Source organism: Oncorhynchus masou, unplaced genomic scaffold (genome assembly GCF_036934945.1).
Source record: "Oncorhynchus masou masou isolate Uvic2021 unplaced genomic scaffold, UVic_Omas_1.1 unplaced_scaffold_916, whole genome shotgun sequence".
NCBI classification, from domain to species: domain Eukaryota; kingdom Metazoa; phylum Chordata; class Actinopteri; order Salmoniformes; family Salmonidae; genus Oncorhynchus; species Oncorhynchus masou.
In genome coordinates, this window is record NW_027015637.1 from 194,660 (window position 1) to 266,748 (window position 72,089).

The 72,089-nt window shown below is 43.0% G+C and overlaps 1 protein-coding gene across 1 annotated transcript; it reads right to left on the minus strand.

Moving 5' to 3' along the window:
* Nucleotides 1-11,460: 11,460 nt before the first annotated feature.
* LOC135538141 (calcium and integrin-binding family member 2-like) lies at nucleotides 11,461-58,385 on the minus strand. The gene is made up of 5 exons (XM_064964114.1): nucleotides 58,372-58,385; nucleotides 57,744-57,855; nucleotides 49,093-49,240; nucleotides 42,335-42,530; nucleotides 11,461-12,189 (listed from the first exon to the last, which is right to left on the minus strand). Exons 1-5 carry the CDS (start codon nucleotides 58,383-58,385, stop codon nucleotides 12,168-12,170), a joined length of 492 nt encoding a protein of 163 aa, XP_064820186.1. The 3' UTR covers nucleotides 11,461-12,167.
* Nucleotides 58,386-72,089: the final 13,704 nt, after the last annotated feature.

A 72,089-nucleotide genomic window follows, 5' to 3' on the forward strand; every position in this document is an offset into this window, starting at 1 on the left:
TAACAGGACCAGGAAGTGGTACCTGTATTATGGTGTAGTGATGTAACAGGACCAGGAAGTGGTACCTGTATTATGTTGTAGTGATGTAACAGGACCAGGAAGTGGAACCTGTATTATGGTGTAGTGATGTAACAGGACCAGGAAGTGGTACCTGTATTATGGTGTAGTGATGTAACAGGACCAGGAAGTGGTACCTGTATTATGTTGTAGTGATGTAACAGGACCAGGAAGTGGTACCTGTATTATGGTGTAGTGATGTAACAGGACCAGGAAGTGGTACCTGTATTATGGTGTAGTGATGTAACAGGACCAGGAAGTGGTACCTGTATTATGTTGTAGTGACGTAACAGGACCAGGAAGTGGTACCTGTATTATGTTGTAGTGATGTAACAGGACCAGGAAGTGGTACCTGTATTATGTTGTAGTGATGTAACAGGACCAGGAAGTGGTACCTGTATTATGGTGTAGTGATGTAACAGGACCAGGAAGTGGTACCTGTATTATGTTGTAGTGAGGTAACAGGACCAGGAAGTGGTACCTGTATTATGGTGTAGTGAGGTAACAGGACCAGGAAGTGGTACCTGTATTATGGTGTAGTGATGTAACAGGACCAGGAAGTGGTACCTGTATTATGTTGTAGTGAGGTAACAGGACCAGGAAGTGGTACCTGTATTATGTTGTAGTGATGTAACAGGACCAGGAAGTGGTACCTGTATTATGTTGTAGTGAGGGAACAGGACCAGGAAGTGGTATCTGTATTATGTTGTAGTGATGTAACAGGACCAGGAAGTTGTACCTGTATTATGTTGTAGTGATGTAACAGGACCAGGAAGTGAGAGAGAGGGCTGACAGCAGTTCCTGGCCAGGCAGAGAACTGACAGCAGTTCAGCAGATATTACAACGGCCTTTAGGCACAACCCCCCCCCCCCCCCTAATTCAATTTGACCCGTATGCACCTCTCTGCTTCTCTGTACCAGACCAGGGTTCAAGTACTATTCAAATATGATCACTTCTAATACATTACCTGGGCTTCATTGAGCTTGCCTGTCACAATGGAACCAATAGAAGAGCCTGCAAAAGTCCTAACCCAACCCATCTGGAATTTAAGAATGGCTAAAGCCAATGCTAAACGTATTTGAAAGATTTTGAATAGTATGTAAACCCATATCTGCTCTGCGCTGGTCTCTGTTTGGCTACGGTCCAGGGGAAGGAAGAGAGGCAAGCTAGGTACTATAACTCCTTACTCTGACAGGCGTCTCGGACTGCATGTCCCCCCCGGGCAGACGCAGCCTGCATGCCCAGGTACGGAGAGGTCCGGGACACTGTAATGGAAGTAGTAAATTAAAAAAGGTCAAAGTTGAATCGGTCACCCGTCTTAAGTTGGCTACGGTAACAGTGGCCACGGTGGGGTGTTGGACGGAGGCAGGGTTGGAGGAGGAGGAAGGGAGGAGGAGGAGGGGGAGGGAGGGGGGGACGATAGTGGCCACGGTGGGGTGTTGGACGGAGGGGAGGAGGAGGAGGAGGAGGAGGAGGGGAGGAGGAGGAAGGGAGGGGGGACGATAGTGGCCACGGTGGGGTGTTGGACGGAGGCAGGGGAGGAGGAGGAGGAGGAGGAGGAGGAAGGGAGGGATGATAGTGGCCACGGTGGGGTGTTGGACGGAGGCAGGGAGGAGGAGGAGGAGGCCTACTAATGGATTGCTGATAGATCTGGTTCAAAGAGACATTTGAAGGAGAAGCAGGCCTACTAATGGATTGCTGATAGATCTGGTTCAAAGAGACATTTGAAGGAGAAGCAGGCCTACTAATGGATTGCTGATAGATCTGGTTCAAAGAGACATTTGAAGGAGAAGCAGGACTACTAATGGATTGCTGATAGATCTGGTTCAAAGAGACATTTGAAGGAGAAGCAGGCATATTAATGGAGGGCTGATAGATGTTAGATGAATAGAAGGATATTGAAATCGGTCATGAGTGTCTAGACTGGTCCCAGATATGTTTGTACTATTTGGCAAGAGAGCAGAGACAGACTGGGACCCAGGCTACATGAGTCCACGGATAACACCCAGGCTACATGATAACACCCAGGCTACATGAGTCCACAGATAACACCCAGGCTACATGAGTCCACAGATAACACCCAGGCTACATGAGTCCACAGATAACACCCAGGCTACATGAGTCCACAGATAACACCCAGGCTACATGAGTCCACAGATAACACCCAGGGTACATGAGTCCACAGATAACACCCAGGCTACATGAGTCCACGGATAACACCCAGGCTACATGATAACACCCAGGCTACATGAGTCCACTGATAACACCCAGGCTACATGATAACACCCAGGGTACATGAGTCCACAGATAACACCCAGGCTACATGAGTCCATGGATAACACCCAGGCTACATGATAACACCCAGGCTACATGAGTCCACAGATAACACCCAGGCTACATGAGTCAACGGATAACACCCAGGCTACATGAGTCCGCGGATAACAACCAGGCTACATGAGTCCACGGATAACACCCAGGCTACATGAGTCAACGGATAACACCCAGGGTACATGAGTCCACAGATAACACCCAGGCTACATGAGTCCACGGACAACACCCAGGCTACATGGTAACACCCAGGCTACATGAGTCCACTGATAACACCCAGGCTACATGAGTTCACGGATAACACCCAGGCTACATGAGTTCACGGATAACACCCAGGCTACATGAGTTCACGGATAACACCCAGGCTACATAATAACACCCGGCTACATGATAACACCCAGGCTACATGATAACACCCAGGATACATGATAACACCTAGGATACATGATAACACCCAGGCTACATGATAACACCCAGGATACATGAGTCTACGGATAACACCCAGGCTACATGAGTCCACAGATAACACCCAGGCTACATGAGTTCACGGATAACACCCAGGCTACATGAGTCTACGAATAACACCCAGGCTACATGATAACACCCAGGCTACATGAGTCCACAGATAACACCCAGGCTACATGAGTTCACGGATAACACCCAGGCTACATGAGTCTACGAATAACACCCAGGCTACATGATAACACCCAGGCTTCATGAGTCCACTGATAACACCCAGGCTACATGAGTTCACGGATAACACCCAGGCTACATGAGTCTACGGAAAACACCCAGGCTACATGATAACACCCAGGCTACATGATAACACCAAGGCTACATGATAACACACAGGCTACATGAGTTCACGGATAACATCCAGGCTACATGATAACACCCAGGCTACATGAGTCCATAGATAACACCCAGGCTACATGATAACACCCAGGCTACATGAGTCCACGGATAACACCCAGGCTACATGATAACACCCAGGCTACATGAGTCCACAGATAACACCCAGGCTACATAAGTCCAAAGATAACACCCAGGCTACATGAGTCCACGGATAACACCCAGGCTACATGATAACACCCAGGCTACATGATAACACCTCTGGTCCTTCTAGTGGAGGTTTCATTACTGGACGGTAATGTCGACCCCCACAGGTCATCTGGATGTAGTGTTACGCAACACCTCCACCATGGTGCCTCAGGTGATTGGGTCTGCAGTGAGGGTCTGCAGTGAGGGTCTGCAGTGAGGGTCTGCAGTAACGGTCTGCAGTGAGGGTCTGCAGTGACGGTCTGCAGTGAGGGTCCGCAGTGAGGGTCTGCAGTGAGGGTCTGCAGTGAGGTGTGTGTGTCAGTGTGCGTCAAGAGTGTCTGTGTGTAACAGAGAGAAAGAGAGAGAGAGAGACAGAGAGACAGAGAGACAGAGAGACAGAGAGAGAGAGACAGAGAGAGCGTGTGTGTGCATGTGTGTGTGTGTGCATGTGTGTGTGTGTGTGAGTGCCAGTGTGTGTGTGTGTGTGTGTGTGTGTGGACACATCACCGTACTTGGCTGAGCGGCTCAGTAATTAGAATCAATGTCCTTATGGCCGTGTTTAGTGCAGTTCTGCAAAATGTTTACAACAACCAGCTCTATAACACAGGATGTTAGTACACCCAGCTCTATAACACAGGCTGTTAGTAGAACACCCAGTTTTACTCTATAACACAGGCTGTTAGTACACCCAGCTCTATAACACAGGCTGTTAGTACACCCAGCTCTATAACACAGGCTGTTAGTACACCCAGCTCTATAACACAGGCTGTTAGTACACCCAGCTCTATAACACAGGCTGTTAGTACACCCAGCTCTATAACACAGTCTGTTAGTACACCCAGCTCTATAACACAGGATGTTAGTACACCCAGCTCTATAACACAGGCTGTTAGTACACCCAGCTCTATAACACAGGCTGTTAGTACACCCAGCTCTATAACACAGGCTGTTAACACACCCAGCTCTATAACACAGGCTGTTAGTACACCCAGCTCTATAACACAGGCTGTTAGTACACCCAGCTCTATAACACAGGCTGTTAGTACACCCAGCTCTATAACACAGGCTGTTAGTACACCCAGCTCTATAACACAGGCTGTTAGTACACCCAGCTCTATAACACAGGCTGTTAATACACCCAGCTCTATAACACAGGCTGTTAGTACACCCAGCTCTATAACACAGGCTGTTAGTACACCCAGCTCTATAACACAGGCTGTTAGTACACCCAGCTCTATAACACAGGCTGTTAGTACACCCAGCTCTATAACACAGGCTGTTAGTACACCCAGCTCTATAACACAGGCTGTTAGTACACCCAGCTCTATAACACAGGCTGTTAGTACACCCAGCTCTATAACACAGGCTGTTAGTACACCCAGCTCTATAACACAGGCTGTTCAACACCCAGCTCTATAACACAGGCTGTTAACACAGGCTGTTACACCCAGCTCTATAACACAGGCTGTTAACACCCAGCTCTATAACACAGGCTGTTAGTACACCCAGCTCTATAACACAGGCTGTTAGTACACCCAGCTCTATAACACAGGCTGTTAGTACACCCAGCTCTATAACACAGGCTGTTAGTACACCCAGCTCTATAACACAGGCTGTTAATACACCCAGCTCTATAACACAGGCTGTTAGTACACCCAGCTCTATAACACAGGCTGTTCATACACCCAGCTCTATAACACAGGCTGTTAGTACACCCAGCTCTATAACACAGGCTGTTAGTACACCCAGCTCTATAACACAGGCTGTTAGTACACCCAGCTCTATAACACAGGCTGTTCAACACCCAGCTCTATAACACAGGCTGTTAGTACACCCAGCTCTATAACACAGGATGTTAGTACACCCAGCTCTATAACACAGGCTGTTAGTACACCCAGCTCTATAACACAGGCTGTTAGTACACCCAGCTCTATAACACAGGCTGTTAGTACACCCAGCTCTATAACACAGGCTGTTAATACACCCAGCTCTATAACACAGGCTGTTAGTACACCCAGCTCTATAACACAGGCTGTTCTACACCCAGCTCTATAACACAGGCTGTTAGTACACCCAGCTCTATAACACAGGCTGTTAGTACACCCAGCTCTATAACACAGGCTGTTAGTACACCCAGCTCTATAACACAGGCTGTTAGTACACCCAGCTCTATAACACAGGCTGTTAGTACACCCAGCTCTATAACACAGGCTGTTAGTACACCCAGCTCTATAACACAGGCTGTTAGTACACCCAGCTCTATAACACAGGCTGTTAGTACACCCAGCTCTATAACACAGGCTGTTAGTACACCCAGCTCTATAACACAGGCTGTTAGTACACCCAGCTCTATAACACAGGCTGTTCAACACCCAGCTCTATAACACAGGCTGTTAGTACACCCAGCTCTATAACACAGGCTGTTAGTACACCCAGCTCTATAACACAGGCTGTTAGTACACCCAGCTCTATAACACAGGCTGTTAGTACACCCAGCTCTATAACACAGGCTGTTAGTACACCCAGCTCTATAACACAGGATGTTAATACACCCAGCTCTATAATACAGGCTGTTAATACACCCAGCTCTATAATACAGGCTGTTAGTACACCCAGCTCTATAACACAGGCTGTTAACACACCCAGCTCTATAACACAGGCTGTTAGTACACCCAGCTCTATAACACAGGCTGTTAGTACACCCAGCTCTATAACACAGGCTGTTAATACACCCAGCTCTATAATACAGGCTGTTAGTACACCCAGCTCTATAACACAGGCTGTTAACACACCCAGCTCTATAACACAGGCTGTTAGTACACCCAGCTCTATAACACAGGCTGTTAGTACACCCAGCTCTATAACACAGGCTGTTAGTACACCCAGCTCTATAACACAGGCTGTTAGTACACCCAGCTCTATAACACAGGCTGTTAGTACACCCAGCTCTATAACACAGGCTGTTAGTACACCCAGCTCTATAACACAGGTTGTTAGTACACCCAGCTCTATAATACAGGCTGTTAGTACACCCAGCTCTATAACACAGGCTGTTAACACACCCAGCTCTATAACACAGGCTGTTAGTACACCCAGCTCTATAACACAGGCTGTTGATATACCCAGCTCTATAACACAGGCTGTTAATACACCCAGCTCTATAATACAGCAGCCTCTCTCGCCCTCCTGGATTGTGTGATAGCAGTCTCTCTATTTCTCTCTCTTCTATTCCACCCCCTCTCTCTCTTTCTCTCCGTCTAAAAATTAAGCTGGAGATGAGGACAGTAAAGTGAGCTAGAGATGAGGACAGTAAAGGGGAGATGAGGACAGTAAAGGGAGCTGGAGATGAGGACAGTAAAGGGAGCTGGAGATGAGAAACAGTAAAGGGAGCTGTAGATGAGGACAGTAATGGGGAGATGAGGACAGTAAAGGGATCTGGAGATGAGAACAGTAAAGGGAGCTGGAGATGAGGACAGTAAAGGGAGTTGGAGATGAGGACAGTAAAGGGAGCTGGAGATGAGGACAGTAAAGAGATCTGGAGATGAGGACAGTAAAGGGAGCTGGAGATGAGGACAGTAAAGATATCTGGAGATGAGGACAGTAAAGAGAGCTGGAGATGAGGACAGTAAAGGGAGCTGGAGGTGAGGACAGTAAAGGGAGCTGGAGATGAGGACAGTAAATGGAGCTGGAGATGAGGACAGTAAAGAGATCTGGAGATGAGGACAGTAAAGGGAGCTGGAGATGAGGACAGTAAAGATATCTGGAGATGAGGACAGTAAAGGGAGCTGGAGATGAGGACAGTAAAGAGATCTGGAGATGAGGACAGTAAAGGGAGCTGGAGATGAGGACAGTAAAGGGAGTTGGAGATGAGGACAGTAAAGGGAGCTGGAGATGAGGACAGTAAAGAGATCTGGAGATGAGGACAGTAAAGGGAGCTGGAGATGAGGACAGTAAAGATATCTGGAGATGAGGACAGTAAAGGGAGTTGGAGATGAGGACAGTAAAGGGAGCTGGAGATGAGGACAGTAAAGGGATCTGGAGATGAGGACAGTAAAGGGAGCTGGAGATGAGGACAGTAAAGGGAGCTGGAGATGAGGACAGTAAAGGGATCTGGAGATGAGGACAGTAAAGGGAGCTGGAGATGAGGACAGTAAAGGGATCTGGAGATGAGGACAGTAAAGGGAGCTGGAGATGAGGACAGTAAAGGGAGCTGGAGATGAGGACAGTAAAGGGAGCTGGAGATGAGGACAGTAAAGGGATCTGGAGATGAGGACAGTAAAGAGATCTGGAGATGAGGACAGTAAAGGGAGCTGGAGATGAGGACAGTAAAGAGATCTGGAGATGAGGACAGTAAAGGGAGCTGGAGATGAGGACAGTAAAGGGAGTTGGAGATGAGGACAGTAAAGGGAGCTGGAGATGAGGACAGTAAAGGGAGATCTGGAGATGAGGACAGTAAAGGGAGCTGGAGGTGAGGACAGTAAAGGGAGCTGGAGATGAGGACAGTAAAGGGAGCTGGAGATGAGGACAGTAAAGGGAGCTGGAGATGAGGACAGTAAAGAGATCTGGAGATGAGGACAGTAAAGGGAGCTGGAGATGAGGACAGTAAAGGATCTGGAGATGAGGACAGTAAAGGGAGCTGGAGATGAGGACAGTAAAGGGAGCTGGAGATGAGGACAGTAAAGGGAGCTGGAGATGAGGACAGTAAAGGGAGCTGGAGATGAGGACAGTAAAGGGAGCTGGAGATGAGGACAGTAAAGGGATCTGGAGATGAGGACAGTAAAGGGAGCTGGAGATGAGGACAGTAAAGGGATCTGGAGATGAGGACAGTAAAGGGAGCTGGAGATGAGGACAGTAAAGGGAGCTGGAGATGAGGACAGTAAAGGGAGCTGGAGATGAGCAATTAAGTGTTGCTATTATACCTCGGACTGGCTTAAAGACCGACCGGAAGACCGACCTGAAGACCGATCGGAAGACCGACCTGAAGACCGACCTGAAGACCGACCGGAAGACCGACCGGAAGACCGACAGGAAGAAACAGTTGAAGGGCTGGAATGATTACCGCTCATCTCCTATCCCCATAGCGCTCTGGTCAAAAGTAGTGCACTCTAAAGTGATTAGGGGACCATTTATGACTCAACCCTCTTCCATCTTACTTAAATGGATTCTCATCACTTCGGGGGCTCGTTATTACGCACCTCCCAAGGATAAATCAATTCAATTGTGGTTCAAGAGTGTCACTGTTGATAACCACCTACTGTCTCGTGTCTCCATTCAAATGACTGTCCACTTGTACTAGGTTGGCATGGCTACAGGGTAGGACTGCAACATGATGTCCTCCTATCTGGTCTGCAACAGACAGTGTAGGTTTCAGTCCAGGGAGATTTAGTGATGTCCTCCTATCTGGTCTGTAACATACAGTGTAGGTTTCAGTCCAGGGAGATTTAGTGATGTCCCCCTATCTGGTCTGTAACAGACAGTGTAGGTTTCAGTGCAGGGAGATTTCGTGTAGTGTGTCTTGGTGAGATCTTACTCCCTAGTCATAATGTTAATGCATGCATAATAACTGGGTTAATGCATGGATAACTCACAGAATATACATTTACATTGGTCTTTTAACATCTGAGAATTAACAGCATCTTTAACATGGCCTTTGGACAGGACGCTGGCTTTAACTGAAGAAAAAAAACCCCATTCTAAATCAAACTTGAAGGAAACAATGAGCCCAGATGAAATATTGTATGGTTGGTTTGAAAAGGGGATCTTTAGTTTTGAGAGAGCTATAACAGTTTTTTTGGGGGGGGGAGATTGACTTGAGGCAGCCATGCAGATATGGATAATGACTGGATAGTTTTCCTATCTAAATTAAAGTGTACATTGGGGCATTTTCATTTTGTCATCTTTTAGCAAGGTTCATTTCAAGCTCAAGTTAATGTTGGAAGTAAAATGTTATTACTCACGAGGTTGACAAGAAATACCAGGAGAAACAATGACAACTCCCCCCCCCCCCACACACAAAAAAGAAAGAAGGTTCATTAAAACATCGAAGCAACAGAAAATGTATTTAATCAAAGTCTATCCAAATGCTCTTATCATATGAAAGACTGAAAACGTTATTTCTTAAGTGCTGTTAATGCCATTATATCAGGTTGACAGGCAGGACAAGTTCACAAAGCATAACATAACGGAAGGGGTGATGAGACAGAGAACAGAGCCCTTCCTTTAACTGCAGAACAGTTAGGTAACATTATGGTCCGTGGTTTAGAGGAGCGGGAAGCGCACGTAAAAATAAAAAAAAACAACGCGCCTTTTTATATATATATATTTGTTTTGTTTTGTGCGCGTGAGTTTTCTCCCACCTTTTTAAAGCAGGAAAATATAGAGAGTTGAAAGCATAGAGGAGGAGCGTTACTTTTACTCGCCGGGCGAAACGGCGATTCAGCGTTTACCCATCTATTTGTTAATGTTACCACTACGTCACCGGTTCTGATTGTCATTGTGATCCAGCAGTACAAAACCACTATACTTGGACTGGAGCAAAAAAATTAAAAGCTATTTGCAATTGTATGTAACACTCATGCATTTCATAAAGATATATTGCATAGCTCTTCAACTGTTCTGCCCTCGGTGCTAAAACTGTGCTTGTAATAATTCATATACTATATATCGTACTGTTTTTCTTCTTCCATACACCCCGTCAGACAGAAAATATCTTGTTGTTCAATCCACCTCCGCATTGTTGTCAGTCAGTGTTCATACAATGTATAGACTTTAAAAGGTCAGTTTTAAAGAAAGAAGAAACCTAACAATTCTGCCAAAAAACCCCTACATCTTCTAGAAAACTGCTTCTAGGTTGTGTTGTAGCTAAGCCCTACATCTTCTAGAAAACTGCTTCTAGGTTGTGTTGTAGCTAAGCCCTACATCTTCTAGAAAACTGCTTCTAGGTTGTGTTGTAGCTAAGCCCTACATCTTCTAGAAAACTGCTTCTAGGTTGTGTTGTAGCTAAGCCCTACATCTTCTAGAAAACTGCTCATAGGTTGTGTTGTCAAAAGCTAAGCCCTACATCTTCTAGAAAACTGCTTCTAGGTTGTGTTGTAGCTAAGCCCTACATCTTCTAGAAAACTGCTCATAGGTTGTGTTGTAGCTAAGCCCTACATCTTCTAGAAAACTGCTTCTAGGTTGTGTTGTAGCTAAGCCCTACATCTTCTAGAAAACTGCTTCTAGGTTGTGTTGTAGCTAAGCCCTACATCTTCTAGAAAACTGCTTCTAGGTTGTGTTGTAGCTAAGCCCTACATCTTCTAGAAAACTGCTTCTAGGTTGTGTTGTAGCTAAGCCCTACATCTTCTAGAAAACTGCTTCTAGGTTGTGTTGTAGCTAAGCCCTACATCTTCTAGAAAACTGCTTCTAGGTTGTGTTGTAGCTAAGCCCTACATCTTCTAGAAAACTGCTTCTAGGTTGTGTTGTAGCTAAGCCCTACATCTTCTAGAAAACTGCTTCTAGGTTGTGTTGTAGCTAAGCCCTACATCTTCTAGAAAACTGCTTCTAGGTTGTGTTGTAGCTAAGCCCTACATCTTCTAGAAAACTGCTTCTAGGTTGTGTTGTAGCTAAGCCCTACATCTTCTAGAAAACTGCTTCTAGGTTGTGTTGTAGCTAAGCCCTACATCTTCTAGAAAACTGCTTCTAGGTTGTGTTGTAGCTAAGCCCTACATCTTCTAGAAAACTGCTTCTAGGTTGTGTTGTAGCTAAGCCCTACATCTTCTAGAAAACTGCTTCTAGGTTGTGTTGTAGCTAAGCCCTACATCTTCTAGAAAACTGCTTCTAGGTTGTGTTGTAGCTAAGCCCTACATCTTCTAGAAAACTGCTCATAGGTTGTGTTGTAGCTAAGCCCTACATCTTCTAGAAAACTGCTTCTAGGTTGTGTTGTAGCTAAGCCCTACATCTTCTAGAAAACTGCTCATAGGTTGTGTTGTAGCTAAGCCCTACATCTTCTAGAAAACTGCTCATAGGTTGTGTTGTAGCTAAGCCCTACATCTTCTAGAAAACTGCTTCTAGGTTGTGTTGTAGCTAAGCCCTACATCTTCTAGAAAACTGCTTCTAGGTTGTGTTGTAGCTAAGCCCTACATCTTCTAGAAAACTGCTCATAGGTTGTGTTGTAGCTAAGCCCTACAGGTATCAACATTAGCCCCTCGTTGTTCATCGGGTCATTTTCTATCTCCATTTGGAGTCTGTTTGTGGTTCCATCTTTTAAACAAGTTTTACAATTGATTATAAGAGAAAACAATCATGCATTTAATGATCTTCTCTTCCGAAAAATGGAAATGTCTTGTGGTCGATAACGTCCTTCCTATAGAACATGAGTTGGCAAAAAAAAGGGCCTGTGCTTCCGAGAATAAAATCCCCCCGGGTCCATTTTCCTGCAGCCGAAGCCAAACTTTTGTTCCACTTCCTTTATTATCTCTCTCAATGTTATATTTTGTACAAACATCGATCGAAGATAGTAGAGAAGTCTTGTCTTTCCCCAAGTCTAACGTTTTTTTTTTTGGTAGGCACTATGCTGTACTGAGGTTGAGGTCAGGGGTCATTCTGCTGTGGGTCGGGGCCACAGAGACTCTGGGAGGAGTCTTCGGGGATGACGTCATCAGACGAACCAGAAAGCGACCACATTCTTCTTCTTCTTCATCTTCCCCCCCCCTCTTCCGTCGTTGTCTAAAGCCTCATCATGGGAATGGCTGAATCACCTCATCTCAGATCCGTAGGTGGAACGTGCTGGAAATGTAAAAAACAAACAAAAAACACACCACATAGTTAGTTACACAGCTGCATTTACAACAGATGGGACGTCATGGACTCATCCAACAAAATATAGAAAAACATTTTAGAGGTCTTGAAAACATTTAACTGGGTTGTCTATGAGGCAAGTTATTCTGTCAACAGTGGAACTGGTCTTCTTTTAGAAGTGTTGTCCCCTTAACAACAACATATACAGGGCTTTCAGAAAGTATTCAGACCCCTGGACTTTTTTCCCACGTTTTGTAACGTTACAGAATTAATCTATAATGAATTAAATAAATGTTAAAAATCCTCATCAATCCACACACAATACCCCATAATGACATCACAATACCCCATAATGACATCACAATACCCTATAATGACATCACAATACCCCATAATGACATCAAAATACCCCATAATGACATCACAATACCCCATAATGACATCACAATACCCCATAATGATTGGAGTCCACCTGTGGTAAATTCAATTGATTGGACATGATTTGGAAAGGCACACACCTGTCTATATAAGGTCCCACAGCTGACAGTGTATGTCAGAGCAAAAACCAAGCCATGAGGTCGAAGGAATTGTCTGTGGAGCTCCGAGACAGGGATTGTGTCGAGGCACAGATCTAGGGAAGGGTACCAACAAAAGTTCTGCAGCTTTGAAGGTCCCCCAATAACACAGTGGCCTCCATCATTCTTAAATGGAAGAAGGTTAGAACCACCAAGATTCTTCCTAGAGCTGTCCGATTGGCCAAACCGAGCAATCAGGGGAGAAGGGCCTTGGTCAGGGAGATGACCAATGGTCACTCTGACAGAGCTCCAGAGTTCCTCTGTGGAGATGGGAGAACCTTCCAGAAGGACAACCATTTCTGCAGCACTCCATCAATCAGGCCTTTATGATCGAGTGGCCAGACAGAAGCCACTCCTCAGTTAAAGGAACATGAGAACTAGGGCTGTTGCAGTGACCGTATTACCGCCACACCGGCGGTCACAAAGACAGTCAATTTCCACGTGACCATTTAGTCACGGTAATTAGGCTTCTTCAAGCTCTGATGCTGCTGATGGTCATTAGTTGCCTACCAGCTAACTGCCTGGTACTCTGCAATCTATTGTCACTCTAATCACTCTGACATCAATGCAAATGTAATAGAAAATCTAATCAAACACTTAATGAGAGCCCATGAACTATAGGCTATGCAATTGCATGAGAAAACAGAGTGATGGCTTCTATTAAAAAGAGGAGGATGCCATCAGCTTTCTATTGGCTAGGCCTAGTATATTTATTTCTCAACTTTCCTAATATTTAGCACATTGCTTATCTTTACAACAGGAGTATTTGATGTCATTTTTGTAAATGGTGTTCTTGCTAATTACATATTTGTGCTTATATCCTACTGCCATGTGCGCATTGCTGCGCAAAAACAACAACAAGGCAGAGCTCATGCCTTTCAGGCAACTCTTTTCAAATCATCATTAGAGTCACATCATGCAGCCTTACAATGTATTAAACATCTAAACATATCAGCCCGATGTTAGAACAACTAAAGTTGCATTAATAACTCTAAATTAAGCATATCGGAATACCTATGTCTTTGTCAACACGGAATATCCGCATATGCAATACTCAAATCGTTTGGAGAAAATATCCTTTCTATTTTATTCAACTTTGTTCAATTGTATTCTTCATACTATAAAATAATGCCACGGAATCCTAAGCAAATCTTGTCTGCTAAGTGAACTAGTGTAGCCCACAGCCATATGGCATTGCCAGATCAGGACCTAACATAAGGACAACTCAGAGTATGCTTTCTCTTCTTCTGAAATAAACTACATTTTCTTCATATCATGTTTCTTTAGACCTGTCTAAAATAAATAATGGATTTATTGTGAAGGTGTAGGTTATATTACATGGATTTATTATTAGACTTTTTAAAAAGGTAGATGTTCCAAATGTCAGTGGCTTGTAGGCTGTGTGTGGAAGCCAGGAGATGCTACATGTGTTCATGTTATTAACAGTCAATTACTGTGAGAACGACAGTTGTTTGCTTGACAATCACCGGCTGACCAAGTTTCATGACCGCCACAGCCCTAATGACAGCTCACTTGGAGTTCTGCCAAAAGGCACCTAAAGGACTGTCAGACCATGAGAAACACTGCCAAAAGGCACCTAAAGGACTGTCAGACCATCAAAAGGCACCTAAAGGACTGTCAGACCATGAGAAACACTGCCAAAAGGCACCTAAAGGACTGTCAGACCATGAGAAACACTGCCAAAAGGCACCTAAAGGACTGTCAGACCATGAGAAACACTGCCAAAAGGCACCTAAAGGACTCTCAGACCATGAGAAACACTGCCAAAAGGCACCTAAAGGACTGTCAGACCATGAGAAACACTGCCAAAAGGCACCTAAAGGACTGTCAGACCATGAGAAACACTGCCAAAAGGCACCTAAAGGACTGTCAGACCATGAGAAACAATGCCAAAAGGCACCTAAAGGACTGTCAGACCACGAGAAACACTGCCAAAGGGCACCTAAAGGACTGTCAGACCATGAGAAACAATGCCAAAAGGCACCTAAAGGACTGTCAGACCACGAGAAACACTGCCAAAAGGCACCTAAAGGACTCAGACCACGAGAAACCAGATTCTCTGTTCTGATGAAACCAAGATGGAACTCTTTGGCCTGAATGCCAAGCTTCACGTCTGGAGGAAACCTGGCACCATCCCTACGGTGAAGCATGGTGGTGGCAGCATCATGCTGTGGGGATGTTTTTCAGAGGAATGGACTGGGAGACTAGTCAGGATTGAGTGAAAGATGAATGGAGCAAAGTACAGAGAGATCCTTGATGAAAACCTGCTCCTGAGCGCTCAGGACCTCAGACTGGAGCGAAGGTTCACCTTCCAACAGGACAACGACCCTAAGCACACAGCCAAGACAATGCAGGATTGGCTTAGGGACAAGTCTCTGAATGTCCTTGAGTGGCCGAGACGCAATCTCTGGAGAGACCTGAAAAAAGCTGTGCAGTGACGCTCCCCAACTAACCTGACAGAGCTTGAGAGGATCTGCAGAGAAGAATGAGAGAAACTCCCCAAATACAGGTGTGCCAAACGTGTAGCCTCATACCCAATGAGACTCGAGGCTGTAGTCAATGCCAAAGGTGCTTCAACAAAGTTGTCACGCCCTGGTCTATATTTATTATGTTTATCTTCATTTATTGGGTCAGGCCAGGGTGTGACATGGGTTTATTTGTGGTGTGTTTCGTCTTGGGGTTGTGTGGGGTGTATAGCATAGTCTATAGCTGCTTGAGGCGGTTCTCAATCAGAGTCAGGTGATTATCGTTGTCTCTGATTGGGAACCATATTTAGGTAGCCATATTCTTTGTGTGTTTCATGGATGATTGTCCTTAGTGTCCTTGTTCCTGTCGCTGTGTTAGTTTACACAAGTATAGGCTGTTTCGGTTTTCGTTACGTTCATTTCGTTCTTTGTTTTTGTAGTATTTGTATTGATTCATCTTTACGTTTGTGGATTAAACATGGATCGCAATCTACAAGCTGCATTTTGGTCCGACTCTCCTTCGCCTACAGAAAACCGTTACAGAATCACCCACCGCAAACGGACCAAGCAGCGTGTTAACAGGCAGGTGCAGCAGAGAGGAATGGACATGGGAAAACAAAACGTTTTGTTCGGAGAAGGACCCTGGGATCAGCCTGGAGAATATGCCGCCCCAAAGAAGAACTGGAGGCGGGAGAGCTGATGAGGCGCTGGTATGAGGAGGCATTTTAGAAGGCTGTAACGTAACAAAAGGTTGAAGCCCTAGAGTCAGCCCCAAAAATTTCTTGATGGAAACCAGATTCAGTCAACCAGATTCTTCCAGATCTGCCAGTCAACCAGACTCTTCCAGATCTGCCAGTCAGCCAGACTCTTCCAGATCTGCCAGTCAGCCAGACTCTTCCAGATCTGCCAGTCAGCCAGACTCTTCCAGATCTGCCAGTCAGCCAGACTCTTCCAGATCTGCCAGTCAGCCAGACTCTTCCAGATCTGCCAGTCAGCCAGACTCTTCCAGATCTGCCAGTCAGCCAGGATCTGCCAGAACTGTCAACCAGCCAGGATCTGCCGGATCCAAATACCTGGCTGAGCTTCCTCTCAGTGCCGGGCTTCCTCTCAGTGCCGAGCTTCCTCTCAGTGCTGAGCTTCCCCTCAGTCCCGAGCGGTCTCTGTCCCAAGCTGCCCCTCTGTCCTGAGCTGCCCTTCTGTCCCGAGCTGCCCCTCAGTCCCGAGCTGCCCCTCAGTTCCGAGCTGCCCCTCAGTCCAGTGGGATTCTGGGTGAGGACTACTAGGCCATGGTCGGCGGCGAACTGGACTATCCTAGGATGACTAAGGAGGGGGACAAAGACATTTATTGAGTGGGTTCCACGTCCCGCATGACTAATAACCGCCACCATGGACAGACGCCCACCCGGACCCTCCCTATTGTTTTGATGTGCGTCCGGGAGTCCGCACCTTAGGGGGGGGTTCTGTCACGCCCTGATCTATATTTATTATGTTTATCTTCATTTATTGGGTCAGGCCAGGGTGTGACATGGGTTTATTTGTGGTGTGTTTCGTCTTGGGGTTGTGTGGGGTGTATAGCATAGTCTATGGCTGACTAAGGCGGTTCTCAATCAGAGTCAGGTGATTATTGTTGTCTCTGATTGGGAACCATATTTCGGTCAACCATATTCTTTGTGTGTTTCGTGGGTGATTGTCCTTAGTGTCCTTGTTCCTAATCGCTGTGTTAGTTTACACAAGTATAGGCTGTTTCTGGTTTTCGATACATTCATGACTTCTTTGTTTTTGTAGTATTTGTATTGATTCGTGTTTACGTTTGTGGATTAAACATGGATCGACAATCTATCAACGCTGCATTTTGGTCTGACTCTCCTTAGCATGACTAAAAACCTTATCAAAAGTACTGAGTAAAGGGTCTGAATACTTATGTAAATGTGATATTTCAGTTTTTTATCTGTAACAAATTTGCAAAAAATGTAATAAAAACAAAATGTTTTGTTTTGTGCATTATGGGGTATTGTGATGTCATTATGGGGTATTATGATGTCATTATGGGGTATCGTGTGTAGATTGATGAGGATTTTTTGATTTATTTAATCAATTTTAGAAGGCTGTAACGTAACAAAAGGTGGAAAAAGTCAAGGGGTCTGAATACTTTCTGAATGCTCTGTACCCGGCTGACTGGATACATCCAGCATGACTAATAACCTTATCAACAATAGATACAGTATATCTGCTGACTGGATACATCTAGCATGACTAATAACCTTATCAACAATAGATACAGTATATCTGCTGACTGGATACATCTAGCATGACTAATAACCTTATCAACAATAGATACAGTATATCTGCTGACTGGATACATCTAGCATGACTAATAACCTTATCAACAATAGATACAGTATATCTGCTGACTGGATACATCTAGCATGACTAATAACCTTATCAACAATAGATACAGTATATCTGCTGACTGGATACATCTAGCATGACTAATAACCTTATCAACAATAGATACAGTATATCTGCTGACTGGATACATCTAGCATGACTAATAACCTTATCAACAATAGATACAGTATATCTGCTGACTGGATACATCTAGCATGACTAATAACCTTATCAACAATAGATACAGTATATCTGCTGACTGGATACATCTAGCATGACTAATAACCTTATCAACAATAGATACAGTATATCTGCTGACTGGATACATCTAGCATGACTAATAACCTTATCAACAATAGATACAGTATATCTGCTGACTGGATACATCTAGCATGACTAATAACCTTATCAACAATAGATACAGTATATCTGCTGACTGGATACATCTAGCATGACTAATAACCTTATCAACAATAGATACAGTATATCTGCTGACTGGATACATCTAGCATGACTAATAACCTTATCAACAATAGATACAGTATATCTGCTGACTGGATACATCTAGCATGACTAATAACCTTATCAACAATAGATACAGTATATCTGCTGACTGGATACATCTAGCATGACTAATAACCTTATCAACAATAGATACAGTATATCTGCTGACTGGATACATCTAGCATGACTAATAACCTTATCAACAATAGATACAGTATATCTGCTGACTGGATACATCTAGCATGACTAATAACCTTATCAACAATAGATACAGTATATCTGCTGACTGGATACATCTAGCATGACTAATAACCTTATCAACAATAGATACAGTATATCTGCTGCTGACTGGATACATCTAGCATGACTAATAACCTTATCAACAATAGATACAGTATATCTGCTGACTGGATACATCTAGCATGACTAATAACCTTATCAACAATAGATACAGTATATCTGCTGACTGGATACATCTAGCATGACTAATAACCTTATCAACAATAGATACAGTATATCTGCTGCTGACTGGATACATCTAGCATGACTAATAACCTTATCAACAATAGATACAGTATATCTGCTGACTGGATACATCTAGCATGACTAATAACCTTATCAACAATAGATACAGTATATCTGTATATCTGCTGACTGGATACATCTAGCATGACTAATAACCTTATCAACAATAGATACAGTATATCTGCTGACTGGATACATCTAGCATGACTAATAACCTTATCAACAATAGATACAGTATATCTGCTGACTGGATACATCTAGCATGACTAATAACCTTATCAACAATAGATACAGTATATCTGCTGACTGGATACATCTAGCATGACTAATAACCTTATCAACAATAGATACAGTATATCTGCTGACTGGATACATCTAGCATGACTAATAACCTTATCAACAATAGATACAGTATATCTGCTGACTGGATACATCTAGCATGACTAATAACCTTATCAACAATAGATACAGTATATCTGCTGACTGGATACATCTAGCATGACTAATAACCTTATCAACAATAGATACAGTATATCTGCTGACTGGATACATCTAGCATGACTAATAACCTTATCAACAATAGATACAGTATATCTGCTGACTGGATACATCTAGCATGACTAATAACCTTATCAACAATAGATACAGTATATCTGCTGACTGGATACATCTAGCATGACTAATAACCTTATCAACAATAGATACAGTATATCTGCTGACTGGATACATCTAGCATGACTAATAACCTTATCAACAATAGATACAGTATATCTGCTGACTGGATACATCTAGCATGACTAATAACCTTATCAACAATAGATACAGTATATCTGCTGACTGGATACATCTAGCATGACTAATAACCTTATCAACAATAGATACAGTATATCTGCTGACTGGATACATCTAGCATGACTAATAACCTTATCAACAATAGATACAGTATATCTGCTGACTGGATACATCTAGCATGACTAATAACCTTATCAACAATAGATACAGTATATCTGCTGACTGGATACATCTAGCATGACTAATAACCTTATCAACAATAGATACAGTATATCTGCTGCTGACTAGATACATCTAGCATGACTAATAACCTTATCAACAATAGATACAGTATATCTGCTGACTGGATACATCTAGCATGACTAATAACCTTATCAACAATAGATACAGTATATCTGCTGACTGGATACATCTAGCATGACTAATAACCTTATCAACAATAGATACAGTATATCTGCTGACTGGATACATCTAGCATGACTAATAACCTTATCAACAATAGATACAGTATATCTGCTGACTGGATACATCTAGCATGACTAATAACCTTATCAACAATAGATACAGTATATCTGCTGACTGGATACATCTAGCATGACTAATAACCTTATCAACAATAGATACAGTATATCTGCTGATGACTGGATACATCTAGCATGACTAATAACCTTATCAACAATAGATACAGTATATCTGCTGACTGGATACATCTAGCATGACTAATAACCTTATCAACAATAGATACAGTATATCTGACTGACTGATACCTTATCAACAATAGATACAGTATATGACTATATAGCATGACTAATAACCTTATCAACAATAGATACAGTATATCTGCTGACTGGATACATCTAGCATGACTAATAACCTTATCAACAATAGATACAGTATATCTGCTGACTGGATACATCTAGCATGACTAATAACCTTATCAACAATAGATACAGTATATCTGCTGACTGGATACATCTAGCATGACTAATAACCTTATCAACAATAGATACAGTATATCTGCTGACTGGATACATCTAGCATGACTAATAACCTTATCAACAATAGATACAGTATATCTGCTGACTGGATACATCTAGCATGACTAATAACCTTATCAACAATAGATACAGTATATCTGCTGACTGGATACATCTAGCATGACTAATAACCTTATCAACAATAGATACAGTATATCTGCTGACTGGATACATCTAGCATGACTAATAACCTTATCAACAATAGATACAGTATATCTGCTGACTGGATACATCTAGCATGACTAATAACCTTATCAACAATAGATACAGTATATCTGCTGACTGGATACATCTAGCATGACTAATAACCTTATCAACAATAGATACAGTATATCTGCTGACTGGATACATCTAGCATGACTAATAACCTTATCAACAATAGATACAGTATATCTGCTGACTGGATACATCTAGCATGACTAATAACCTTATCAACAATAGATACAGTATATCTGCTGACTGGATACATCTAGCATGACTAATAACCTTATCAACAATAGATACAGTATATCTGCTGACTGGATACATCTAGCATGACTAATAACCTTATCAACAATAGATACAGTATATCTGCTGACTGGATACATCTAGCATGACTAATAACCTTATCAACAATAGATACAGTATATCTGCTGACTGGATACATCTAGCATGACTAATAACCTTATCAACAATAGATACAGTATATCTGCTGACTGGATACATCTAGCATGACTAATAACCTTATCAACAATAGATACAGTATATCTGCTGACTGGATACATCTAGCATGACTAATAACCTTATCAACAATAGATACAGTATATCTGCTGACTGGATACATCTAGCATGACTAATAACCTTATCAACAATAGATACAGTATATCTGCTGACTGGATCAACAATAGATCTAGCATGACTAATAACCTTATCAACAATAGATACAGTATATCTGCTGACTGGATACATCTAGCATGACTAATAACCTTATCAACAATAGATACAGTATATCTGCTGACTGGATACATCTAGCATGACTAATAACCTTATCAACAATAGATACAGTATATCTGCTGACTGGATACATCTAGCATGACTAATAACCTTATCAACAATAGATACAGTATATCTGCTGACTGGATACATCTAGCATGACTAATAACCTTATCAACAATAGATACAGTATATCTGCTGACTGGATACATCTAGCATGACTAATAACCTTATCAACAATAGATACAGTATATCTGCTGCTGACTGGATACATCTAGCATGACTAATAACCTTATCAACAATAGATACAGTATATCTGCTGACTGGATACATCTAGCATGACTAATAACCTTATCAACAATAGATACAGTATATCTGCTGACTGGATACATCTAGCATGACTAATAACCTTATCAACAATAGATACAGTATATCTGCTGACTGGATACATCTAGCATGACTAATAACCTTATCAACAATAGATACAGTATATCTGCTGACTGGATACATCTAGCATGACTAATAACCTTATCAACAATAGATACAGTATATCTGCTGACTGGATACATCTAGCATGACTAATAACCTTATCAACAATAGATACAGTATATCTGCTGACTGGATACATCTAGCATGACTAATAACCTTATCAACAATAGATACAGTATATCTGCTGACTGGATACATCTAGCATGACTAATAACCTTATCAACAATAGATACAGTATATCTGCTGACTGGATACATCTAGCATGACTAATAACCTTATCAACAATAGATACAGTATATCTGCTGACTGGATACATCTAGCATGACTAATAACCTTATCAACAATAGATACAGTATATCTGCTGACTGGATACATCTAGCATGACTAATAACCTTATCAACAATAGATACAGTATATCTGCTGACTGGATACATCTAGCATGACTAATAACCTTATCAACAATAGATACAGTATATCTGCTGACTGGATACATCTAGCATGACTAATAACCTTATCAACAATAGATACAGTATATCTGCTGACTGGATACATCTAGCATGACTAATAACCTTATCAACAATAGATACAGTATATCTGCTGACTGGATACATCTAGCATGACTAATAACCTTATCAACAATAGATACAGTATATCTCTGACTGACTGCATGATAACTTATCAACTACAGCATGACTAATGAACCTTATCAACAATAGATACAGTATATCTGCTGACTGGATACATCTAGCATGACTAATAACCTTATCAACAATAGATACAGTATATCTGCTGACTGGATACATCTAGCATGACTAATAACCTTATCAACAATAGATACAGTATATCTGCTGACTGGATACATCTAGCATGACTAATAACCTTATCAACAATAGATACAGTATATCTGCTGACTGGATACATCTAGCATGACTAATAACCTTATCAACAATAGATACAGTATATCTGCTGACTGGATACATCTAGCATGACTAATAACCTTATCAACAATAGATACAGTATATCTGCTGACTGGATACATCTAGCATGACTAATAACCTTATCAACAATAGATACAGTATATCTGCTGACTGGATACATCTAGCATGACTAATAACCTTATCAACAATAGATACAGTATATCTGCTGACTGGATACATCTAGCATGACTAATAACCTTATCAACAATAGATACAGTATATCTGCTGACTGGATACATCTAGCATGACTAATAACCTTATCAACAATAGATACAGTATATCTGCTGACTGGATACATCTAGCATGACTAATAACCTTATCAACAATAGATACAGTATATCTGCTGACTGGATACATCTAGCATGACTAATAACCTTATCAACAATAGATACAGTATATCTGCTGACTGGATACATCTAGCATGACTAATAACCTTATCAACAATAGATACAGTATATCTGCTGACTGGATACATCTAGATACATCTAGAGCAGTATATGACTAATAACCTTATCAACAATAGATACAGTATATCTGCTGACTGGATACATCTAGCATGACTAATAACCTTATCAACAATAGATACAGTATATCTGCTGACTGGATACATCTAGCATGACTAATAACCTTATCAACAATAGATACAGTATATCTGCTGACTGGATACATCTAGCATGACTAATAACCTTATCAACAATAGATACAGTATATCTGCTGACTGGATACATCTAGCATGACTAATAACCTTATCAACAATAGATACAGTATATCTGCTGACTGGATACATCTAGCATGACTAATAACCTTATCAACAATAGATACAGTATATCTGCTGACTGGATACATCTAGCATGACTAATAACCTTATCAACAATAGATACAGTATATCTGCTGCTGACTGGATACATCTAGCATGACTAATAACCTTATCAACAATAGATACAGTATATCTGCTGACTGGATACATCTAGCATGACTAATAACCTTATCAACAATAGATACAGTATATCTGCTGCTGACTGGATACATCTAGCATGACTAATAACCTTATCAACAATAGATACAGTATATCTGCTGACTGGATACATCTAGCATGACTAATAACCTTATCAACAATAGATACAGTATATCTGCTGACTGGATACATCTAGCATGACTAATAACCTTATCAACAATAGATACAGTATATCTGCTGACTGGATACATCTAGCATGACTAATAACCTTATCAACAATAGATACAGTATATCTGCTGACTGGATACATCTAGCATGACTAATAACCTTATCAACAATAGATACAGTATATCTGCTGACTGGATACATCTAGCATGACTAATAACCTTATCAACAATAGATACAGTATATCTGCTGACTGGATACATCTAGCATGACTAATAACCTTATCAACAATAGATACAGTATATCTGCTGACTGGATACATCTAGCATGACTAATAACCTTATCAACAATAGATACAGTATATCTGCTGACTGGATACATCTAGCATGACTAATAACCTTATCAACAATAGATACAGTATATCTGCTGACTGGATACATCTAGCATGACTAATAACCTTATCAACAATAGATACAGTATATCTGCTGACTGGATACATCTAGCATGACTAATAACCTTATCAACAATAGATACAGTATATCTGCTGACTGGATACATCTAGCATGACTAATAACCTTATCAACAATAGATACAGTATATCTTCTGCTGACTGGATACATCTAGCATGACTAATAACCTTATCAACAATAGATACAGTATATCTGCTGACTGGATACATCTAGCATGACTAATAACCTTATCAACAATAGATACAGTATATCTGCTGACTGGATACATCTAGCATGACTAATAACCTTATCAACAATAGATACAGTATATCTGCTGCTGACTGGATACATCTAGCATGACTAATAACCTTATCAACAATAGATACAGTATATCTGCTGACTGGATACATCTAGCATGACTAATAACCTTATCAACAATAGATACAGTATATCTGCTGACTGGATACATCTAGCATGACTAATAACCTTATCAACAATAGATACAATAGATACATGACTAATAACCTTATATATCAGTATATCTGCTGACTGGATACATCTAGCATGACTAATAACCTTATCAACAATAGATACAGTATATCTGCTGACTGGATACATCTAGCATGACTAATAACCTTATCAACAATAGATACAGTATATCTGCTGACTGGATACATCTAGCATGACTAATAACCTTATCAACAATAGATACAGTATATCTGCTGACTGGATACATCTAGCATGACTAATAACCTTATCAACAATAGATACAGTATATCTGCTGACTGGATACATCTAGCATGACTAATAACCTTATCAACAATAGATACAGTATATCTGCTGACTGGATACATCTAGCATGACTAATAACCTTATCAACAATAGATACAGTATATCTGCTGACTGGATACATCTAGCATGACTAATAACCTTATCAACAATAGATACAGTATATCTGCTGACTGGATACATCTAGCATGACTAATAACCTTATCAACAATAGATACAGTATATCTGCTGACTGGATACATCTAGCATGACTAATAACCTTATCAACAATAGATACAGTATATCTGCTGACTGGATACATCTAGCATGACTAATAACCTTATCAACAATAGATACAGTATATCTGCTGACTGGATACATCTAGCATGACTAATAACCTTATCAACAATAGATACAGTATATCTGCTGACTGGATACATCTAGCATGACTAATAACCTTATCAACAATAGATACAGTATATCTGCTGACTGGATACATCTAGCATGACTAATAACCTTATCAACAATAGATACAGTATATCTGCTGACTGGATACATCTAGCATGACTAATAACCTTATCAACAATAGATACAGTATATCTGCTGACTGGATACATCTAGCATGACTAATAACCTTATCAACAATAGATACAGTATATCTGCTGACTGGATACATCTAGCATGACTAATAACCTTATCAACAATAGATACAGTATATCTGCTGACTGGATACATCTAGCATGACTAATAACCTTATCAACAATAGATACAGTATATCTGCTGACTGGATACATCTAGCATGACTAATAACCTTATCAACAATAGATACAGTATATCTGCTGACTTATCAACAATAGATACAGTATATCTAGACATGACTAATAACCTTATCAACAATAGATACAGTATATCTGCTGACTGGATACATCTAGCATGACTAATAACCTTATCAACAATAGATACAGTATATCTGCTGACTGGATACATCTAGCATGACTAATAACCTTATCAACAATAGATACAGTATATCTGCTGACTGGATACATCTAGCATGACTAATAACCTTATCAACAATAGATACAGTATATCTGCTGACTGGATACATCTAGCATGACTAATAACCTTATCAACAATAGATACAGTATATCTGCTGACTGGATACATCAACATGACTAATAACTAATAACCTTATCAACAATAGATACAGTATATCTGCTGACTGGATACATCTAGCATGACTAATAACCTTATCAACAATAGATACAGTATATCTGCTGACTGGATACATCTAGCATGACTAATAACCTTATCAACAATAGATACAGTATATCTGCTGACTGGATACATCTAGCATGACTAATAACCTTATCAACAATAGATACAGTATATCTGCTGACTGGATACATCTAGCATGACTAATAACCTTATCAACAATAGATACAGTATATCTGCTGACTGGATACATCTAGCATGACTAATAACCTTATCAACAATAGATACAGTATATCTGCTGACTGGATACATCTAGCATGACTAATAACCTTATCAACAATAGATACAGTATATCTGCTGACTGGATACATCTAGCATGACTAATAACCTTATCAACAATAGATACAGTATATCTGCTGACTGGATACATCTAGCATGACTAATAACCTTATCAACAATAGATACAGTATATCTGCTGACTGGATACATCTAGCATGACTAATAACCTTATCAACAATAGATACAGTATATCTGCTGACTGGATACATCTAGCATGACTAATAACCTTATCAACAATAGATACAGTATATCTGCTGACTGGATACATCTAGCATGACTAATAACCTTATCAACAATAGATACAGTATATCTGCTGACTGGATACATCTAGCATGACTAATAACCTTATCAACAATAGATACAGTATATCTGCTGACTGGATACATCTAGCATGACTAATAACCTTATCAACAATAGATACAGTATATCTGCTGACTGGATACATCTAGCATGACTAATAACCTTATCAACAATAGATACAGTATATCTGCTGACTGGATACATCTAGCATGACTAATAACCTTATCAACAATAGATACAGTATATCTGCTGACTGGATACATCTAGCATGACTAATAACCTTATCAACAATAGATACAGTATATCTGCTGACTGGATACATCTAGCATGACTAATAACCTTATCAACAATAGATACAGTATATCTGCTGACTGGATACATCTAGCATGACTAATAACCTTATCAACAATAGATACAGTATATCTGCTGACTGGATACATCTAGCATGACTAATAACCTTATCAACAATAGATACAGTATATCTGCTGACTGGATACATCTAGCATGACTAATAACCTTATCAACAATAGATACAGTATATCTGCTGACTGGATACATCTAGCATGACTAATAACCTTATCAACAATAGATACAGTATATCTGCTGACTGGATACATCTAGCATGACTAATAACCTTATCAACAATAGATACAGTATATCTGCTGACTGGATACATCTAGCATGACTAATAACCTTATCAACAATAGATACAGTATATCTGCTGACTGGATACATCTAGCATGACTAATAACCTTATCAACAATAGATACAGTATATCTGCTGACTGGATACATCTAGCATGACTAATAACCTTATCAACAATAGATACAGTATATCTGCTGACTGGATACATCTAGCATGACTAATAACCTTATCAACAATAGATACAGTATATCTGCTGACTGGATACATCTAGCATGACTAATAACCTTATCAACAATAGATACAGTATATCTGCTGACTGGATACATCTAGCATGACTAATAACCTTATCAACAATAGATACAGTATATCTGCTGACTGATACATCTAGCATGACTAATAACCTTATCAACAATAGATACAGTATATCTGCTGACTGGATACATCTAGCATGACTAATAACCTTATCAACAATAGATACAGTATATCTGCTGACTGGATACATCTAGCATGACTAATAACCTTATCAACAATAGATACAGTATATCTGCTGACTGGATACATCTAGCATGACTAATAACCTTATCAACAATAGATACAGTATATCTGCTGACTGGATACATCTAGCATGACTAATAACCTTATCAACAATAGATACAGTATATCTGCTGACTGGATACATCTAGCATGACTAATAACCTTATCAACAATAGATACAGTATATCTGCTGACTGGATACATCTAGCATGACTAATAACCTTATCAACAATAGATACAGTATATCTGCTGACTGGATACATCTAGCATGACTAATAACCTTATCAACAATAGATACAGTATATCTGCTGACTGGATACATCTAGCATGACTAATAACCTTATCAACAATAGATACAGTATATCTGCTGACTGGATACATCTAGCATGACTAATAACCTTATCAACAATAGATACAGTATATCTGCTGACTGGATACATCTAGCATGACTAATAACCTTATCAACAATAGATACAGTATATCTGCTGACTGGATACATCTAGCATGACTAATAACCTTATCAACAATAGATACAGTATATCTGCTGACTGGATACATCTAGCATGACTAATAACCTTATCAACAATAGATACAGTATATCTGCTGACTGACTAGCATGACTAATAACCTTATACATCAGTATATAGCATGACTAATAACCTTATCAACAATAGATACAGTATATCTGCTGACTGGATACATCTAGCATGACTAATAACCTTATCAACAATAGATACAGTATATCTGCTGACTGGATACATCTAGCATGACTAATAACCTTATCAACAATATCAGTATAACAATATGATACAATAGATATATCTGCTGACTGGATACATCTAGCATGACTAATAACCTTATCAACAATAGATACAGTATATCTGCTGACTGGATACATCTAGCATGACTAATAACCTTATCAACAATAGATACAGTATATCTGCTGACTGGATACATCTAGCATGACTAATAACCTTATCAACAATAGATACAGTATATCTGCTGACTGGATACATCTAGCATGACTAATAACCTTATCAACAATAGATACAGTATATCTGCTGACTGGATACATCTAGCATGACTAATAACCTTATCAACAATAGATACAGTATATCTGCTGACTGGATACATCTAGCATGACTAATAACCTTATCAACAATAGATACAGTATATCTGCTGACTGGATACATCTAGCATGACTAATAACCTTATCAACAATAGATACAGTATATCTGCTGACTGGATACATCTAGCATGACTAATAACCTTATCAACAATAGATACAGTATATCTGCTGACTGGATACATCTAGCATGACTAATAACCTTATCAACAATAGATACAGTATATCTGCTGACTGGATACATCTAGCATGACTAATAACCTTATCAACAATAGATACAGTATATCTGCTGACTGGATACATCTAGCATGACTAATAACCTTATCAACAATAGATACAGTATATCTGCTGACTGGATACATCTAGCATGACTAATAACCTTATCAACAATAGATACAGTATATCTGCTGACTGGATACAGTATATCTAGCATGACTAATAACCTTATCAACAATAGATACAGTATATCTGCTGACTGGATACATCTAGCATGACTAATAACCTTATCAACAATAGATACAGTATATCTGCTGACTGGATACATCTAGCATGACTAATAACCTTATCAACAATAGATACAGTATATCTGCTGACTGGATACATCTAGCATGACTAATAACCTTATCAACAATAGATACAGTATATCTGCTGACTGGATACATCTAGCATGACTAATAACCTTATCAACAATAGATACAGTATATCTGCTGACTGGATACATCTAGCATGACTAATAACCTTATCAACAATAGATACAGTATATCTGCTGACTGGATACATCTAGCATGACTAATAACCTTATCAACAATAGATACAGTATATCTGCTGACTGGATACATCTAGCATGACTAATAACCTTATCAACAATAGATACAGTATATCTGCTGACTGGATACATCTAGCATGACTAATAACCTTATCAACAATAGATACAGTATATCTGCTGACTGGATACATCTAGCATGACTAATAACCTTATCAACAATAGATACAGTATATCTGCTGACTGGATACATCTAGCATGACTAATAACCTTATCAACAATAGATACAGTATATCTGCTGACTGGATACATCTAGCATGACTAATAACCTTATCAACAATAGATACAGTATATCTGCTGCTGACTGGATACTGACTGATACATCTAGCATGACTAATAACCTTATCAACAATAGATACAGTATATCTGCTGACTGGATACATCTAGCATGACTAATAACCTTATCAACAATAGATACAGTATATCTGCTGACTGGATACATCTAGCATGACTAATAACCTTATCAACAATAGATACAGTATATCTGCTGACTGGATACATCTAGCATGACTAATAACCTTATCAACAATAGATACAGTATATCTGCTGACTGGATACATCTAGCATGACTAATAACCTTATCAACAATAGATACAGTATATCTGCTGACTGGATACATCTAGCATGACTAATAACCTTATCAACAATAGATACAGTATATCTGCTGACTGGATACATCTAGCATGACTAATAACCTTATCAACAATAGATACAGACTATATCTGCATGACAATAGATACAGATACATCTAGCATGACTAATAACCTTATCAACAATAGATACAGTATATCTGCTGACTGGATACATCTAGCATGACTAATAACCTTATCAACAATAGATACAGTATATCTGCTGACTGGATACATCTAGCATGACTAATAACCTTATCAACAATAGATACAGTATATCTGCTGACTGGATACATCTAGCATGACTAATAACCTTATCAACAATAGATACAGTATATCTGCTGACTGGATACATCTAGCATGACTAATAACCTTATCAACAATAGATACAGTATATCTGCTGACTGGATACATCTAGCATGACTAATAACCTTATCAACAATAGATACAGTATATCTGCTGACTGGATACATCTAGCATGACTAATAACCTTATCAACAATAGATACAGTATATCTGCTGCTGACTGGATACATCTAGCATGACTAATAACCTTATCAACAATAGATACAGTATATCTGCTGACTGGATACATCTAGCATGACTAATAACCTTATCAACAATAGATACAGTATATCTGCTGACTGGATACATCTAGCATGACTAATAACCTTATCAACAATAGATACAGTATATCTGCTGACTGGATACATCTAGCATGACTAATAACCTTATCAACAATAGATACAGTATATCTGCTGACTGGATACATCTAGCATGACTAATAACCTTATCAACAATAGATACAGTATATCTGCTGACTGGATACATCTAGCATGACTAATAACCTTATCAACAATAGATACAGTATATCTGCTGACTGGATACATCTAGCATGACTAATAACCTTATCAACAATAGATACAGTATATCTGCTGCTGACTGGATACATCTAGCATGACTAATAACCTTATCAACAATAGATACAGTATATCTGCTGACTGGATACATCTAGCATGACTAATAACCTTATCAACAATAGATACAGTATATCTGCTGACTGGATACATCTAGCATGACTAATAACCTTATCAACAATAGATACAGTATATCTGCTGACTGGATACATCTAGCATGACTAATAACCTTATCAACAATAGATACAGTATATCTGCTGACTGGATACATCTAGCATGACTAATAACCTTATCAACAATAGATACAGTATATCTGCTGACTGGATACATCTAGCATGACTAATAACCTTATCAACAATAGATACAGTATATCTGCTGACTGGATACATCTAGCATGACTAATAACCTTATCAACAATAGATACAGTATATCTGCTGACTGGATACATCTAGCATGACTAATAACCTTATCAACAATAGATACAGTATATCTGCTGACTGGATACATCTAGCATGACTAATAACCTTATCAACAATAGATACAGTATATCTGCTGCTGACTGGATACATCTAGCATGACTAATAACCTTATCAACAATAGATACAGTATATCTGCTGACTGGATACATCTAGCATGACTAATAACCTTATCAACAATAGATACAGTATATCTGCTGACTGGATACATCTAGCATGACTAATAACCTTATCAACAATAGATACAGTATATCTGCATGACTGGATACATCTAGCATGACTAATAACCTTATCAACAATAGATACAGTATATCTGCTGACTGGATACATCTAGCATGACTAATAACCTTATCAACAATAGATACAGTATATCTGCTGCTGACTGGATACATCTAGCATGACTAATAACCTTATCAACAATAGATACAGTATATCTGCTGACTGGATACATCTAGCATGACTAATAACCTTATCAACAATAGATACAGTATATCTGCTGACTGGATACATCTAGCATGACTAATAACCTTATCAACAATAGATACAGTATATCTGCTGACTGGATACATCTAGCATGACTAATAACCTTATCAACAATAGATACAGTATATCTGCTGACTGGATACATCTAGCATGACTAATAACCTTATCAACAATAGATACAGTATATCTGCTGACTGGATACATCTAGCATGACTAATAACCTTATCAACAATAGATACAGTATATCTGCTGACTGGATACATCTAGCATGACTAATAACCTTATCAACAATAGATACAGTATATCTGCTGACTGGATACATCTAGCATGACTAATAACCTTATCAACAATAGATACAGTATATCTCTGCTGACTGGATACATCTAGCATGACTGGATACATCTAATGACTAATAACCTTATCAACAATAGATACAGTATATCTGCTGACTGGATACATCTAGCATGACTAATAACCTTATCAACAATAGATACAGTATATCTGCTGACTGGATACATCTAGCATGACTAATAACCTTATCAACAATAGATACACCTTATCAACAATATCTGCTGCTGACTGGATACATCTAGCATGACTAATAACCTTATCAACAATAGATACAGTATATCTGCTGACTGGATACATCTAGCATGACTAATAACCTTATCAACAATAGATACAGTATATCTGCTGACTGGATACATCTAGCATGACTAATAACCTTATCAACAATAGATACAGTATATCTGCTGACTGGATACATCTAGCATGACTAATAACCTTATCAACAATAGATACAGTATATCTGCTGACTGGATACATCTAGCATGACTAATAACCTTATCAACAATAGATACAGTATATCTGCTGACTGGATACATCTAGCATGACTAATAACCTTATCAACAATAGATACAGTATATCTGCTGACTGGATACATCTAGCATGACTAATAACCTTATCAACAATAGATACAGTATATCTGCTGACTGATACATCTAGCATGACTAATAACCTTATCAACAATAGGTATATCTGCTGACTGGATACATCTAGCATGATAAACCTTATCAACAATAGATACAGTATATCTGCTGTGACTGATACATCTAGCATGACTAATAAATCAACATCAGTATATCTTGACTGAATCCCTTCCATCTTCATACCAGATCTCCATGACTAATTATCAACAATAGATACAGTATATCTCTGCTGACTGGATACATCTAGCATGACTAATAACCTTTCAACAATAGATACATATATCTGCTCTGACTGGATACATCTAGCATGACTAATAACCTTATCAACAATAGATACAGTATATCTGCTGACTGGATACATCTAGCATGACTAATAACCTTATCAACAATAGATACAGTATATCTGCTGACTGGATACATCTAGCATGACTAATCCTTATCAACAATAGATACAGTATATCTGCTGACTGGATACATCTAGCATGACTAATAACCTTATCAACAATAGATACAGTATATCTGCTGACTGGATACATCTAGCATGACTAATAACCTTATCAACAATAGATACAGTATATCTGCTGACTGGATACATCTAGCATGACTAATAACCTTATCAACAATAGATACAGTATATCTGCTGACTGGATACATCTAGCATGACTAATAACCTTATCAACAATAGATACAGTATATCTGCTGCTGACTGGATACCTCCCCTTGAGAAAGTATGTTGCCTGAATCCATCTATCTATCAACAATGATACAGTATATCCTCTCCCTCCTCCTCTGGATACACTCCTCCTAGACAGTATATCTGCCTGGATACATCCATCTCCTCTCCTACTCCTCTCCCATCTTCAACCCTCTCATCTCTCTTATCCTCAGTAAATCCTCTCTCCTCTCCCCTCTCCCTGAACCCTATCCTCTCCCTCTCCCTCTCCCTCTCTCTCCTCTCCCTCTCTCTCCTCTCCTCTCCCTCTCTCCTCTCCCTCTCTCTCCTCTCCTCTCTCTCTCCTCTCCCCCTCTCCCTCTCCTCTCCCCTCTCTCCTCCTCCTCTCCCCCTCTCCTCTCCCTCTCCTCTCCCTCTCCCCTCCTCCCTCCTCCTCTCCTCTCCTCTCCCTCTCCCCCTCTCCCTCTCCCCCTCCTCCCCTCTCCCCTCCTCTCCCCTCTCCTCTCCTCTCCCCCTCTCCTCTCCCCCTCCTCCCCTCTCCCTCTCCTCTCCCTCTCCCCCTCCTCTCCTCTCCCTCTCCCTCCCCTCTCCCTCTCCCCTCCTCCCCTCTCCCTCTCCCCTCCTCTCCCCCTCTCCCCTCTCCCTCTCCTCTCCCCTCCTCCCCCTCTCCTCTCCTCTCCTCTCCCCTCCTCCCCTCTCCCTCTCCTCTCCCTCTCCTCTCCTCTCTCCCCCTCCTCCCCCCTCTCCTCTCCCCTCCCCTCCCCCTCTCCTCCCCCCTCCCCCTCCCCCTCTCCCCTCTCCTCCCCTCTCTCTCCCTCCCTCCCTCTCTCCCTCCCTCCTCTCCTCCCTCCCCCCCCCCCCCTCTCCTGTTCATAAGTATTGTGTGCCAGTCTGGCTGACTGTCAGTTGCAGCTGAGATTATACAAAAGCCATTTTCTGTGTGAGTGAGAAATGGCGTCTTTCCTGAGGAGAGAATCACAGAACAGAACAAGCCCGCATCCCAAATGGCACCCTATTCCATTCACAGTGCTTGAGCCATGATAAAAAAGTAGTGCACTATATAGGGCATAGGGTGCCAGAGTCCTACTGACTCTGGTCTAAAGTAGTGCACTATACAGGGCATAGGGTGCCAGAGTCCTACTGACTCTGGTCTAAAGTAGTGCACTATATAGGGCATAGGGTGCCAGAGTCCTACTGACTCTGGTCTAAAGTAGTGCACTATATAGGGCATAGGGTGCCAGAGTCCTACTGACTCTGTTCTAAAGTAGTGCACTATATAGGGCATAGGGTGCCAGAGTCCTACTGACTCTGGTCTAAAGTAGTGCACTATATAGGGCATAGGGTGCCAGAGTCCTACTGACTCTGGTCTAAAGTAGTGCACTATATAGGGCGTAGGGTGCCATTTGGGAGGAAAACCCCAGCCAGAGCTGCAACACTCCCATTAACCTACAACAGTACTCTGCTGCTAATAGAGCTACTTAAAGTGACATAGAGCCACTGTACTGACATTCTACAAGGCCTGGCCAGTGAACTAGTACCAATGTCACATTGGACCGCGGCTCGGGTGACAGGACGATACTGTACCGATTACTTTTTACCCTGCCAAAGCTGGAAATGGACAGTCTTTTGCATGAAGTAATATTAAAGTAGAGAGGGGGCCCTGCAAGGTCATCCAGACAGTGTATACATCTAATGGGCTGGGAAGATGGCCATGAATCCATTACATCTAATGGACTGGGGAGATGGCCATGAATCCATTATATCTAATGGTCTGGGGAGATGGCCATGAATCCATTATATCTAATGGTCTGGGGAGATGGCCATGAATCCATTATATCTAATGGACTGGGGAGATGGCCATGAATCCATTATATCTAATGAGCTGGGGAGATGGCCATGAATCCATTACATCTAATGGTCTGAGGAGATGGCCATGAATCCATTATATCTAATGGTCTGGGGAGATGGCCATGAATCCATTATATCTAATGGTCTGGGGAGATGGCCATGAATCCATTATATCTAATGGTCTGGGGAGATGGCCATGAATCCATTATATCTAATGGACTGGGGAGATGGCCATGAATCCATTACATCTAATGGTCTGGGGAGATGGCCATGAAGCCATTACATCTAATGGTCTGGGGAGATGGCCATGAATCCATTACATCTAATGGTCTGGGGAGATGGCCATGAATCCATTACATCTAATGGTCTGGGGAGATGGCCATGAATCCATTATATCTAATGGTCTGGGGAGATGGCTATGAAGCCATTACATCTAATGGACTGGGGAGATGGCCATGAAGCCATTATATCTAATGGGCTGGGGAGATGGCCATGAATCCATTATATCTAATGGGCTGGGGAGATGGCCATGAAGCCATTATATCTAATGGTCTGGGGAGATGGCCATGAATCCATTATATCTAATGGGCTGGGGAGATGGCCATGAATCCATTACATCTAATGGGCTGGGGAGATGGCCATGAATCCATTATATCTAATGGTCTGGGGAGACGGCCATGAATCCATTACATCTAATGGTCTGGGGAGATGGCTATGAATCCATTACATCTAATGGTCTGGGGAGATGGCCATGAAGCCATTATATCTAATGGGCTGGGGAGATGGCCATGAATCCATTATATCTAATGGGCTGGGGAGATGGCCATGAATCCATTATATCCAATGGGGTGGGAGATGGCTATGAAGCCATTAAATCCAGCAGGATCCAGGGGTCTGTACGGGGGAGAGGTTAGCAACAGATCCACAGCCTCCGCCATTCTAACAGGGCAGCAGGTCAGTCAGAGTATTCCACACCTCAGCAGTGAATCTAAAGATACAGGTTGTTGAAAACCGACGAGTTAACGCTGCAATGACATGGTTCTAATACAAGTCTATTAGAAGGGCAGGTCTGGGACAGATTGTGGCTGGAGGAAAGTCCATCTGCATAGGAGCATCTACTCTGGCAGCCCAGTTATTGGCAAAGTATCTGATCTGGTTGGTCAAAAGACCAATTAGTGGCGAAAGGATCAGAATTGTGCTACCTGTGTAAACCAGCCTCACTCAAATGTGTGTAATGTGTATGTGTTATGTTTATCCTTCTACTGTGAGCCAAAGTGCCAAATACACATTTCCATTCCTGTGTAAACAATGGACAAGTCTATCAGCTAGCATGCTAGTATACACCCATATAGTCCCAGTCATTGCGCTAACGCTAGTTAGCATTGACTCCCTCTTAACTTCCTTCATGCAGAGACACAGAGACGTAAAAATGGTATCCACAAGTTCACCTGACTCTGGGGAATTAGATAAAGGGCCTCATTGCCCGAAATCCCCACGTATCCCTTTGACATGTAAATGTCTATAACCTCTCTGGGGTAGGGGGCAGTGTTTTGACATCCGGATGAAAAGCCCAAAGTAAACTGCCTGTTACTCAGGCCCAGAAGCTAGGATATGAATATAATTGGTAGATCGGGATGGAAAACACTCTACAGTTTCTAAATCTGTTAAGATATTGTCTGTAAGTATAACAGAACTAATTTGGCAGGCAAAACCCCGAGGACAAACCATCCAGGGGATTTTTTGTTGTTGAGGTAATAGGATATTCCAATGGTTTTCTTTGGGACTCCCTTTTTTATTAGGAACCTGGTTGCAGTTCCTATGACTTCCACTAGATGTCAACAGTCTTTAGAAATTGTTCAATGTTTTTCTTTTGAGAAATGAAGAAGTGGTGCTATTCATTGTTCAAGTGTCACTGTTTTGATGCGCGTGAACAGGAGTACGCTTCACGTTGTTTTTATCCGGTATTAGAAACAGTTTATTCCGTCTTAAATTTGATTGATTAGTAACGTTTTAGGATACATAAATTTGGATTAGGAACGTTGTTTGAAATGTTTGGACCAAGTTTACAGGTAACTTATTAGATACTTTGTAGGCATGTTGGGTGAGTTGGAACCGGTGTATTTATGTATCAAACGAACCAAATAAATGGACATTTTGGGAATATAATGAAGGACTTTATCAAACAACAGGACCATTTGTGATGTTTCTGGGACATTTTGGAGTGCCAACAGAAGAAGATCTTCAAAGGTAAGGCATTAATTATATCGCTATTTCTGACTTTTGTGGTGCACCTGCCTGGTTGAAATACGATTGTCATGTGTTTGTATCCTGGGCGTTGTCCTCAGATAAACGCATGGTTTGCTTTCGCCGTAAAGCCTTTTTAAAATCTGACACAGCGGCTGAATTAACAAGAAGTTAAGCTTTATTTTGATGTATAACACATATATTTTGAAGAATGTTAAATATTTGAATTGAGTATTTTTGACGCTAGCGTCCCACCTACCCTAGAGAGGATAACAACATTCACTCGCCAGGCACCTGTTACAGGAGGAGAGAGACATGTTGTTGTTTATCTCTATTTATGTCTTACAGGGCCATCGTGTTTATCTGTCACTGTCTCTGGTCACAGGCAGCAGCATCCTGCCAAAGGTCTGACCTGGTTGCCACGACAACACGCGCCAAACCAATAAACCATGGAAACCAGGAAGAGTTCAAGCCAATCTACAGCCGCCCCCGTGTGATTGGCAGATTTACAAGGCCATATCATTGGCCAGCTAAATCAAGCTCTCTGGAATGGGAGAGATTTTTACTAGCCCGTTCTTTCCGCCTGGTTTGGGCTCTCAAATGAAAATGATTTACAATACTGTTGATAGATTGATTGGTCAGCAGTAAAAAGGCTCTGATCAAGCACTATTGGTTCTCTCTCTGTGTTTAATCTCGGTCTGAAAGCAGCACCATGCAGAGCAGCAGAAGTTATCTTTGTCTGAAAGCAGCATTAAATAGGGCAGCAGAAGTTATCTTTGTCTGAAAGCAGCATTAAATAGGGCAGCAGAAGTTATCTTTGTCTAAAAGCAGCATTATATAGAGCAGCAGAAGTTATCTTTGTCTAAAAGCAGCATTATATAGAGCAGCAGAAGTTATCTTTGTCTAAAAGCAGCATTATATAGGGCAGCAGAAGTTATCTTTGTCTAAAAGCAGCATTATATAGGGTAGCAGAAGTTATCTTTGTCTGAAAGCAGCATTACATAGGGTAGCAGAAGTTATCTTTGTCTGAAAGCAGCATTATATAGGGTAGCAGAAGTTATCTTTGTCTGAAAGCAGCATTATACAGGGCAACAGAAGTTATCTTTGTCTGAAAGCAGCACCATGCAGAGCAGCAGAAGTTATCTTTGTCTGAAAGCAGCATTATATAGGGTAGCAGAAGTTATCTTTGTCTGAAAGCAGCACCATGCAGAGCAGCAGAAGTTATCTTTGTCTGAAAGCAGCATTATATAGGGTAGCAGAAGTTATCTTTGTCTAAAAGCAGCATTATATAGGGCAGCAGGAGTTATCTTTGTCTGAAAGCAGCATTATACAGGGCAACAGAAGTTATCTTTGTCTGAAAGCAGCACCATGCAGAGCAGCAGAAGTTATCTTTGTCTGAAAGCAGCATTATATAGGGTAGCAGAAGTTATCTTTGTCTGAAAGCAGCACCATGCAGAGCAGCAGAAGTTATCTTTGTCTGAAAGCAGCATTATATAGGGTAGCAGAAGTTATCTTTGTCTGAAAGCAGCATTATATAGGGTAGCAGAAGTTATCTTTGTCTAAAAGCAGCATTATATAGGGCAGCAGAAGTTATCTTTGTCTAAAAGCAGCATTATATAGGGCAGCAGAAGTTATCTTTGTCTGAAAGCAGCATTATATAGAGCAGCAGAAGTTATCTTTGTCTGAACGAAGCATTAAATAGGGCAGCAGAAGTTATCTCCACCTCCATGTCATTATACACTAGCCTGACTCACCAGACATTATACACTAGCCTGACTCACCAGACATTATACACTAGCCTGACTCACCAGACATTATACACTAGCCTGACTCACCAGACATTATAGCCTGACTCACCAGACATTATAGCCTGACTCACCAGACATTATACACTAGCCTGACTCACCAGACATTATACACTAGCCTGACTGACCAGACATTATACACTAGCCTGACTCACCAGACATTATACACTAGCCTGACTGACCAGACATTATACACTAGCCTGACTCACCAGACATTAAACACTAGCCTGACTGACCAGACATTATAGCCTGACTCACCAGACATTATAGCCTGACTCACCAGACATTATACACTAGCCTGACTCACCAGACATTATACACTAGCCTGACTCACCAGACATTATACACTAGCCTGACTCACCAGACATTATACACTAGCCTGACTCACCAGACATTATACACTAGCCTGACTCACCAGACATTATACACTAGCCTGACACACCAGATATTATACACTAGCCTGACTCACCAGACATTATACACTAGCCTGACTCACCAGACATTATACACTAGCCTGACTCACCAGACAATATACACTAGCCTGACTCACCAGACATTATACACTAGCCTGACTCACCAGACATTATAGTCTGACTCACCAGACATTATAGCCTGACTCACCAGACATTATACACTAGCCTGACACACCAGATATTATACACTAGCCTGACTCACCAGACATTATACACTAGCCTGACTCACCAGATATTATACACTAGCCTGACTCACCAGACATTATACACTAGCCTGACTCACCAGACATTATACACTAGCCTGACTGACCAGACATTATACACTAGCCTGACTCACCAGACATTATACACTAGCCTGACTCACCAGACATTATACACTAGCCTGACTCACCAGACATTATACACTAGCCTGACTCACCAGACATTATACACTAGCCTGACTCACCAGACATTATACACTAGCCTGACTCACCAGACATTATACACTAGCCTGACTCACCAGACATTATACACTAGCCTGACTCACCAGACATTATACACTAGCCTGACACACCAGATATTATACACTAGCCTGACTCACCAGACATTATACACTAGCCTGACTCACCAGACATTATACACTAGCCTGACTCACCAGACAATATACACTAGCCTGACTCACCAGACATTATACACTAGCCTGACTCACCAGACATTATAGTCTGACTCACCAGACATTATAGCCTGACTCACCAGACATTATACACTAGCCTGACACACCAGATATTATACACTAGCCTGACTCACCAGACATTATACACTAGCCTGACTCACCAGATATTATACACTAGCCTGACTCACCAGACATTATACACTAGCCTGACTCACCAGACATTATACACTAGCCTGACTGACCAGACATTATACACTAGCCTGACTCACCAGACATTATACACTAGCCTGACTCACCAGACATTATAGAATTACTCACCAGACATTATAGCCTGACTCACCAGACATTATACACTAGCCTGACTCACCAGACATTATACACTAGCCTGACTCACCAGACATTATACACTAGCCTGACTCACCAGACATTATACACTAGCCTGACTCACCAGACAGTATACACTAGCCTGACTCACCAGACATTATAGCCTGACTCACCAGACATTATACACTAGCCTGACTCACCAGACATTATACACTAGCCTGACTCACCAGACATTATACACTAGCCTGACTCACCAGACATTATACACTAGCCTGACTCACCAGACATTATACACTAGCCTGACTCACCAGACATTATACACTAGCCTGACTCACCAGACATTATAGTCTGACTCACCAGACATTATAGTCTGACTCACCAGACATTATAGCCTGACTCACCAGACATTATACACTAGCCTGACTCACCAGACATTATACACTAGCCTGACTCACCAGACATTATACACTAGCCTGACACACCAGACATTATACACTAGCCTGACACACCAGACATTATACACTAGCCTGACACACCAGACCACATCCATGACATCTTACCTTAGAAAGTCTGGAGCTTTAGAGATCATGTTCTCGAAGTCCGAGAAGGAGAGCTTGCTGTCCCCGTCGAGGTCAGCCTCCTCCATGGCCTTGCTACAGACCAGATTGACCTCTTCAGGGGTCAGCTCTCCTTTAGTCAGCCGGTTCAACGTCTTCTCCAGATCCTCCTTACACAGGAAGTTATCCACGTTAAAATCTGACACACAGGAAAGAGGAAGAGAGATTCAAAATGAGATGAAGAGATTAAAATGGGTGAAATGAAGAAATTCAAAACTTGTTTGAATGGCGCAGGACAGAACGGGTTGGATGGAGTTTGCTGATGGCCTATGTACCGCAAGAAATTCAAAAAGCCTAACTAAATAAGTTACTAAATAACTAAATAAGTAACTCAGTAAGCAAGATAAAACAGAGTAAGTATGAGTCAGAGTCCTAGTTGTCATCAGACAGACACACATACAGACACTCAGACAGACAGACCTAAAGAAAGACAGACAGACAGACAGACCTAAAGACAGACACACAGACACTCAGACAGACAGACAGATAAACATATTCTCATCAGTGACTCCATAGGAGACATACTAGTCTACTCAGTACTAACCAGTACTAACCAGTACTAACCATAGGAGACATACTAGTCTACTCAGTACTAACCATAGGAGACATACTAGTCTACACAGTACTAACCAGTACTAACCAGTACTAACCATAGGAGACATACTAGTCTACTCAGTACTAACCAGTACTAACCATAGGAGACATACTAGTCTACTCAGTACTAACCAGCACTAACCATAGGAGACATACTAGTCTACTCAGTACTAACCAGTACTAACCAGTACTAACCATAGGAGACATACTAGTCTACTCAGTACTAACCAGTACTAACCAGTACTAACCAGTACTAACCATAGGAGACATACTAGTCTACTCAGTACTAACCAGTACTAACCATAGGAGACATACTAGTCTACTCAGTACTAACCAGCACTAACCATAGAGACATACTAGTTTACTCAGTACTAACCAGCACTAACCATAGGAGACATACTAGTCTACTCAGTACTAACCAGTACTAACCATAGGATACATACTAGTCTACTCAGTACTAACCAGCACTAACCATAGGAGACATACTACTCCACTCAGTACTAACCAGTACTAACCAGTGCTAACCATAGAAGACATACTAGTCTACTCAGTACTAACCAGTACTAACCATAGGAGACATACTAGTCTACTCAGTACTAACCAGTACTAACCATAGGAGACATACTAGTCTACTCAGTACTAACCAGTACTAACCAGTACTAACCATAGGATACATACTAGTCTACTCAGTACTAACCAGTACTAACCAGTACTAACCAGTACTAACCATAGGAGACATACTAGTCTACTCAGTACTAACCAGTACTAACCATAGGAGACATACTAGTCTACTCAGTACTAACCAGTACTAACCAGTACTAACCATAGGATACATACTAGTCTACTCAGTACTAACCAGTACTAACCAGTACTAACCAGTACTAAGCATTGGAGACATACTAGTCTACACAGTACTAACCAGTACTAACCATAGGAAACATACTAGTCTACACAGTACTAACCAGTACTAACCAGTACTAACCATAGGAGACATACTAGTCTACACAGTACTAACCAGTACTAACCATAGGAGACATACTAGTATACTCAGTACTAACCAGTACTAAACAGTACTAACCATAGGAGACATACTAGTCTACTCAGTACTAACCAGTACTAACCATAGGAGACATACTAGTATACTCAGTACTAACCAGTACTAACCATAGGAGACATACTAGTCTACTCAGTACTAACCCGTACTAACCATAGGAGACATACTAGTCTACTCAGTACTAACCAGTACTAACCAGTACTAACCAGTACTAACCATAGGATACATACTAGTCTACACAGTACTAACCCGTACTAACCATAGGAGACATACTAGTCTACACAGTACTAACCAGTACTAACCCGTACTAACCATAGGAGACATACTAGTCTACTCAGTACTAACCAGTACTAACCCGTACTAACCATAGGAGACATACTAGTCTACTCAGTACTAACCAGTACTAACCAGTACTAACCATAGGATACATACTAGTCTACACAGTACTAACCATAGGAGACATACTAGTCTACACAGTACTAACCAGTACTAACCAGTACTAACCATAGGAGACATACTAGTCTACACAGTACTAACCAGTACTAACCATAGGAGACATACTACTCCACTCAGTACTAACCAGTGCTAACCATAGAAGACATACTAGTCTACTCAGTACTAACCAGTACTAACCATAGGAGACATACTAGTCTACTCAGTACTAACCAGTACTAACCATAGGAGACATACTAGTCTACTCAGTACTAACCAGTACTAACCAGTACTAACCATAGGATACATACTAGTCTACTCAGTACTAACCAGTACTAACCAGTACTAACCAGTACTAACCATAGGAGACATACTAGTCTACTCAGTACTAACCAGTACTAACCATAGGAGACATACTAGTCTACTCAGTACTAACCAGTACTAACCAGTACTAACCATAGGATACATACTAGTCTACTCAGTACTAACCAGTACTAACCAGTACTAACCAGTACTAACCATTGGAGACATACTAGTCTACACAGTACTAACCAGTACTAACCATAGGAGACATACTAGTCTACACAGTACTAACCAGTACTAACCAGTACTAACCATAGGAGACATACTAGTCTACACAGTACTAACCAGTACTAACCATAGGAGACATACTAGTATACTCAGTACTAACCAGTACTAAACAGTACTAACCATAGGAGACATACTAGTCTACTCAGTACTAACCAGTACTAACCATAGGAGACATACTAGTCTACACAGTACTAACCAGTACTAACCATAGGAGACATACTAGTATACTCAGTACTAACCAGTACTAACCATAGCAGACATACTAGTCTACTCAGTACTAACCCGTACTAACCATAGGAGACATACTAGTCTACTCAGTACTAACCAGTACTAACCAGTACTAACCAGTACTAACCATAGGATACATACTAGTCTACACAGTACTAACCAGTACTAACCATAGGAGACATACTAGTCTACTCAGTACTAACCAGTACTAACCAGTACTAACCAGTACTAACCATAGGATACATACTAGTCTACACAGTACTAACCCGTACTAACCATAGGAGACATACTAGTCTACTCAGTACTAACCAGTACTAACCAGTACTAACCATAGGAGACATACTAGTCTACACAGTCCTAACCAGTACTAACCAGTACTAACCATAGGAGACATACTAGTCTACACAGTACTAACCAGTACTAACCATAGGAGACATACTAGTATACACAGTACTAACCAGTACTAACCAGTACTAACCATAGGATACATACTAGTTTACACAGTACTAACCAGTACTAACCATAGGAGACATACTAGTCTACACAGTACTAACCAGTACTAACCAGTACTAACCATAGGAGACATACTAGTCTACACAGTACTAACCAGTACTAACCAGTACTAACCATAGGAGACATAGTAGTCTACTCAGAACTAACCAGTACTAACCAGTACTAACCAGTACTAACCATAGGAGATATACTAGTCTACACAGTACTAACCAGTACTAACCAGTACTAACCATAGGAGACATACTAGTCTACACAGTACTAACCAGTACTAACCATAGGAAACATAGTAGTCTACTCAGTACTAACCAGTACTAACCAGTACTAACCAGTACTAACCATAGGAGACATACTAGTCTACACAGTACTAACCAGTACTAACCATAGGATACACACTAGTCTACACAGTACTAACCAGTACTAACCATAGGAGACATACTAGTATACTCAGTACTAACCAGTACTAACCATAGGATACATACTAGTCTACACAGTACTAACCAGTACTAACCAGTACTAACCATAGGAGACATACTAGTCTACACAGTACTAACCAGTACTAACCATAGGAGACATACTAGTCTACACAGTACTAACCAGTACTAACCAGTACTAACCATAGGAGACATACTAGTCTACTCAGTACTAACCAGTACTAACCATAGGAGACATACTAGTATACACAGTACTAACCAGTACTAACCATAGGAGACATACTAGTCTACTCAGTACTAACCAGTACTAACCATAGGAGACATACTAGTCTACACAGTACTAACCAGTACTAACCATAGGAGACATACTAGTCTACACAGTACTAACCAGTACTAACCAGTACTAACCATAGGAGACATACTAGTCTACTCAGTACTAACCCGTACTAACCATAGGAGACATACTAGTCTACTCAGTACTAACCAGTACTAACCAGTACTAACCAGTACTAACCATAGGATACATACTAGTCTACACAGTACTAACCAGTACTAACCATAGGAGACATACTAGTCTACACAGTACTAACCAGTACTAACCCGTACTAACCATAGGAGACATACTAGTCTACTCAGTACTAACCAGTACTAACCAGTACTAACCATAGGATACATACTAGTCTACACAGTACTAACCAGTACTAACCATAGGAGACATACTAGTCTACACAGTACTAACCAGTACTAACCAGTACTAACCATAGGAGACATACTAGTCTACTCAGTACTAACCAGTACTAACCATAGGATACATACTAGTCTACTCAGTACTAACCAGTACTAACCAGTACTAACCAGTACTAACCATAGGAGACATACTAGTCTACTCAGTACTAACCAGTACTAACCATAGGAGACATACTAGTCTACTCAGTACTAACCAGTACTAACCAGTACTAACCATAGGATACATACTAGTCTACTCAGTACTAACCAGTACTAACCAGTACTAACCAGTACTAACCATTGGAGACATACTAGTCTACACAGTACTAACCAGTACTAACCATAGGAGACATACTAGTCTACACAGTACTAACCAGTACTAACCAGTACTAACCATAGGAGACATACTAGTCTACACAGTACTAACCAGTACTAACCATAGAAGACATACTAGTATACTCAGTACTAACCAGTACTAACCATAGCAGACATACTAGTCTACTCAGTACTAACCCGTACTAACCATAGGAGACATACTAGTCTACTCAGTACTAACCAGTACTAAACAGTACTAACCATAGGAGACATACTAGTCTACTCAGTACTAACCAGTACTAACCATAGGAGACATACTAGTCTACACAGTACTAACCAGTACTAACCATAGGAGACATACTAGTATACTCAGTACTAACCAGTACTAACCATAGCAGACATACTAGTCTACTCAGTACTAACCCGTACTAACCATAGGAGACATACTAGTCTACTCAGTACTAACCAGTACTAACCAGTACTAACCAGTACTAACCATAGGATACATACTAGTCTACACAGTACTAACCAGTACTAACCATAGGAGACATACTAGTCTACTCAGTACTAACCAGTACTAACCAGTACTAACCAGTACTAACCATAGGATACATACTAGTCTACACAGTACTAACCCGTACTAACCATAGGAGACATACTAGTCTACTCAGTACTAACCAGTACTAACCAGTACTAACCATAGGAGACATACTAGTCTACACAGTACTAACCAGTACTAACCAGTACTAACCATAGGAGACATACTAGTCTACACAGTACTAACCAGTACTAACCATAGGAGACATACTAGTATACACAGTACTAACCAGTACTAACCAGTACTAACCATAGGATACATACTAGTTTACACAGTACTAACCAGTACTAACCATAGGAGACATACTAGTCTACACAGTACTAACCAGTACTAACCAGTACTAACCATAGGAGACATACTAGTCTACACAGTACTAACCAGTACTAACCAGTACTAACCATAGGAGACATAGTAGTCTACTCAGTACTAACCAGTACTAACCAGTACTAACCAGTACTAACCATAGGAGATATACTAGTCTACACAGTACTAACCAGTACTAACCAGTACTAACCATAGGAGACATACTAGTCTACACAGTACTAACCAGTACTAACCATAGGAAACATAGTAGTCTACTCAGTACTAACCAGTACTAACCAGTACTAACCAGTACTAACCATAGGAGACATACTAGTCTACACAGTACTAACCAGTACTAACCATAGGATACACACTAGTCTACACAGTACTAACCAGTACTAACCATAGGAGACATACTAGTATACTCAGTACTAACCAGTACTAACCATAGGATACATACTAGTCTACACAGTACTAACCAGTACTAACCAGTACTAACCATAGGAGACATACTAGTCTACACAGTACTAACCAGTACTAACCATAGGAGACATACTAGTCTACACAGTACTAACCAGTACTAACCAGTACTAACCATAGGAGACATACTAGTCTACTCAGTACTAACCAGTACTAACCATAGGAGACATACTAGTATACACAGTACTAACCAGTACTAACCATAGGAGACATACTAGTCTACTCAGTACTAACCAGTACTAACCATAGGAGACATACTAGTCTACACAGTACTAACCAGTACTAACCATAGGAGACATACTAGTCTACACAGTACTAACCAGTACTAACCAGTACTAACCATAGGAGACATACTAGTCTACACAGTACTAACCAGTACTAACCATAGGAGACATACTAGTCTACTCAGTACTACTCAGTACTAACCAGTACTAACCATAGATTTTAAAAGCATATATGGTCTTCAGTTCTCGTGGGGCCGTTTCGCAGAGAGCAGAGAACATGTCTACAAAGTCATTGAAGCTCAAGTTGCCTTGTCCGTCCTCAGAGAAGACTTCCACCATGCGGTTTCTGAACGGGTTCTCCTGTAAGAAGGAGCAGAGGGACAGGAACAATCACTACTGTGTACAGGGCATTATGGGTATTGTAGTACATCATGAGTGAGTCAGTACTGTATACAGGGAATTATGGGTATTGTAGTACATCATGAGTGAGTCAGTACTGTATATAGGGCATTATGCGTGTTGTAGTACATCATGAGTGAGTCAGTACTGTGTACAGGGCATTATGGGTATTGTAGTCCATCATGAGTGAGTCAGTACTGTATACAGGGCATTATGGGTATTGTAGTACATCATGAGTGAGTCAGTACTGTATACAGGGAATTATGGGTATTGTAGTACATCATGAGTGAGTCAGTACTGTATACAGGGAATTATGGGTATTGTAGTACATCATGAGTGAGTCAGTACTGTATACAGGGAATTATGGGTATTGTAGTACATCATAAGAGAGTCAGTACTGTATACAGGGCATTATGGGTATTGTAGTACATCATGAGTGAGTCAGTACTGTATACAGGGAATTATGCGTGTTGTAGTACATCATGAGTGAGTCAGTACTGTATACAGGGCATTATGGGTATTGTAGCAGATCATGAGTGAGTCAGTACTGTATACAGGGCATTATGGGTATTGTAGTAGATCATGAGTGAGTCAGTACTGTATACAGGGAATTATGCGTGTTGTAGTACATCATGAGTGAGTCAGTACTGTATACAGGGCATTATAGGTATTGTAGTTTTTTTTAATTTTTAATTTTTACCTTTATTTAACTAGGCAGGTCAGTTAAGAACAAATTCTTATTTTCAATGACGGCCTAGGAACAGTGGGTTAACTGCCTGTTCAAGGGCAGAACGACAGATTTGTACCTTGTCAGCTCGGGGAATTGAACTTGCAACCTTCCGGTTACTAGTCCAACGCTCTAACCACTAGTCTACCCTGTTGTAGTACATCATGTGTGAGTCAGTACTGTATACAGGGCATTATGGGTATTGTAGTACATCATGTGTGAGTCAGTACTGTATACAGGGCATTATGGGTATTGTAGTACATCATGAGTGAGTCAGTACTGTATACAGGGCATTATGCATGTTGTAGTACATCATGAGTGAGTCAGTACCTTATACAGTGCATTATGGAAGAGGAATATAAGAGGAATATGGAGTCTCAACCATGACGGTGATGTAAATAGATGCAGAGTAAAGTCCTGCGTCCCCTTCCACTGTGTCTTATGTGGAACATAATAAACGGGTCTCTATCCACCGGATCTGTACCAAACTCACTAACAGTGGCAGTAATAAAGCCTCTCTTGAAAAAAACTATTGGCCGATATCGAATCTTCCATTCCTCTCAAAACTTTTAGAAAAAGCTGTTGCACAGCAACGCATTCCCGTCCTGAAGACAAACAATGTATACGAAACGCTTCAGTCTGGTTTTTAGACCCCATCATAGCACTGAGACTGCACTTGTGAAGGTGGTAAATTACCTTTTAATGGCGTCAGACCGAGACTCTGCATCTGTCCTCGTGCTCCTAGACCTTAGTGCTGCTTTTGATACCATCGATCACCACATACTTTTGGAGAGATTGGAAACCCAAATTAGTCTACACAGACTGTCCTGGTTTAGAGTTCTGGCCTGGTTTATATCTTATCTGTTGGAAAGATATCAGTTTGTCTCTGTGGATGGTTTGTCCTCTGACAAATCAACTGTACATTTCGGTGTTCCTCAAGGCTCCGTTTTAGGACCACTATTGTTTTCACTATATATTTTACCTCTTGGTGATGTCATTCGGAAACATAATGTTAACTTTCACTGCTATGCGGATGACACACAGCTGTACATTTTGATAAAACATGGTGAAGCCCCAAAATTGCCCTCCCTGGAAGCCTGTGTTTCAGACATAAGGAAGTGGTTGGCTGCAAATGTTCTATTTTTAAACTCTGACAAAACAGAGATGCTTGTTCTAGGTCCCAAGAAACAAAAAGATCTTCTGATGGATCTGACAATTAATCTTGATGGATGTACAGTCGTCTCAAATAAAACTGTGAAGGACCTCGGCGTTACTCTGGACCTTGATCTCTCTTTTGACGAACATATCAAGACTGTTTCAAGGACTGCTTTTTCCCATCTACGTAACATTGCAAAAATCAGAAACTTTCGGTCCAAAAATGATGCAGAAAAATTAATTCATGCTTTTGTCACTTCCAGGTTAGACTACTGCAATCCTCTACTTTCCGGCGACCCAGATAAAGCACTAAATAAACTTCAGTTAGTGCTAAATACGGCTGCTAGAATCTTGACTAGAACCCAAAAATTTGATCATATTACTCCAGTGCCTAGACTCCCTACACTGGCTTCCTGTCAAGGCAAGGGCTGATTTCAAGGTTTTACTGCTAACCTACAAAGCATTACATGGGCTTGCTCTTACCTATCTCTCTGATTTGGTCCTGCCGTACATACCTACACGTACGCTACGGTCACAAGACGCAGGCCTTCTAATTGTCCCTAGAATAGAAAGCAAACAGCTGGAGGCAGGGCTTTCTCCTATAGATCTACATTTTTATGGAATGGTCTGCCTATCCACGTGAGAGACGCAAACTCGGTCTCAACCTTTAAGTCATTATTGAAGACTCAGCTCTTCAGTGGGTCATATGATTGAGTGTAGTCTGGCCCAGGAGTGTGAAGGTGAATGGAAAGGCACTGGAGCAACGAACCGCCCTTGCTGTCTCTGCCTGGTCGGTTCCCCGCTCTCCACTGGGATACTCTGCCTCTAACCCTATTACAGGGGCTGAGTCACTGGCTTACTGGTGCTCTTCCATGCTGTCCCTAGGAGTGGTGCGTCACTTAAGTGGGTTGAGTCACTGACGTGATCTTCCTGTCCGGGTTGGAGCCCCCCCTTGGGTTGTGCCGTGGCGGAGATCTTTGTGGGCTATACTCGGCCTTGTCTCAGGATGGTAAGTTGGTGGTTGAAGATATCCCTCTAGTGGTGTGGGGGTTATGCTTTGGCAAAGCAGGTGGGTTTATATCCTGCCTGTTTGGCCCTGTTTGGGGGTATCGTCGGATGGGGCCACAGTGTCTCCTGACCCCTCCTATCTCAGCCTCCAGTATTTATGCTGCAGTAGTTTATGTGTCGGGGGGCTAGGGTCAGTTTGTTATATCTGGAGTATTTCTCCTGTCTTATCCGGAGTCCTGTGTGAATTTAAGTATGCTCTCTCTAATTCTCTCTCTCTTTCTCTCTTTCTTTCTCTCTCTTTCTTTCCTACTTTCTTTCTTTCTCTCTCTCGGAGGACCTGAGCCCTAGGACCATGCCTCAGGACTACCTAGCCTGATGACTCCTTGCTGTCCCCAGTCCACCTGGCTGTGCTGCTGCTCCAGTTTCAACTGTTCTGCCTACATTGAGTCTCAGCACCATTCTGTTACCGTGGAATTACATTGAGTCTCAGCACCATTCTGTTACCGTGGAATTACATTGAGTCTCAGCACCATTCTGTTACCACGGAATTACATTGAGTCTCAGCACCATTCTGTTACCGTGGAATTACATTGAGTCTCAGCACCATTCTGTTACCACGGAATTACATTGAGTCTCAGCACCATTCTGTTACCATGGAATTGCCCTCAATCATCTTAAAAGCCTTTTAAACCCCAAAAGCACCAACTGGCGTCATTTTCCAAGCCAAATTGGTAAATGACAAATCTCCCAAAATAAGCATATATTTTTTAACTGCTCACAGATTTATAGTCAAAATTGATGTTTCAAAATAGACATTTGTGTTTCTGATCAATTTCACCCATCGCCAAATGTTAACAACATTAGTCTGCTATTAATTCAAAGCGTTGTGTTTCTGTGATACTCAGAGGCTGAGACATTAGCGACATACCGGTACGACCTAAGATGGCCACCGATATGGGCACCGGGGACCAATCAGACCTTGATGTCTTACTTTGGAGCTAACTCAGTTCCAATTAAGTTTGATTTGGTGTAGAGACATTGACTAGAGACGTGTACTTACATTTGAATAACGTGTTCTTTTTGAGTTATAGGTGCTGCCACGCCCCAAGGGGACACATCTGGAGTGGTGTTGTTGGGTCTGTTGTAAGTGGAATGGACCGGTGTTGTTGGGTCTGTTGTAAGTGGAATGGGCTGGTGTTGTTGGGTCTGTTGTAAGTGGAATGGACCAGTGTTGTTGGGTCTGTTGTAAGTGGAATGGACTGGTGTTGTTGGGTCTGTTGTAAGTGGAATGGACTGGTATTGTTGGGTCTGTTGTAAGTGGAATGGACTGGTGTTGTTGGGTCTGTTGTAAGTGGAATTGACTGGTGTTGTTGGGTCTGTTGTAAGTGGAATGGACTGGTGTTGTTGGGTCTGTTGTAAGTGGAATTGACTGGTGTTGTTGGGTCTGTTGTAAGTGGAATGGACTGGTATTGTTGGGTCTGTTGTAAGTGGAATGGACTGGTATTGTTGGGTCTGTTGTAAGTGGAATGGACTGGTATTGTTGGGTCTGTTGTAAGTGGAATGGGCTGGTGTTGTTGGGTCTGTTGTAAGTGGAATGGGCTGGTGTTGTTGGGTCTGTTGTAAGTGGAATGGGCTGGTGTTGTTGGGTCTGTTGTAAGTGGAATGGACTGGTATTGTTGTTGGGTTTGTTGTAAGTGGAATTGACTGGTGTTGTTGGGTCTGTTGTAAGTGGAATGGGCTGGTGTTGTTGGGTCTGTTGTAAGTGGAATGGACCGGTGTTGTTGGGTCTGTTGTAAGTGGAATGGACCAGTGTTGTTGGGTCTGTTGTAAGTGGAATGGACTGGTATTGTTGGGTTTGTTGTAAGTGGAATTGACTGGTGTTGTTGGGTTTGTTGTAAGTGGAATGGGCTGGTATTGTTGGGTCTGTTGTAAGTGGAATGGGCTGGTGTTGTTGGGTCTGTTGTAAGTGGAATGGGCTGGTGTTGTTGGGTCTGTTGTAAGTGGAATGGACTGGTATTGTTGTTGGGTCTGTTGTAAGTGGAATGGACTGGTGTTGTTGGGTCTGTTGTAAGTGGAATGGACTGGTGTTGTTGGGTCTGTTGTAAGTGGAATGGGCTGGTGTTGTTGGGTCTGTTGTAAGTGGAATGGACTGGTGTTGTTGGGTCTGTTGTAAGTGGAATGGACTGGTGTTGTTGGGTCTGTTGTAAGTGGAATGGGCTGGTATTGTTGGGTCTGTTGTAAGTGGAATGGACTGGTGTTGTTGGGTCTGTTGTAAGTGGAATGGACTGGTGTTGTTGGGTCTGTTGTAAGTGGAATGGACTGGTGTTGTTGGGTCTGTTGTAAGTGGAATGGGCTGGTGTTGTTGGGTCTGTTGTAAGTGGAATGGACTGGTGTTGTTGGGTCTGTTGTAAGTGGAATTGACTGGTGTTGTTGGGTCTATTGTAAGTGGAATGGGCTGGTGTTGTTGGGTCTGTTGTAAGTGGTTCGCTAGGCTCTGATGTTATCTGTATTGGAAAAGCCATACAACATTTGTTATATAAAGACTGACTTATGCTCCCAACAGTATGCTGCAACGGTAGCTCAACCAATGTTCTACAGTATGTTTACTGAGCACTGCGTGATTACAGATCATGATTTATTAAAAGAAGAACTCAAACGACCGATCGGACAACGCAAGAAAAATAAGAGACATGATGACTCAACAATATCACCACAGACTGAGTCCCTGCTCTCTCTCTCCTCTGTTTAAATGACCCTGTCTGTCTGTGTGGGCTCTGGTAACTGGGCTGTGCACTGCTGGGCTGTGCACTGCTGGGAGGGAGGGGATGGAGGGAGGGAGGGAGGGAGGGAAGGGAGAGAGGGAGGGAGGGAGGGAGGGAGGGGGGGAGAGAGAGAGAGAGAGAGAGAGAGAGAGAGAGGAGAGAGAGAGAGAGAGAGAGAGAGAGAGAGAGAGAGAGAGAGGGAGGGAGGGAGGGAGGGGAGGGAGGGGATGGAGACATATTGAGGCTGACTAATCACAATCGAGGTTGAGTCAGCAGAGGTTGAATGGAATGCTGCTCACCAGGAAACAGCCATAACACATCAGTAGTAACGATCACATGAATCCTCACTGTTACCAAGCAACTATCTGCTGCTCCATATTACCTCCCTGTTACCAAGCAACTATCTACTGCTCCATATTACCTCCCTGTAACCAAGCAACTATCTACTGCTCCACATTACCTCCCTGTAACCAAGCAACTATCTACTGCTCCATATTACCTCCCTGTAACCAAGCAACTATCTACTGCTCCATATTACCTCCCTGTTACCAAGCAACTATCTACTGCTCCATATTACCTCCCTGTAACCAAGCAACTATCTACTGCTCCATATTACCTCCCTGTAACCAAGCAACTATCTACTGCTCCATATTACCTCCCTGTAACCAAGCAACTATCTACTGCTCCACATTACCTCCCTGTAACCAAGCAACTATCTACTGCTCCACATTACCTCCCTGTAACCAAGCAACTATCTACTGCTCCATATTACCTCCCTGTAACCAAGCAACTATCTACTGCTCCATATTACCTCCCTGTAACCAAGCAACTATCTACTGCTCCATATTACCTCCCTGTAACCAAGCAACTATCTACTGCTCCATATTACCTCCCTGTAACCAAGCAACTATCTACTGCTCCATATTACCTCCCTGTAACCAAGCAACTATCTACTGCTCCATATTACCTCCCTGTAACCAAGCAACTATCTACTGCTCCATATTACCTCCCTGTAACCAAGCAACTATCTACTGCTCCATATTACCTCCCTGTAACCAAGCAACTATCTACTGCTCCATATTACCTCCCTGTAACCAAGCAACTATCTACTGCTCCATATTACCTCCCTGTAACCAAGCAACTATCTACTGCTCCATATTACCTCCCTGTAACCAAGCAACTATCTACTGCTCCATATTACCTCCCTGTAACCAAGCAACTATCTACTGCTCCATATTACCTCCCTGTAACCAAGCAACTATCTACTGCTCCATATTACCTCCCTGTAACCAAGCAACTATCTACTGCTCTATATTACCTCCCTGTAACCAAGCAACTATCTACTGCTCCATATTACCTCCCTGTAACCAAGCAACTATCTACTGCTCCATATTACCTCCCTGTTACCAAGCAACTATCTACTGCTCCATATTACCACCCTGTAACCAAGCAACTATCTACTGCTCCATATTACCTCCCTGTAACCAAGCAACTATCTACTGCTCCATATTACCTCCCTGTAACTAAGCAACTATCTACTGCTCCATATTACCTCCCTGTTACCAAGCAACTATCTACTGCTCCATATTACCTCCCTGTAACCAAGCAACTATCTACTGCTCCATATTACCTCCCTGTAACCAAGCAACTATCTACTACTCCATATTACCTCCCTGTTACCAAGCAACTATCTACTGCTCCATTTACCTCCCTGTAACCAAGCAACTATCTACTCACCTCCCTGTTACCAAGCAACTATCTACTGCTCCATATTACCTCCCTGTTACCAAGCAACTATCTACTGCTCCATATTACCACCCTGTAACCAAGCAACTATCTACTGCTCCATATTACCTCCCTGTTACCAAGCAACTATCTACTGCTCCATATTACCTCCCTGTTACCAAGCAACTATCTACTGCTCCATATTACCTCCCTGTTACCAAGCAATTATTTACTGGCCCATATCACTTCCCTGTTACCAAGCAACTATCTACTGGCCCATATTACCTCCCTGTTACTAATCAACTATCTACTGCTCCATATTACTTCCCTGTTACCAAGCAACTATCTACTGCTCCATATTACCTCCCTGTAACCAAGCAACTATCTACTGGCCCATATCACCTCCCTGTTACCAAGCAACTATCTACTGGCCCATATCACCTCCCTGTTACAAAGCAACTATCTACTGCTCCATATTACCTCCCTGTTACCAAGCAACTATCTACTGGCCAATATCACCTTCCTGTTACCAAGCAACTATCTACTGGCCCATATCACCTCCCTGTTACCAAGCAACTATCTACTGGCCCATATCACCTCCCTGTTACTAAGCAACTATCTACTGCTCCATATCACCTCACTGTTACCAAGCAACTATCTACTGGCCCATATCACCTCCCTGTTACCAAGCAACTATCTACTGGCCCATTTCACCTCACTGTTACCAAGCAACTATCTACTGGCCCATATCACCTCCCTGTTACCAAGCAACTATCTACTGGCCCATATCACCTCACTGTAGGGTTGGCTAGAACAAGTCACGCTTATAAGCTTAATGTCTTACAATAACATTGAACAGAGGACTAAAGAGATGAGTTCTACATGAGATTTACCAGCTCATAACACATACAGGTGGTGTGTATTAAATATCTTCGCAGCTGGTCAGAAAACTCTGAAGAACATATCATTTAAGTGTGAACTTTAAAGTTCAATTTATTAAGAAGCTAAATATTTACACTTAACTGACATTAACACCAAACGAGTATCAATAACAACAACAACAACCCCCCCCCCCAGAACCAGATACCTTTAGTTCTGGCATGCTGACGATGAGCGCCAGGGGGAGTCTAATGTCAGGCTGGTTGGTGTAGTCCAGTGGTACTAGGTGAGGAGCCAGCTCGTGGAATCTCCCATGTAACCTAGGACACACAGGCAGGAGAAGGTCAGGAAGCATCCACACACATAACCCTATGGGTTTTTGGCTCTTTTGTTTTACAAGGCAAGGAGTGGTTTAGCCTGGTCCAAGATTCTGTTTGTGCTGTCATGACGATAACCGTAATAGTTAGGTGTACGACCACAAAAACAGATCTGGGACCAGGCTTAGAGAAATGAAGAGCCATTATGGACATCGTATGCAGAGGTCTAGCGTCAGTACAGTCGACTCAATCAGTCATAAATATATTCGCATACATTCTATGGTGCTTATCTTTTCCATTAATTTTAGATTGAAACACGAAACATATCTACACAACAGATGGACTGGGACGTGGGCTTTTCTCACACATTCCTGAAACATTTTGAGGTCTGAAAACATCTTGACAAACTTACATTTTTGGAGCCAATTTTCTTTAATTCTCTGAGGTAAGCACCTTGTACTGTCATGGAGCTGGGATGTTTAAACCCCTTTCATACTACCAACACATTTTACATATTACCAACTGGGGGTCATTTCGACCCAGAGAAGAAACTATTGGGGAAAACAACAATCATAGCAAAACATAAAGTATTCATGAAGTATTCACAAAGTATTTAGAAGGTATTCATAAAGTATTCACAAAGTATTCATGAAGTATTCATAAAGTATTCACAAAGTATTCATAAAGTATTCACAAAGTATTCATGAAGTATTCATAAAGTATTCATGAAGTATTCATGAAGTATTCATAAAGTATTCATAAAGTAGTCACAAAGTATTCATGAAGTATTCACAAAGTATTCAAAGTATTCACAAAGTATTCACGAAGTATTCATGAAGTATTCATGAAGTATTCATAAAGTATTCATAAAGTATTCATGAAGTATTCATGAAGTATTCATAAAGTATTCAGACCCATTGACTTTTTCCACATTTTGTTACGTTACAGACTTATTCTAAGATATATACATATATATTTCGACCCAGAGAAGAAACTATTGGGAAAAACAATAATCATAGCAAAACATAAAGTATTCATGAAGTATTCACAAAGTATTTAGAAGGTATTCATAAAGTATTCATGAAGTATTCACAAAGTATTTAGAAAGTATTCATAAAGTATTCATGAAGTATTCATAAAGTATTCAGACCATTGACTTTTTCCACATTTTGTTACGTTACAGACTTATTCTAAAATATATACATATATATTTCGACCCAGAGAAGAAACTATTGGGAAAAACAATAATCATAGCAAAACATAAAGTATTCATAAAGTATTCACAAAGTATTTAGAAGGTATTCATAAAGTATTCACAAAGTATTTAGAAGGTATTCATAAAGTATTCACAAAGTATTCATAAAGTATTCACAAAGTATTTAGAAGGTATTCATAAAGTATTCACAAAGTATACAAAGTATTTAGAAAGTATTCATAAAGTATTCAAAGTATTCATGAAGTATTCATAAAGTATTCATAAAGTATTCATAAAGTATTCATAAAGTATTCACAAAGTATTCATAAAGTATTCATAAAGTATTCACACATTATTCATAAAGTATACATGAAGTATTCACAAAGTATTCATAAAGTATTCACAAAGTATTTAGAAGGTATTCACAAAGTATTCACAAAGTATTCACAAAGTATTCATAAAGTATTCACAAAGTATTCACAAAGTATTCACAAAGTATTCATAAAGTATTCATAAAGTATTCATAAAGTATTCAGACCCCTTGACTTTTTTACATTTTTCACATTTTGTTACGTTACAGACTTATTCTAAAATATATACATATATATTTAAATACTCCTAATAATCCTCCCGAGTGGTGCATCGGTTTAAGGTACTGCATCTCAGTGCTAGGGTCGTCACTACAGACCCTGGTTTGATTCCAGGCTGTTTCACAACCGGCCGTGATTGGGAGTCCCATAGGGCGGTGCACAATTGGCCCAGCGTCGTCTGCGTTAGGGTTTGTCCCGGTGTAGGCCGTCATTGCAAATAAGAATTTGTTCTTAACTGACTAGTTATATAAAGGTCAAATGTAAATAAGATCCTGTCATTATGGGTTATTGTGTGTAGATTTGATTTATATATTTTTTATTTAACCTTAATTTAGTGAAAACTGTTGTTTTTTTTAAATTTCTTGCAAATGTCTAAATTAAAAAGACAAAAATACCTTATTTACCTAAGTATTCAGACCCTTTGCTATTATGAGATTCGAAATTGAGCTCAGATGCATCCGGTTTACCTTGATCATCGTTGAGATGTTTCTACAGCTTGATTGGGTATATTGTGTGTAGATTGATGGGGTGGGGGCGGGGAGGGGGGGGGGGGTGTATCCTTTTAAGAATAAGGCTGTAACGTAAACAAATTGTGGAATAAGTAAAAGGGTCAGAATACTTTCTTGAATGCATTGTACACTTCATTAGTGTCAAAACATCATCAGACATTTTGATAATGTTAAAGAATTACCGATTTTAGTAATATAGTTCATTTGCATGTTCTGTAAAAACTTAAATATATATCATCCCTCAAATAACGTACATCTTTTTCCCAAGTACAATCTACATCAGTAGTAAAAAGCTGATTAACCACAAGTTGATTGAAATATAATTTTGTTAAAAAAAAAAAAAAAATCGGAAGTAAATATTAATTGTCAGATTTATGTGGTAAAAAACAACAACTGTCATTTAAAGGGGCTGTACACCAACATTTGAAACATAAGTCATTTTATTGACATTAATTAAGTGATTCATCCTGTCGGTATAAAGGGATCGGGAGACAGGCGTAGGAATGCGTAATAGGGTTTTCTATTGACATTAAGTGATTCATCCTGTCGGTATAAAGGGATCGGGAGACAGGCGTAGGAATGCGTAATAGGGTTTTCTATTGACATTAAGTGATTCATCCTGTCGGTATAAAGGGATCGGGAGACAGGCGTAGGAATGCGTAATAGGGTTTTCTATTGACATTAAGTGATTCATCCTGTCGGTATAAAGGGATCGGGAGACAGGCGTAGGAATGCGTAATAGGGTTTTCTATTGACATTAAGTGATTCATCCTGTCGGTATAAAGGGATCGGGAGACAGGCGTAGGAATGCGTAATAGGGTTTTCTATTGACATTAAGTGATTCATCACGTCGGTATAAAGGGATCGGGAGACAGGTGCAGGAATGCGTAATAGGGTTTTCTATTGACATTAAGTGATTCATCACGTCGGTATAAAGGGATCGGGAGACAGGAGTAGGAATGCGTAATAGGGTTTTCTATTGACATTAAGTGATTCATCACGTCGGTATAAAGGGATTGGGAGACAGGAGTAGGAATGCGTAATAGGGTTTTCTATTGACATTAAGTGATTCATCACGTCGGTATAAAGGGATTGGGAGACAGGTGCAGGAATGCGTAATAGGGTTTTCTATTGACATTAAGTGATTCATCCTGTCGGTATAAAGGGATCGGGAGACAGGCGTAGGAATGCGTAATAGGGTTTTCTATTGACATTAAGTGATTCATCACATCGGTATAAAGGGATCGGGAGACAGGCGTAGGAATGCGTAATAGGGTTTTCTATTGACATTAAGTGATTCATCCTGTCGGTATAAAGGGATCGGGAGACAGGCGTAGGAATGCGTAATAGGGTTTTCTATTGACATTAAGTGATTCATCCTGTCGGTATAAAGGGATCGGGAGACAGGCGTAGGAATGCGTAATAGGGTTTTCTATTGACATTAAGTGATTCATCACGTCGGTATAAAGGGATCGGGAGACAGGCGTAGGAATGCGTAATAGGGTTTTCTATTGACCCTAATTACAACGTGCCGCATAAAGGCATGGGGACGATGACCTCACAAACACGTAAACAAGACACAGGGTTGAAACAAAACAAAAGAGCGAGTGTGATAATAATCCATGTTCATGGCAGATGGAGAAAAATACGTGAACCACGACCTTTAGAGAGTATATATATGTCTGGACAGTAAAAACAGCACCTCTCTGTCTCAGTATGTGTAGAGCATGTATCTGATGCTGTCTGGACAGTGAAACAGCACCTCTCTGTCTCAGTATGTGTAAACCATGTATCTGATGCTGTCTGGACAGTGAAACAGCACCTCTCTGTCTCAGTATGTGTAAACCATGTATCTGATGCTGTCTGGACAGTGAAACAGCACCTCTCTGTCTCAGTATGTGTAAACCATGTATCTGATGCTGTCTGGACAGTGAAACAGCACCTCTCTGTCTCAGTATGTGTAGACCATGTATCTGATGCTGTCTGGACAGTGAAACAGCACCTCTCTGTCTCAGTATGTGTAAATCATGTATCTGATGCTGTCTGGACAGTGAAACAGCACCTCTCTGTCTCAGTATGTGTAGAGCATGTATCTGATGCTGTCTGGACAGTGAAACAGCACCTCTCTGTCTCAGTATGTGTAGACAATGTATCTGATGCTGTCGGGACAGTGAAACAGCATCTCTCTGTCTCAGTATGTGTAGACCATGTTTCTGTCTGGACAGTGAAACAGCACCTCTCTGTCTCAGAATATGTAGTCCATGTTCTCAGAATATGATGCTGTCTGGCATGTCATACTCTTTTTGGCCAGACAGCATCAAATACATGGGCTACACATAGTAAGACAGAGGGGGCGCTGTTTCACACGCACTCCTGCCATCCATCACGCTCCTGCCATCCATCACTCACTCCTGCCATCCATCACGCTCCTGCCATCCATCATGCACTCCTGCCATCCATCATGCACTCCTGCCATCTATCACTCACTCCTGCCATCCATTACGTGCTCCTGGACTCACTCATCACCTGTTCATTTCCTCTCCTATATCTGTCAGTTCCCGGCTCTGTTCCAACGCTGCTGCATTGTATAGTTTTTGTCTTTAGTATTAGTTTTCTGACGCTGTTCCTGTCTCGTCTCATGTCCGTCTTTATTAAGTGTTTTACTCCCCGTACCTGCTTCATTCATCATTTCGGACGGTAACCTCGTTTAAATGTTGTTTTTTTTTAAAGTGATTTGTCTGACAAATCAGATCAAAACATCATGACTGGTTGTGTTCATTCAACATTAAAAAGGGAATAGATTTTTAGAGTAAAATGACATGTCAGTTAATATAAAACCCATAGAAAATGTTGCACGCACATAGGAGGTCACGTGACCCACCCCCCCACCCCACCACCATGGAAATGAAATGCCCCGTCCAACTGATTGGTTGTGGCGCCAGCCCTGGAGTCTGGAACTCCTCCTCCACTGTCACCCTATATGTCATCATGACTTTGTCCTTTGATTACCAACATTACTGAAATGGATCCTTATAACAAATCCATCAGCTCACGAATAAAACCTCCCTTTATAGCTCTAACACCATTACCCCACACAGCCAGTCTGCAGAGAGAGAGAAGAGAGAGAGGAGAGAGGAGAGAGAGAGAGGAGAGAGAGGAGAGAGAGTAGAGAGAGAGTAGAGAGAGAGGAGAGAGAAGAGAGAGAGAGAGACAGTGAGGAAGAGATAGGGAGAGAGATAGAATGGTAGTGAGATAGAGACCGCGAGAGAGAGACAGCTTATTTATTTTATCTTGTGTCCTTTAACCATTTGTACATTGTTAAAACACTGTGTATATATATATATATATATATATATATATAATATGACATTTGTAATGTCTTTATTGTTTTGAAACTTCTGTATGGGTAATGTTTACTGTTAATTTTTATTGTTTTTCACTTTATATATTCACTTTATATATTATCTACCTCACTTACTTTGGCAATGTTAGCACATGTTTCCCATGCCAATAAAGCCCTTGAATTGAATTGAATTGACAGTGAGAGAGAGACAGAGAGAGACAGCTAGAGAGAGACAGCGAGAGACAACGAGAGAGAGACAGACAGCGAGAGAGAGACAGACAGCAAGAGAGAGACAGAGAGAGAGAGAGAGGGAGAGACAGAGAGAGAGAGAGAGAGGGAGAGACAGAGAGACAGAGAGAGAGAGATAGAGCTAGCCCCACTACTAATGACTTAGTAAATCCCATCCATATATTGCTTAGCAGCCGGGCAGCCAGGTGCCCCTCCTCTCCTCATGATTCACACTACAGCTTGGTGTGCTGCCGTTTTATTGGGTCATTTGTGGCACATCGCTGGCGATTGCAGCCATCCATCTTGGAGACAGTGTGTGCGTCATTCCTCTGAAAACCAGGCTCAGTAGAACCTCTGGTCTGAATGAACTATGTTGAGGTGAGGTACATCCTGTCCTGGTATAACAGACAGGATGTTGAGGTGAGGTACATCCTGTCCTGGTATAACAGACAGGATGTTGAGGTGAAAGTACATCCTGTCCTGGTATAACAGACAGGATGTTGAGGTGAGGTACATCCTGTCCTGGTATAACAGACAGGATGTTGAGGTGAGGTACATCCTGTCCTGGTATAACAGACAGGATGTTGAGGTGAGGTACATCCTGTCCTGGTATAAAAGACAGGAAGTGACTCTCAGTTTAAAGAACAACAACGTCCAGAGGAACCGAGGGGCACCAACTGTTATCACACCGGGAAATCAGATCATGGAGAAAGTGGAATCAAGGAGGAGGTTGTTTTAAATTAGATTAACTATTATGGGATAGATGGAGAGAATTGAATAGACTCACGGATAGGTCATCTCTACTGTTTACTTGATACCTTAGTTGGGGAACACACATTAAAATACAGTTACTTAAAGCACTATGAGGCGAGAAGCAGAACCGAGAGGTGTGGAGTCAACCAAAAAAATGTTGAGATTACTCCACTCCTTAACCACCAAGAATCAACAAGTCCACTCCATAAATCCCGGAAGGGTCCACCACAGCAGAACCGAGAGGTGTGTTATCAGAGCCAGAAATCAGAATCAGTGGAAGGAGGAGGGTGTTGTTGAGAGTAAACAATCCCCTATTATGGGATGCCTGGTTACAAGGGAATCAACTGACTGTTGGATAGGAACATCATGCTCACTTCATGAACTTGAAAGGATGAATGTATGATGGATTCATCAACATGGTGATAAGGGCTACTGTACTGGGTCAAACTGGGGGACTACTGTACTGGGTCAAACTGGGGGACTACTGTACTGGGTCAAACTGGAGGACTACTGTACTGGGTCAAACTGGAGGACTACTGTACTGGGTCAAACTGGGGGACTACTGTACTGGGTCAAACTGGGGGACTACTGTACTGGGTCAAACTGGGGGACTACTGTACTGGGTCAAACTGGGGGACTACTGTACTGGGTCAAACTGGGGGACTACTGTACTGGGTCAAACTGGGGGGCTACTGTACTGGGTCAAACTGGGGGACTACTGTACTGGGTCAAACTGGGGGACTACTGTACTGGGTCAAACTGGGGGACTACTGTACTGGGTCAAACTGGGGGACTACTGTACTGGGTCAAACTGGGGGACTACTGTACTGGGTCAAACTGGGGGACTACTGTACTGGGTCAAACTGGGGGACTACTGTACTGGGTCAAACTGGGGGACTACTGTACTGGGTCAAACTGGGGGGCTACTGTACTGGGTCAAACTGGGGGACTACTGTACTGGGTCAAACTGGGGGACTACTGTACTGGGTCAAACTGGAGGACTACTGTACTGGGTCAAACTGGGGACTACTGTACTGGGTCAAACTGGGGGACTACTGTACTGGGTCAAACTGGGGGCTACTGTACTGGGTCAAACTGGGGGACTACTGTACTGGGTCAAACTGGAGGACTACTGTACTGGGTCAAACTGGGGGACTACTGTACTGGGTCAAACTGGGGGACTACTGTACTGGGTCAAACTGGGGGGCTACTGTACTGGGTCAAACTGGGGGACTACTGTACTGGGTCAAACTGGAGGACTACTGTACTGGGTCAAACTGGGGGACTACTGTACTGGGTCAAACTGGGGGACTACTGTACTGGGTCAAACTGGGGGACTACTGTACTGGGTCAAAATGGGGGCTACTGTACTGGGTCAAACTGGGGGCTACTGTACTGGGTCAAACTGGGGGACTACTGTACTGGGTCAAACTGGGGGCTACTGTACTGGGTCAAACTGGGGGCTACTGTACTGGGTCAAACTGGGGGACTACTGTACTGGGTCAAACTGGGGGACTACTGTACTGGGTCAAACTGGGGGACTACTGTACTGGGTCAAACTGGAGGACTACTGTACTGGGTCAAACTGGGGGACTACTGTACTGGGTCAAACTGGGGGACTACTGTACTGGGTCAAACTGGGGGACTACTGTACTGGGTCAAACTGGGGGACTACTGTACTGGGTCAAACTGGGGGACTACTGTACTGGGTCAAACTGGGGGACTACTTGGTGGAAGGGGGCTACTATACTGGGTCAAACTGGGGGCTACTTGGTGTAAGGGGGGCTACTGTACTGGGTCAAACTGGGGGGCTACTGTACTGGGTCAAACTGGAGGACTACATGGTGGAGGAGAGGAGAGGGGAATGGGGGCTACATGGTGGAGGAGAGGGGAGGGGAATGGGGGCTACATGGTGGAGGAGAGGGGAGGGGGCTACTTGATGGAGGAGAGGGGAGGGAATGGGGGCTACTTGATGGAGGAGAGGGGAGGGGAAGGGGGGCTACATGGTGGAGGAGAGGGGAGGAGATGGGGGCTACATGGTGGAGGAGAGGGGAGGGGAATGGGGGCTACATGATGGAGGAGAGGGAGGAGAATGGGGGCTACATGGTGGAGGAGAGGGGAGGGGAATGGGGGCTACTTGATGGAGGAGAGGGAGGAGAATGGGGGCTACATGGTGGAGGAGAGGGGAGGGGAATGGGGGCTACATGGTGGAGGAGAGGGAGGGGAATGGGGGCTACATGGTGGAGGAGAGGGGAGGAGAATGGGGGCTACATGGTGGAGGAGAGGGAGGAGAATGGGGGCTACATGGTGGAGGAGAGGGGAGGGGAATGGGGGCTACTTGATGGAGGAGAGGGGAGGACAATGGGGGCTACATGGTGGAGGAGAGGGGAATGGGGGCTACATGGTGGAGGAGAGGGAGGGGAATGGGGGCTACATGGTGGAGGAGAGGGGAGGGGAATGGGGGCTACTTGATGGAGGAGAGGGGAGGAGAATGGGGGCTACATGGTGGAGGAGAGGGAATGGGGGCTACATGGTGGAGGAGAGGGGAGGGGAATGGGGGCTACATGGTGGAGGAGAGGGGAATGGGGGCTACATGGTGGAGGAGAGGGGAGGGGAATGGGGGCTACATGGTGGAGGAGAGGGGAGGGGAATGGGGGCTACATGGTGGAGGAGAGGGGAGGGGAATGGGGGCTACATGGTGGAGGAGAGGGGAGGGGAATGGGGGCTACACGGTGGAGGAGAGGGGAGGGGAAGGGGGGCTACATGGTGGAGGAGAGGGGAGGGGAATGGGGGCTACTTGATGGAGGAGAGGGGAGGAGAATGGGGGCTACATGGTGGAGGAGAGGGGAGGGGAATGGGGGCTACATGGTGGAGGAGAGGGGAATGGGGGCTACATGGTGGAGGAGAGGGGAGGGGAATGGGGGCTACATGGTGGAGGAGAGGAGAGGAGAATGGGGGCTACATGGTGGAGGAGAGGGGAGGGGAATGGGGGCTACATGGTGGAGGAGAGGAGAGGAGAATGGGGGCTACATGGTGGAGGAGAGGGGAGGGGAATGGGGGCTACATGGTGGAGGAGAGGGGAATGGGGGCTACATGGTGGAGGAGAGGAGGGGAATGGGGGCTACATGGTGGAGGGGAGGGGAAGGGGGCTACATGGTGGAGGAGAGGGGAATGGGGGCTACATGGTGGAGGAGAGGGGAATGGGGGCTACATGGTGGAGGAGAGGGGAATGGGGGCTACATGGTGGAGGAGAGGAGAGGGGAATGGGGGCTACATGGTGGAGGGGAGGGGAATGGGGGCTACATGGTGGAGGAGAGGGGAGGGGAATGGGGGCTACATGGTGGAGGAGAGGGAGGGGAATGGGGGCTACATGGTGGAGGAGAGGGGAGGGGAATGGGGGCTACATGGTGGAGGAGAGGGAGGGGAATGGGGGCTACATGGTGGAGGAGAGGGGAATGGGGGCTACATGGTGGAGGAGAGGGAGGGGAATGGGGGCTACATGGTGGGAGAGGGGAATGGGGGCTACATGGTGGAGGGAGGGGAATGGGGGCTACATGGTGGAGGAGAGGAGAGGGGAATGGGGGCTACATGGTGGAGGAGAGGGGAGGGGAATGGGGGCTACATGGTGGAGGAGAGGGAGGGGAATGGGGGCTACATGGTGGAGGAGAGGGGGGGAATGGGGGCTACATGGTGGAGGAGAGGGGAATGGGGGCTACATGGTGGAGGAGGGGAGGGGAATGGGGGCTACATGGTGGAGAGAGGGGAGGGGAATGGGGGCTACATGGTGGAGGAGAGGGGATGGGGGCTACATGATGGAGGAGAGGGGAGGGGAATGGGGGCTACATGGTGGAGGAGAGGGGAGGGGAATGGGGGCTACATGGTGGAGGAGAGGGGAGGGGAATGGGGGCTACATGGTGGAGGAGAGGAGAGGAGAATGGGGGCTACATGATGGAGGAGAGGGGAGGGGAATGGGGGCTACATGGTGGAGGAGAGGGGAGGGGAATGGGGGCTACATGGTGGAGGAGAGGGGAGGGGAATGGGGGCTACATGGTGGAGGAGAGGGGAGGGGAATGGGGGGGGCTACATGGTGGAGGAGAGGGAGGGGAATGGGGGCTACATGGTGGAGGAGAGGGGAGGGGAATGGGGGCTACATGGTGGAGGAGAGGGGAGGGGAATGGGGGCTACATGGTGGAGGAGAGGGAGGGGAATGGGGGCTACATGGTGGAGGAGAGGAGAGGAGAATGGGGGCTACATGGTGGAGGAGAGGGAGGGGAATGGGGGCTACATGGTGGAGGAGAGGGAGGGGAAGGGGGCTACATGGTGGAGGAGAGGGAGGGGAATGGGGGCTACATGGTGGAGGAGAGGGGAGGGGAAGGGGGCTACATGGTGGAGGAGAGGAGAATGGGGGCTACATGGTGGAGGAGAGGGAGGGGAATGGGGGCTACATGGTGGAGGAGAGGAGAGGGGAATGGGGGCTACATGGTGGAGGAGAGGGGAGGAGAATGGGGGCTACTTGATGGAGGAGAGGGGAGGAGAATGGGGGCTACATGGTGGAGGAGAGAGGGGAGGGGAATGGGGGCTACATGGTGGAGGAGAGGGGAGGGGAATGGGGGCTACATGGTGGAGGAGAGGAGAGGGGAATGGGGGCTACATGGTGGAGGAGAGGGGAGGGGAATGGGGGCTACATGGTGGAGGAGAGGGGAATGGGGTCTACATGGTGGAGGAGAGGGAGGAGAATGGGGGCTACATGATGGAGGGGAGGGGAGGAGAATGGGGGCTACATGGTGGAGGAGAGGGAGGGGAAGGGGGCTACATGGTGGAGGAGAGGGGAGGAGAATGGGGGCTACATGGTGGAGGAGAGGGGAGGGGAAGGGGGCTACATGGTGGAGGAGAGGAGAGGAGAATGGGGGCTACATGGTGGAGGAGAGGGGAAGGGGGCTACATGGTGGAGGAGAGGGGAGGGGAATGGGGGCTACATGGTGGAGGAGAGGGGGGGAAGGGGGCTACATGGTGGAGGAGAGGGGAGGGGAAGGGGGCTACATGGTGGAGGAGAGGGGAGGGGAAGGGGGCTACATGGTGGAGGAGAGGGGAATGGGGGCTACATGATGGAGGAGAGGGGAGGGGAATGGGGGCTACATGGTGGAGGAGAGGGGAATGGGGGCTACATGGTGGAGGAGAGGGGAGGGGAATGGGGGCTACATGGTGGAGGAGAGGGGAATGGGGGCTACATGGTGGAGGAGAGGGGAGGGGAATGGGGGCTACATGGTGGAGGAGAGGAGAGGAGAATGGGGGCTACATGGTGGAGGAGAGGGAGGGGAATGGGGGCTACATGGTGGAGGAGAGGGGAGGAGAATGGGGGCTACATGGTGGAGGAGAGGGGAGGGGAATGGGGGCTACATGGTGGAGGAGAGGGGAATGGGGGCTACATGGTGGAGGAGAGGGGAGGGGAATGGGGGCTACATGGTGGAGGGGGGAGGGGAATGGGGGCTACATGGTGGAGGAGAGGGGAATGGGGGCTACATGGTGGAGGAGAGGGGAATGGGGGCTACATGGTGGAGGAGAGGGGAATGGGGGCTACATGGTGGAGGAGAGGAGAGGGGAATGGTGGCTACATGGTGGAGGAGAGGGGAGGGGAATGGGGGCTACATGGTGGAGGAGAGGGGAGGGGAATGGGGGCTACATGGTGGAGGAGAGGGGAGGGGAATGGGGGCTACATGGTGGAGGAGAGGGGGAGGGGAATGGGGGCTACATGGTGGAGGGGAGGGGAGGGGAATGGGGGCTACATGGTGGAGGAGAGGGGAATGGGGGCTACATGGTGGAGGAGAGGGAGGGGAATGGGGGCTACATGGTGGAGGAGAGGGGAATGGGGGCTACATGGTGGAGGAGAGGGGAATGGGGCTACATGGTGGAGGAGAGGGAGAGGGGAATGGGGGCTACATGGTGGAGGAGAGGGGAGGGAATGGGGGCTACATGGTGGAGGAGAGGGAGGGGAATGGGGGCTACATGGTGGAGGAGAGGGAGGGGAATGGGGGCTACATGGTGGAGGAGAGGGGAATGGGGGCTACATGGTGGAGGAGAGGGAGGGGAATGGGGGCTACATGGTGGAGGAGAGGGGAGGGGAATGGGGGCTACATGGTGGAGGAGAGGGGAGGGGGCTACATGATGGAGGAGAGGGGAGGGGAATGGGGGCTACATGGTGGAGGAGAGGGGAGGGGAATGGGGGCTACATGGTGGAGGAGAGGGGGAGGGGAATGGGGGCTACATGGTGGAGGAGAGGAGAGGAGAATGGGGGCTACATGATGGAGGAGAGGGGAGGGGAATGGGGGCTACATGGTGGAGGAGAGGGAGGGGAATGGGGGCTACATGGTGGAGGAGAGGAGGGAATGGGGGGGCTACATGGTGGAGGAGAGGGGAGGGGAATGGGGGGGGCTACATGGTGGAGGAGAGGGGAGGGGAATGGGGGCTACATGGTGGAGGAGAGGGGAGGGGAATGGGGGCTACATGGTGGAGGAGAGGGAGGGGAATGGGGGCTACATGGTGGAGGAGAGGGGGAGGGGAATGGGGGCTACATGGTGGAGGAGAGGGGGAGGGGAATGGGGGCTACATGGTGGAGGAGAGGAGAGGAGAATGGGGGCTACATGGTGGAGGAGAGGGGAGGGGAATGGGGGCTACATGGTGGAGGAGAGGGGAGGGGAAGGGGGGCTACATGGTGGAGGAGAGGGGGAGGGGAATGGGGGCTACATGGTGGAGGAGAGGGGAGGGGAAGGGGGCTACATGGTGGAGGAGAGGAGAATGGGGGCTACATGGTGGAGGAGAGGGGAGGGGAATGGGGGCTACATGGTGGAGGAGGAGAGGGGAATGGGGGCTACATGGTGGAGGAGAGGGGAGGAGAATGGGGGCTACTTGATGGAGGAGAGGGGAGGAGAATGGGGGCTACATGGTGGAGGAGAGGGGGAGGGGAATGGGGGCTACATGGTGGAGGAGAGGGAGGGGAATGGGGGCTACATGGTGGAGGAGAGGAGAGGGGAATGGGGGCTACATGGTGGAGGAGAGGGGAGGGAATGGGGGCTACATGGTGGAGGAGAGGGGAATGGGGTCTACATGGTGGAGGAGAGGGGAGGAGAATGGGGGCTACATGATGGAGGGGAGGGGAGGAGAATGGGGGCTACATGGTGGAGGAGAGGGGAGGGGAAGGGGGCTACATGGTGGAGGAGAGGGGAGGAGAATGGGGGCTACATGGTGGAGGAGAGGGGAGGGGAAGGGGGGCTACATGGTGGAGGAGAGGAGAGGAGAATGGGGGCTACATGGTGGAGGAGAGGGAAAGGGGGCTACATGGTGGAGGAGAGGGGGAGGGGAATGGGGGCTACATGGTGGAGGAGAGGGGAGGGGAAGGGGGGCTACATGGTGGAGGAGAGGGGAGGGGAAGGGGGCTACATGGTGGAGGAGAGGGGAGGGGAAGGGGGCTACATGGTGGAGGAGAGGGGAATGGGGGCTACATGATGGAGGAGAGGGGAGGGGAATGGGGGCTACATGATGGAGGAGAGGGGAGGAGAATGGGGGCTACATGATGGAGGAGAGGAGAGGGGAATGGGGGCTACATGGTGGAGGAGAGGGGAATG

Bases quoted from the DNA above. Each gene is read 5' to 3' on its own strand.
- LOC135538141 (XM_064964114.1), bottom strand. The intron at 49,241-57,743 runs GTATCTGGTTCT...TCCTTCTTACAG, and splicing joins TCAGCATGCCAGAACTAAAG to GAGAACCCGTTCAGAAACCG. The intron at 12,190-42,334 runs GTAAGATGTCAT...TTACATTTCCAG, and splicing joins AAAGCTCCAGACTTTCTAAG to CACGTTCCACCTACGGATCT.